Genomic DNA, 72,089 nt, shown 5'->3' with positions numbered 1-72,089 from the left:
CTGGTGGTTCATCATTGTCCGATAAAAGACTCACTCTGAACCCATGTAGAATGTGATAACCTTATGCCAGTTCAACGCATTCATATTGATGAAGAGCGAAGATACATCTTAGAATAGAGAATCAAACACGAATTGAGAAAGAAACAGTATTATTTTTATTAATCCATAAAACTCAGCAGGGCTCCTCCCCTCGACCTAGGAGGTTTAGAAACTCATACGGATAGAAAATACAATGATAAAAACAAAATATGGCAGATCCCTCTCTATTAAAGGTGTAAAAGTTCTTTAAATACTAAACTAATTAATAACTAAGGATTACATAAGAAAGGGTAAAATAGTTTTTTAGTGCTAAAATCCACTTCTAGGACCCACTTGGTGAGTGTTTGGGCTGAGCTTTGATGAAATCCATGTGATATGAGGCCTCTAGGGAGTTGAACGCTAGCTAGGAGGTCCTCTTTGGGCATTTGGACGCTGGTCTCCTCCTTTGGGCATTGGACGCCTGGACTGGGGCAGGAAGCTAGCGTTGGATGCCAATTTTGGGCCTTCTATTCTAAAGCAAAGTATGGACTATTATACATTGCTGGAAAGATCTAGAATTCAGCATTCCATAGCCGTTGAGAACTCTCTATTTGGACTTCTGTAGCTCTAGAAAAGATCTTTCGAGTGCAAGGAGGTCGGATCCAGACAGCATCTGCAGTGCTTTCGCTGTCTTTGAATCAGACTTTTGCTACAGCTCTTTAATTTCAGCCAGAAAATACCTGAAATTGTCAAAAAACATAAAAACTCAAAGTAAAATAAAAAAATGTGAATTTTACACTAAAACCTATGAAAACTTAATAAAAATTAAACAAAACATGCTAAAAACTATATGAAAATGATGCCAAAAAGCGTATAAAATATCCGCTCATCAGTCGCTAAGCTGCCAGTATACTTGGATGACCTGGGTGAGACCCTGTTAGCTTTGTTTGTGAGACGTCGATGCCGGAACCCATCATCGGTCTCCCAATGAACATACAAAGCCTTCTTTATGTCTTGTCGGAGCCATTACGTCCGGTGGTTCGTCTCTGACGAACATCATCCAACATCTGCTAGAGCTCCCAACCCATTCTATGATTGAAACATCTTTCTGATGGTAAGGTCGTGCTCAATGTCCCACCTAAAGTGCAGCTACAAGAAAGAAACTTTAAAATTAGTTAAACAAGATAGAAGATATAAACTAGTTAAAAAAGGTTTGAACATAAAAAAATATTAATCATCACTCCCTGATCTCAATGGGGATCTTCGTGTAGCTAGGCCAAGGATGGGCATACATCATCTTGATGACATTGGTCATCTCCTGAGTACACGCGTTGTTGTTCGGCTCAAACCTAACAACCCACAAACAATAATCAACCTAAATCCACTAGACAGGAATCAATTAGCAAGAACTTTCAGCAACAAAGTTAATCATAATCATTAAAACTTAAAAACACTAACTAGTTAACTAAATCAACCTAAATTCACTAGGCAGGAATCAATTTTCAAGAACTTCCAGCAATAAAGTTAATCATAATTATTGAAACTTAAAAACACAAGCTAGCCATCCAAATCAACCTAAATCCACTAAAGAAGAATCAATTTTCAGGAACTTTCAGTAATAACCATAATCATTGAAATAAGAAACAATAAACAGGCAACCAAATCAACCTAAATCTACTAGACAAGAATCAATTATTAAAAACTTTTAGCAACAAAGGTAACCATAATCATTGAAACTTAAAAATACTAACCATCATTCAAACCTAAATCTGCTAAACTAAAATCAATTTTTAGGCACTTTTAGCGATAACCATAAATAAGAAATACATGAGAGTCAACTTGATACTTACCTTGTGCTGTCATCAGGCCAAACCTTCAACCGTACGATGGGAGGTGGTAGTGGGGCATCAGTTACTAGCTCACTGTCGTCGCCGGTCTCTGGGGTTGCGGCATTCGCCGCTAGAGGTGGCATCAACGTGGATGCTGGCTGCTAAGTTGTAAGAAGTGACGTCATCGCTATAGACAGAGGCACGTAGTTGGGGTTAGTGACCATGATGAATGGTTGGTCTGCTAAACCCACAACCTGTGGCATCACCGGGGTGGTCGGAGTGGAGGAAGACAAGCCAGAAGTCCCGTAGGTATTGGAAGAAACCCTCCCTCTACTCCAACCACGGCTATGACCACGACCAGTAGCCAAATCCGCAGCACCTCTACCCGTCGACATGTCTACAAATATCAAATTATCAAACAATCTCAACAACAATTTTTCAGTAAAACTGTCATCAACATAGCAATTAGCACAATTAGAGAATTTCAAATACTTCAACAATTCAAAACCTAATGTGTATTGAACCTAACCTAACTTAATCAACCTAAATTCACTAAGATTAGAAAACTAAACTGAACTAACTTTGAAACTAATTGAAAATTAATATTGAAATTCAAAACCTAATTTTCCTCCTTGGACACCAAAGGCACATTTCTCGGTGTTTAATCTCATGTTGTATTTTCAGATTTGTGCAAAAATCTTGACAACGTCGTCCACGTGAGATTTGCCGATTTTGGTTTTTGCAATCATGTCATCAACATAAACTTCGATGTTCCGACCAATTTGCTTGGCAAACATTTTGTGCATAAGTCGCTGATAAGTAGTCTCTGCATTTTTAAGGCGAAAAGTCATAACTTTATAGCTAAAATTACCGTATTCAGTTATGAAAACAGTTTTGTCTTGGTCTGATGGATGCATGAGGATCTGATTATATCTAGAATATGCATCCATAAAACTTAAAGTGCCAAAGCCAGATGAATTATCAACTAAAGTATCAATGGATGGTAAAGGATATGCATCTTTAGGACATGCTTTGTTCAAATTAGTGAAGTCGACGCACATGTGCCATTTACCATTATGTTTTTTTACCATGACAACATTAGCTAACCATATTGTGAACCTGATTTCTCATATGAAATTGGAACCAATGAACTTTTTGGTCTTCTCCAAGGATGCTTCTTTCTTTTCCAATCCAAGGTTACGTTTTTTCTATGCTATAGGTCGGATTGAGGAGTTAATTGCTAACTTATGAGATATTACAGAAGGATCAATGCCTAGCATGCCAGCGGAAGTCCAAACAAAGAGGTCGGCATTTTGTTGAAGAAATTGGCTGATTTTTTCTTTCTCTTCTTCTTGAATGGATGATCCTACAAAAATGAACTTGTTTGGATCGTTAGTTAAAGGGATTGATGCATGCGCATCTTTATTAATTTTTAGTTATTATTTCTTTAAATTGTGGTAGTAACTTATTATTTTTATTAGGAATTTCATGCTTTTAATATATGTTCTTAGCATTTCTTTCCTTAAATTCAAGATAGAGATTTTTCTTTGCTTTAATTAAGATTATTGGTGCTTTGATAAATGCTCTTTAGAGTTATTTTGTACTTTGATAAGTGTAGGAAATGAAACAAGAATTAAAAGAAGAAAGGAGAAAGCCAATGACATACTTTGGAAGAAAGGACGCGCTTTAAAAGCTTAGAATACACTTTTTTCAAACTCAAAAGATTAACCTGGAAGCTTTGCCATCCAACGTGATGATCATGGCATCCAACGACATTCGTGCGTATCCATGGACTGGTGAAATCAGCAAAGGCATGCGTACGCATGACCCTAGTTTTACATCCCACGCCAGTTCTGTGACATCCCACGCTAAAGTAAAACAAAGCATAATTTGGGTCATGAATTGAAGTAATGTTGCAGGCGTCCCACGCCCCTCACTTGGCGTGGCACAGCAGAGGCCAAAATGGGCCATCCTTTGATGAAAAAGTGTGGCATTGCACTTTGCTCCACATCCAATCTCCCAGGCTTCAATTTTTTCATTCATTCCTCAATTCTCTAAACTTCCAAATGGATCAAGCCGATGGAATCAATCTCAATTTAGTTGAATTTAATTTAGTTTGAATTTAATTTGATTTTTCATTTAGAATAGGCTATAAATAAAGGATGAAGGGGACACTACAAGGGGGCTTCTCTCCTTCCACTCTTCTCCTATTCTTACCTTTCACATTTTAAAAGCCATGAGTGGCTAATTCCCTTTTCATTGGGTAAGGAGCTCTATTAAATTTAATGGATCAATTGTGATTTATTCTTCATTTTTAATTCATCTTTTATTTGTTTCTTTAGAAAGAATCTTCGTTCTTCACTCCAAAGATTAAAATCTATTGAAAAATAGTTTGAATCTCATTTGAATCCTATGAAAACTTGAGAAAGGAATCATAGGAATTGAGCTAGAAGTTCTTTCTCCTAATTTGATGATTCTGGGTTTTGGGATTGATATGTGACATATAATCAACCTATAGCTTGATTCATGAAATTGTGTGGCTCTAAATCAGAGACCAATCTTTATCTCTTCTCATTAGCAATTAGATCAAGGAATTGGAAATTGATCAAGTTAAAAGAGATTGAATTACGAAGACATTGGAATTTAATCACTTATAATTTACCAAGAGATCAATGATTGCATGACTGAAGTTGAGATGAAAAACTATTTGATAAAAAAAATTCAATATCTTTGTACCCCAATGATCTTCTCTTATTCTCTTATTCCCTTTCTTTATTAATTGCTTTCAATTAATGCTCATTTACATTGCTTTCTTTACATTCTTGCCCTTTACTTTTTTCGCAATTTACTTTTCTAGTCTTTACATTCTAGAAATTTAAATTTCTAATAATTTCATTTACGTTATTTATTTTTCAAGTCATTTATTGCCTCCATTTACTTATTGCTTAAGTCATTTAAATTTTATGCTTATATTATCAATTATTCCTCATTAAATTGTGAATTGTCTGACTAGAGTATTCAATCAATCATTGCTTGCTTAATTCCTTAATTTTTGTGGAATCAACACTCACTCACCGAAATTTATTACTTTGTATGACATGGTACATTTGTCGGTAGTTATGCGAGATTAAAAAATCCCGTATCAGGAATTTTTTGTAACTCCTCCATTGGGGTAGGACGATCTTGAAACTCGGCACGTGGGTCTAACTCGGCTAAAGAAGGAAGCTCGAGCGAATTGTGGATGACATTTATTTGTGCACCTATAGCTCGGTGGGATATAGGCATTTCAAGATTGGTATTATAGTAGTGCCGAGCTTTACGGTGGTCACTGTGAATTATTGCAACAAGGTTGTCCTGCACATGAAACTTAACACAGAGATGAATTGTAAAGACAATTGCCCCGAATTTATTCAAAAATGGTCGACCAAGGATTAAGTTATAAGGACTAAAACAATCAACCACAAGGTATTAAACATTTAGAATTTTAGTTAGAGGGCTCTCACCAAGTGTGGTTTGTAACCACACTAATCCCAGTATATCAATATATATCATATATTGTGAATCATACTAAGATTAAAAGATACATGTAACTATCATAACTTAAAATATAGGATAAATTCGACCTTAAAAATTTTAGAAGAAACAACCTTGAGAAATCATTCGAAGAAGTTTTTGCAAATAACAATAAAGTAATAAAACGTATGATTAAAACATAAATATGATAAATCTAAGATTATATCAGCACCTCTTTATAAACATAAGTCTTCCTTCTTTGGCGTGATAAATTTAAGATCATATCACAATAACACTTTTTAAAGGGAATTAAATACATTCGAAATATTACTTTCAATCCAGATTTTTAAAAATTTCATTATAGACAACATTATCTGTCACAGTTGACTCTTTTCGTGCTTCATTAGAAATTAGTATCTTGAGACCTTGTTTTGTTGTTACTCGAGAAAGAGTCACATACAGTTGACCTTGGCTAAAAATAGGCTTCCTTAAAAATAAGCTTACTGACGAACGGATTTCCTATCGGTAAAGAATTCACAAATAAGTTCGCGTTGTAAGTATAGTTTCTAAACTAACAGAGAATCCTTTCGTACAAAAGTTTGGTTGTCACAAGTAACAAAACCCAATAAATTTATAAACCAAAGTATTCAAATCTCGGGTCGTCTTCTCAAGGAATTGCAGGGAAGTATGATTTATTATTGGTTATGTAAAAAGATATATTTTTGGGTTTTTGAAATAGAGAACAAGTAATTTAAATGACAAGAAAAATAAATTAATAATTACGAAAATCTCTTGGCAAGGTATGAGAATTGGAAATCCTATCCTAGTTATCCTTATCAGGTGTGATGAGAATTGGCTTTTGCTCCCACTTAGTCAACCTCTAACTACGAAGGTAAGGCAGGTGGATAAATTAATATGAATCCTCAAGTCCTAGTCTTTTCCTTGGAAAGGCTAGAGTTAGTAGAATCCAAATTAATTAACAAGGAATTCCAATTTTCAGTCAACACCTCGAGTTTGATAACTCAAGCGTCATCAATTACTTAACCAAAGCCAAGAGTGTAAAAAGCTAAATTAAAGTCATAAATATGAAATACCTCAAATTGCATTAAACAGAAAATCAATCTAAATATAAAGAATTCATAAACCAAATTGAGAAAATAAATAAAAGGAACATTAAACCTGGAAATTGAAAAGAAGAAATTCTAAATCCTTTAAGAGGAATCCTAATCCTAAATCCTAAGAGAGAGGAGAGAGCCTTTCTCTCTCTCTAAAACTACATCTAAAAACTAAAATTGTGAATTATGAATGTATATTTAGTCTCTCTTGAGTCTCTGCATGTTCCCTAGCTTTATTCTGTATTTCTGGGCCAAAAATTGGGTCAAAATGCGGTCCAAAATTGTCCCCAGCATTTCCTGAATTTTCTGCAGATCGCGCATGTCACGCGTACGCGTTGTTTGACAATTTTCCTCTCCACGCGTGCACGTCAGGCACGCGCTCGCGTCGTTTGCGCGAACTCCAATCCACGCGTACGCGTCGCTGTGATTTGTCCAAATCGCGCACACGCATCAGCCATGCGTGCGCATCGCTGTTCGCTGGTTGTCTCCTTTATTTCTTGTGCTCCTTCCCTTTTTGCAAGCTTCCTCTCCATTCTCTAAGCCATTCCTGCCCTATGAAACCTGAAACACTTAACACACGGATTACAGCATCGAATGGTATAAAGGAGAATTAAAATACGTAATTAAAAGATCTTTAGGAAGCAAGTTTTCAACCATAGAACTAAACTAGGAAGGAATTGTAAAATCATGCAAATCATATGAATAAGTGGTCAAGAATTTGATAAAAACCACTCAATTAAACACAATATAAACCATAAAATAGTGGTTTATCACTTACATTAGATAAAGATTGACCTTGACTCTTATTTATAGTCAAAACATAGAAAACCATTATAGGAAACTATCTTCGATTAAATTTAAAGGGGTTCCTATGATCAGAAGGGGATAGGTTCATACGTGGTATGAACACTTTCTGTCCTGTATTACTCCCAATAATTACTTTAGCTTCAATAATTCATTTCCCAAGCTGAGTAACAATCAACTGTGTCCCATTGCATAAACCTGAAGAATGATCAATGTTTCTAAGAAGCATAATCGGTATACCAACCTTCAATTTGAGTTCGCGGTTTGGAAGACTGGAATACTTGAGACCATTGAGAAATTCAGGGTGTGAACAGCTGCAGCAACATCTGTTTGTGTATTATACTTGCAGGCCATATCAGCGCTGAAGTAAGAAACATGCTGTCTTTGATTAATCTTCATAATATATTCATTAATCTCATCTACAGTCTGAAGTGTTGGTGCCAACACGGCTCTATCTTGTAAATTCTTCTTGTCATCCAGATCCTCAATGTATTTCTTGAATGTAGATGTTACAACAGCTTCAATTGGATTAATCCAATATTTTATCAAGATGTCATCTGGAATTTTGATTCTGCCGATACCATCAGAAATATCACCGATCTTGCCATCTCCTATCTTCAATAACCAATATGCAAACTCCCTTTAGCTTTGATCAGATCTTTCAATGTTGTTAGATCTTTTTAATCTCATGTTTTGAGTCAATTTCAACACCTTACAATGATCCCACAAATAAGATGAATTGATGGTTGCATTAACTACATCTTGTCTAGAACCTTTAGGTATTACGGATAAAATCTGTCAAAATTCACCTCCAACACAATTGTTTTACCACCAAATGGTAGATTTTCACTATTGGAGTTAACAATCTTAAGCAAATTTCTCATGGTATGATTAAGAGCTTCAAAAAAAATTTATTGACCATTGGAGCTTCATCCCATATAATCAACTTAGATTTCACTATCAACTCAGCTAATTGGCTTCCTTGTCTAATGTTGCAAGTTGAAAATTTGTCAACATTTAAAGGATTGCAAAACTAGAATGAGCCATTCTACTGCCAGGAATTAGCAAAGATGCTATACCGCTAGAAGCAACTGTTAATTCAATTTGACCTCTTAAACGCAAAGATGCAGTAAGAGTTTGCCATATGAATGTCTTTCCTCTACCACCGTAGCCATATAGAAAGTATAAACCATCCTCACCTCGGTCGACACTGTTGATAATAGTATCATAAACATTCTTTTGCTCAGTGGTCATCTTCGCAAGATTTATTAAATGCTTTAACCCTAAGTCTTGTCTGTCGTACAACAATTCGTCATTGATTAGGTTATTATTTGAAAGATTGCAAGAAACCCCACCCCAAAATCAGTGTTAGGAAAAGGCATGTCAGGGTAGTCCATTAGACTACAATTATTCCACTTGAGAATTGTTTCAATTTTTATGAGAGTGAGATTTAACAACTCATTGTCGAATATTGTTAGTCCTGCATTAAAAAAATTAATTAAGTGCAAACATTGATATAGAAATATGTTATTTGAAAATTATAAAAATTTAGAAGCAAGTTAATACTTGGATGGTTAAGTAGTCTTCTTCTATTATGAAGTATACCATCAGAGAGTATTTTCCATGTCTTCTCCCAAACATATAGGTGTCTAGTCATTGAGTTAGAAAACAAAAGAGTGCCAAATAGATTCCTAAGGTATTTGCTAGAACCCCAAATGCTTGCTTCTTCAATTGCTTCAATATATTCTCTATCATCATCCAACAAACCGCGAGCAAAACATGCCTTATTCATAACTTGTTGGTCCTTTCACCAAATTGAGAAGTATCCTAAGATAATATAATTCCCCCAAAGAAGGAGGAACAAAATAAACACGACCAATTACTTGATGTGACCTTCTTCGATGCCATTTCTTGGAATTAGCATTCCATACAAATTTAGAAGGAAAGTCTACATATCTCAACTGTTTTGCTTTCTTGAATTCATGATTTTCTTCAAACCATGCCAGAACATGGATTGATTGATAGTTGGCCTTTCGACCACATCTTTCAATGATTCGTGATCTTTGAATAAAATAATCTGTTCGCTTGGCAAGTGAAAAGATAGGCAGATGACTGTTGGGTACCTGTAATGGATATCATATCCCATAATTTGCCAAGCTACTTTGCATGGAGATAAATACCTACAATCATAGCATATCTTTATCTCGTCAATCTCATTACATACTGATTATGTAGACCCCTTGTGGTAAAAGGAAGCAGTAACACGGTCATGACCCCTGTTAACATACTTGAACAAATATTTAATTGACATAGATTGATTGCACCACTTAACATTGATGTGAGCACCATATTTTAACAATAAACTTTGATTGTATGGAACAACCCGTCTGTTATCTAATTCAATCCCAGATTTCTTTATAGTTCTGCTAGTGTTTCTGCGGCGATAAACGGGATATCCATCATCATCAATAGAAGTGGAATCAACAAAATACTTAGAAAAATTCCTCAAGCACCTACCATTGTCCATAATGGTGAATCCTTTAAGGAAGCTCCACATGGACCATGAATCATCAAGTTACTGACTACTTCATAGTACTTTGCATCAATGCTTTTATCTTGTATTTTCACAGATATAATCTTATCAATATCATCAAGAGTAGGGTATTTGTCTCTTTCATGAAGAAATAACAATATATGTGCATGAGGTAAACCACGCTTCTGGAACTCAATAGTGTATACCACTGTGAAAGAAAAAAATAATAGTTAATATGACTTTAATTCGTATAAAAGGTTTATCACTATGTTATTACAAAATGTAACTAATCTATCAACCGAAAATCTTACTAAAAAAAATACTTGCAACGACCCTTTCAAATAAGATATTCACACGAAGATCTTTAATCAAGCTATCTAGCTTCGTTTTAAACATTCTACATACAATGTCAGGCCTATCTTCAGCTTTTAGTCCCCTAGTAGACAAATGATCCACTATTTCTGGCCATTTAGGATTGCATGTAAAAGTCAAGAATAAATCAGGATAACCAACTTTGGTACAAATTGCCATAGCATCTTGATAATTCTGAATCATGTATCTAGGACCTCCAACAAAAGTTACTGGTAAAACTATACGTCTACCATGTGTAGTTGCCAAATTATCTCCATTCACAACAGCTTCACAGATACCTTTGTAGAGATCACACCTTACATTTTCCTGGTGAAAATGATAGTAATTTAGTCGAGGTGATTCGATCATTGAATAAGCATCAACTATGAATTATTGGAATGGTCGTCTAGAATAAAGCAAAGGAGAACCGTCCGATAATCTTTCCCGAATATAAAATGCAAAATAGTCCCTCATGGTTACACACTTCTCTTTGTTGTCATTCTTTCTTTTAATGCGATTAAGTGGTATAGGCTCTCAAAAGCCATTCTCTCCATATGGAAACAAAATTGGATATTGTAATCCAAGATAAGATGGATTGAGTTTTGTAATACGCTGAAGACTTCCACTTTGGGTTTGAACAACAATATCTCTCTCAGTTCGTGATGCATCAAAATCACCCACAATTAGTCTAGCCACTTCTGATATTGAGGGCAAATTATATCTTCTTCCCTCTCGTCCTCTCTTACCAATAAGCCTAAGCTTAACATTTTTTTGAGTGCTATTGTTCAAAGAGTCTCTAACCAAACAAAATGACTTTATCAACACATTATTTTTATCAAGCATCTTCTTTAGTTCTTGGACAATTAGCATATCAACTTTGCTCCTTTGATCATTTCTACTGTCCAAAATTAAATTATTGCTTTATTATATGGTTTATGAAATTGTTAAACATGATTAAGGACTAACTTTAATGTCTATAATTAGGTAAACTCTTCTAAAATACTAAAAGAAATATAATAGGTGATTATTTCTTAATTTTAAATCATGTTTAATCCACTTTAGAAAAAAAGAAAATCATATCAATATACCTTGATTGAGCACCCTTAATAATGCAAGAAGAAAAATAAATCTAATAAATTAAATTTATTAATTGAATGAAATTTAATATAGAGATACACCACTAAGAATATATACCTTACAACTTGGATTCTATTAGATATCTCATTGTTCGTGTCATATATATATAATTAAGCAAATTTGGCACTTGATCCTTCAGGAGGAATAAGACTGCCAAGAAGGTGGTAGTTTTGTCCATAAAGTATAAATGTTGGTGGACCGTTGCCTCGATTAATGACTTTGTCGATTTTACCCCCAAAGATGTGAATGCAAACATACTATTATATGTTTGAAGATTCTCATAAAAGTTCTTGTTTCCATTATCATTATTCCACATTAGACGTTGAAGAATAGGAGATTATTTTGGTTGAAGCAACTGAACCTGACCTCCTCTACAGCATAGCGTGTACTTAGGAATAGTTGCATTATAATGTTTTCCAATACTTTCATTGTACCAAAAGAGAGCATTACAAAATTCACACTCATAGATGCATTCAGCGTGTACTTAAGAATAGTTGCATTATAATGTTTTCCAATTCTTTCATTGTACCAAAAGAGAGCATTACAAAATTCACATTCATAGATGCATTCACCATGGTTAATATATTTTGCAACATACACACATATCCAAATAGGAATCCGAGTTAAATTCTTGCTATTTTTTAATTCAATAATGAAGAACTATAAATACTACTTGTGAGATCAACCTTATTAAGAGTATATGTGAATAAACATTTAGTAACCTTAGTCTATTTCTACTTATTATTACAAGATCCAAATAAGTTATTGTAGTTTAACAATGGAAACCACATTACCTTCTGTCTATACCGAATTGTTGCACTCTGTCTCGTCGCCTAAGAACAAACATTAAAAAAAATTAGAGAATTAATGTCTCATCAGATTCCTTCTAACAACATATCTGTTATGTTGACAACTCCATTGTTTAATGTCTCATCAGATGTTAGCAAAGGATCTTTTGCATTGAATGATATACCAAATTTACAAAATTTAGCCGATACATATAACTAAAAGCCAATATAATCTACAATACTAGATACATGTGTTAATGCAAGGTTCCATAATAGAAATGTCAACTATTTGACCTTCCAAGATTGATGAATTCCTATTGCTTAAACAATTACTGGTTTGAGAATGGATGGGAAAAATGTTCCTAGGATGTATCGGATTGTGAGTTGTTATAGTAATCTTTCTTGGATGTATCCGTGTCCAATTTCCATATGCCAATCGTATCATCGTGACATGTACTATCATATGAAACATAGCAAACCTTATCATTAAGAGCCGAAAGATATTGGAACTTCTTCTTGGCTTTCTTCGTAATTGTGTACCAATTAAGCTTACCTGATTTCAATCATAACACACAACACAAAGTGGATGGCTATAGTTCTCACCAACCCAATTAATCCAGAAGACAACACCATGCAGCCAAACGCTATTCGGCCCTAACTTCTGAATTACTTTGTCATTGATGACATGCTCAGTCTAGTCATTCATTTGAGAATCATAATATGTGAACTCCAGCCTCCTGTCTCAAAAACTCCTCTTATAACCATGAACTACATAATACTGATCAATGCCACTCGTATATCTAAAATTATATATACAAATAGCATGCAAAGAATGAATTGATCCAGGAACTTTTAAAACTCGTGTTGACCTTGTTAGAGGATTCCACAACATGATCTCGGATGGGAGTCTATGAATGATGTACCTCAAACACACCAATCCATTGTCAAAAAATTTAGTTGCAAAAAATTGATAGCTATGTGAGAAATGAAACAGTTATCTCTCACATTGATAGGATAGTGGGGAGAGAATTAAAATGGTTATCTCTCACGTGGATAGGGGGAGATAACGTGAAAGACCGTTTCAATTCTCACGTAGTTATCATAATGACCAATATTATTACTTCTCATTAAATAATCTCCATTTTTGAGTATTAATTGATCAAATATATCCATTTTAATCTCTTCTACCAACCTTTTTATGTACTAATTACATGCTAAAAGCTTAGATTATTGATAATATTAATATTTTCAATTTTTTAAAAAAATACATATATCTCATTTACAGTGTAAACGAGATACGTGAAAAATCATCTCATTTACACTGTAAACGAGATATGACAAGAGAATTTAAATCGGTAAATTTTCGTAAAAATATTTATATCGGTAAATATTACATTTATTTTATTTATTAAAATAAAAAGGCCTACTTTTTACTCATAAAATTTTATTGTATGTTACTATACTAAAATTTTTAATATGAATTTTTTTACATCAATTTTTTTAAAGAAATTTATAAGATTTTAAAATAGTTTTTTTTATTCATGATTGGCTTCTATTAAAATAGTATTTTTTATATCAATTTATATATATTTAACCAATTTATCTATTCTCTTTATTTACAAAAATTTTTAAAGAAATTATCCATCAATTTAAACAACTTTTTCTGATGAATATTTTTTTATTCTTATAAATTCTTTATTTTATATAAATACATATATATTTATTTTAAATTTTTTTCTAAAGGTTAATTGATATAAATATTCCTTTTTTCCAAAACAGGTATCTATTTTATTTTTTAATTTTAGTTAATATATCTAAACAAAATAATTATTCGAATACATTAATTTATTAAATGAATTTAAAAGATTAAAAAATAGTTATTTTAGAATATAAAATTATATATACACATATATATTGAATAATTCTAATTCTAACTCTGAGTATTACTCATCTCTCACATAATAACTTTGAAGATATGTTTAAAAATCTTTATAAAAAATAATATACACATTCAATAATAATGATGAATGATTCTTTTTCTTTCTTTATAAATACACCTCAATCCATCAATTTCAAAATTTTTTATCCACGATTGACTTCTATTAATTTGGCATATATATTTTACATCAATTGATAGATATCTAACCACTATATCTATTATCTTCACGTACAAAAGATTCCGATATTATTTATAATAAAAAAATTTCATTCCTTAATTTAAATAAAATTTTAAAAAGAATTTTCATCAATTATGATATCTCTTCCTCTGATGCTTTTTTTTTCTTACCTAACAATTCTTTTTTTTATCTACCTTTATGATTTTATTTTTAAATTTTGTTACATGAATTAATTGAATATTATTATCTATAACTCTTAAATCCTAGATCCTAAATCCCAAAACAACTCAAACTTAAACTCCCAAATTATAAAACATAAACACTGTAATCTTAAAATCTACACCCTAAATTCTAAACGCTAAACCCAACTCTAAGGTATTTTTTAAGAATATATTTCTACACTTTAGACAACTTTTTCTATTCTCTTCCCCTACAAAAAGAATCCAACATGATTTGTAATTCATCAAATTTTTACATTTCTTATTTTAAATAAACTTTTGAAAAAAAAGTTCAAAAGTTCAAAAATTCAAAAAATTTGTTTTTTTTTGTCTAAAGGTTAATTGATACTAAATATTCCTTTCTTTTCAAAATATGTATCTATTTTATTCTCTAATTTTAGTTAATATATCTATCACCATTAATTATACAATATTTGGAATACATTAATTTCTTAAATGAATTTAAAAGATTAAAAAAATAATAATTTTAGAATTTTAAATTACACACATACATATATTGAATAATTCTAACTCTGAGTATTACTCTATGCCTCACATAATAACAACGGAGAGATGTCTAAAAATCTTTACAATAGATAATATAGATATTTAGTGATAATGGTGAATGATTCTTTTATTTTCTTTAAAAATCTACCTCAATCGCATCCATTTTATAGGTTTTTTTATCTATGTTTGGCTTCAATTACCAAATAAACACAATCGGGCTTGTGAAATAGTTTCTATGTATTAATCTAAATATATGATAGGAAGCGGTTCCCATATGACACTCTATTTAAAAAGGAATTTGGTATTCCACACATTTGCACCATTGAGATTTAAATTAAATTATGTAAACGGTGTAGATTCACATGTATTGATTATAATGGGCAGAAAAAACTAAAGTCTAAGTTGGGTTTGCAACCGATTGAATTGTTTAGCCGTATTATAGGAGAATTGATGTGAGGTCTGTCTAAGACTTCAAGTTACTTTAGACTAACTCCTTTTCTTAGTCTTACTTTATGTTGTAGTCGAGCCGAGCCAATATTGAGATGGGCTCTTTTTTTTTATTTTGGGTCGTCAGTGGCTTAAGGTTGGACTATTATTGCTTGTGAGTTCTTAATTATCAATCATCTAATATTTGTGTTTGATAATCAAAGAATAAGGGGCACCACTTTGAAGCTTGCACCCTTTATAAGCAGTGAGGAATCTGTAAGTTTGGTTCTACATGCAAATTTGATCTTTCTTAGTTGATATGTCAGTTACACACTTGCACCAATCAGCAGTCTTACTTCATCGTCATCTTTATTAGAGTTGCGGCCTAAACTTGCTTTAAAATTGAGCAAGGATGTTGTTTCATCCATAATGTCTTTATCGATGAGCACTTCAACTAGATAAGTTGGCTTGACTTTGTCAACTGCCGAATCAATTTTTTGATTGGGCACCCAACCCTCTGCTCAGAGTTCCAATTCTTTAGCAACTGAATTCTGCATCTCACACCTCAAGCTAAGTAATGTGAATATATTCCTCATCATTATTCCTTTTAATATGAATTTTTCAATTGGACATCATGATTTATTCAATGAGATCTTCAAATAGGTTCTTATTTTTTCAGTTTATCCAAGTTTCATATTCAAGTCTAGTACTATACACATTGCACCAATCAATTATCATTGTGTTCATATAATCTTTTTGTGGCCAAATTGGTCGTCCCTTTTAATTTATCCCAAATAAAACCATGACCAACCTCGACAATTTTAGCAACTCACACAACCATTTACTTTACTATATTAGATATGTCTTTCAGTTTGTCACCAAACACACAATAACATTTTAGAGAATTTAAAGTAATGATTTATCTTAAATTTTATATTATTATAGAAAAACTGAAAAAAGTCTCTAACTAATTTAACTATTATTACCATAAAAAAAGTTCGTAAAATAAGAAGCTATGCAAAGTGAAAGTAGCAATAAATAATAAATAGTAATGTGAGATTGTAAAAGGTAATAGAAAAGTAGTACCTATTTTGTTTTGTTTGCTTAAAGAAGAGGCAAGGCAAAAAATTTAAATAAATAAATAATATAAATTAAATAGATAGTCTAGCTACTATGATTGTGCATATCTGAGAAAGAGATTACTGCCATTTTGCGTTCAACTCGACAAAGGGTCTTAATAGGAAAATCTTGTTTACGTGAATTCCGAATAACCTAAAAAGAATCTCTAAGTCCATTTTTCATTGTCTCACCCTGCTTATCTCTAATTTTTTATTTTTTATTTTTTGAGTTGTACTTATTTATGATTCGATCTTTTTCGGTTTGGGAAAAGTTCCATTGACCATATATGGTTTATGTCTCTTCATCCATATCTTTTTTTGAAGTAGGGAAGATCATGGTAGATTTTGTTTCACACTTGTGTAAGGTTTGTTACGAAGAGAAGTAATAAGGAAAGTACAAGAAAGAATAAGGAAGAAAAATCAACGAATCCAACCGCAAAGAGCCTCTCTGCGTCGTTCTTCCTTCTGAGACTTTGACACCACCACCAGATCTTACACCTTCGAACCTACCAGCTATCATCCATATTTATTTGGCTTCCAACAAAATAGCTTACCAATTTAAATAATGTACTCGTCATCTACGCTTTTGAGTTGGTCATTTGCGACAATCCATTCACAAAATTAGGGTTGTTTTAGTCTTTTATTCTTCGCTACACGACAAACATATGTTATGGCAACTTGTTTGTACTAGGTATACGCTGTTCCGCTTACTTTAACAGGTATATGGGATAATTTTCCTATATAATAAACATTGTCTTATTAATAAATTCAATGTCACAAATAAATTATTAATTAAATGATATCTTTTAGAAGATTGTGTAGTTAAAAAAATGTCTATCTACTATAAAATTAGGAGTAATGAATGAGAATAATGTACACAACTATATCAAATGAATAAATTCTCTTAATAATTATAAGATAATTGTCATAAAACAAGTACAACCTACAGATCAAATTTATAATTGAAACATAAGAGCCTAAAGAACTTTTTAAAGCATAGTACGATCATATATATAATATTTTTTATAAGAAAGTATTACAGTACAATTTTTTCATTTTTCATGGCCTAAGCAAACTCTAAGAAACTTTAGTAATAGACTTAAACATCATATCTTGTACCCTTGTCTTGTATACAAAAGTTTCGCTACCTCTAGTATGCATATTGAGCTTAGAGATAGAAAATTCTGGAGATGCTGCAACATTATCATTATCATTTCTTCTGTCATCCTCATTAAACATTAGAAATTCAGCATTAACCTTTAGGCTAGGATTAGTAATAATACCAACATTAGTTATCCTTGTTATACGCTTCCAATGAAAAAAGCCACCATCTTCGATATCCACCTTCCAAAAGTTGACCCAATTTTCTTCTGGTCTACACTCATGAGATACAAAGCAAAGATTATCCTCATAAACAATAAGATATTGAAAGTTTTTAATTGCTTTCCTTGGAACCTTAGCTTTATTTTTTTTAAACTCGCAAAGATATATAGCGAACATGACAACACAATTGGCAACAGAATATTGGGTACTTTCCACTCACACTATTACATACTTGACTTTTACTAACATTTAAAAAATGTTACTAAATTATATTAAAATGTTACCTATGTATATTAGTAACATTTTTACAAATGTTAAATATACTTTATGTTACTAAAGAATTTTATTAATATTTTTCTAAAGATTTAATAACATTTAGTAAAAATGTTACAAAAGATATTTTATAGTAATATTATAAGAAATGTTACAATAGACCATTCATAGTAACACTTAAGAAAATGTTACTATAGATATTTTTTGTAACACTTAAAAAAATATTACTGATGAGCGGATAATTTGTATGCTTTTTGGCATTGTTTTTAGTATGTTTTTTATATGATCTAGTTAGTTTTTAGTATATTTTTCTTAGTTTTTAGTTAAAATTCACTTTTCTGGACTTTACTATGAGTTTGTGTGTTTTTCTGTGATTTCAGGTATTTTCTGGCTGAAATTGAGGGACCTGAGCAAAAATCTGATCCAGAGACTCAAAAGGACTGCAGATGCTGTTGGATTCTGACCTTCCTGCACTCGAAGTGGATTTTCTGGAGCTACAAAAGCCTAATTGGCGCGCTCTCAACGGCGTTGGAAAGTAGACATCCTGGGCTTTCCAGCAATATATAATAGTTCATACTTTGCCCAAGATTTGATGGCCCAAACCGGCGTTCAAAGTCACCTACAGAAATTCCAGCGTTAAACGCCGGAACTGGCATAAAACTTGGAGTTAAACGCCCAAACTGGCATAAAAGCTGGAGTCAAACGCCAAGAAGAGTCTCTACACGAAAAATGCTTCATTGCTCAGCCCAAGCACACACCAAGTGGGCCCGGAAGTGGATTTTTATGTCATTTACTCATCTTTGTACACCTTAGGCTACTAGTTTCTATAAGTAGGACCTTTTACTATTGTATTTGACATCGAGGAATCTTTGGATTATTTTAGATCCTCTGATCATTGGGAGGCTGGCCTCACGGCCATGCCTAGACCTTGTTCTTATGTATTTTCAACGGTGGAGTTTCTACACACCATAGATTAAGGTGTGGAGCTCTGCTGTACCTCGAGTATTAATGCAATTACTATTGTTCTTCCATTCAATTCCGCTTGTTCTTTTACCAAGATATCACTTGTTCTTCAACATGATGAAGGTGATGATTGACGCCCATCACCATTCTCACCCATGAATAAGGTGACTGACAACCATTCTTGTTCTACAAGCATCTGAGGCTTAGTGAATGTCTCTTGGATTCCTGATTGCACGATGCATGGTTGATCGCCTGACAACCGAGTGCTCGCCTGACAAACGAGCCAACCATTCCGTGAGATCAGAGTCTTCGTGGTATAGGCAGGACCTGATGGCAGCATTCAAGAGAATCCGGAAGGTCTAACCTTGTCTGTGGTATTCTGAGTAGGATTCAATGATTGAATGACTGTGACATGCTTCAAACCTGTAACCTACTGGGCGTTAGTGACAGACGCAAAAGAGTGATTCTATTCTGGTAGGGGAGGGAACCAAACCGGTGATTGGCAGCACTGTGACAGAGTGTGTGCATTAGCTTTCACTGCGCGGATGGGAGGTAGCTGCTGACAACAGTGAAACCCTACACGAGCTTGCCATGGAAAGGAGTAAGAAAGGATTGGATGAAGGCTGTAGGAAAGCAGAGGGACGGAAGGGAAGGCATCTTCATACGCTTGTCTGAAGCTCTTACACCAATGATATACATAAGTATCACTATCTTTATCTTCTATGTTATTTTCGTTCATCATCATATACATTTGAGTTTGCCTGACTAAGATTTACAAGATGACCATAGCTTGCTTCAATGCTAACAATCTCCGTGGGATCGACCCTTACTCACGTAAGGTTTATTACTTGGACGACCCAGTGCACTTGCTGGTTAGTTGTGCGAAATTGTGTAATGCCATGGTATTGAGCCACCAACGTTCTTGGAGCCATTACCGGGGATTATTTGAGTTGTGAAAAAGTATCGTTCACAATTTCGTGCACCAAGTTTTTGGAAATTGTGAACAATACTTTTCACAACTCTCATAATCCCTGGTCATGAACTCCAATTACCATAGATATTTTTTGTAACACTTAAAAATATTACAATAAATCTTTTATAACAACACTTTAATAAATGTTATGATCTATCTTTTTTTCCTAACACGGAAAAAATATTACAAAAAATCTTCTTTAACAAAAAAATATATTACCATAAATTTTTGGTAACATTTATAGCTATAATATCTATTTACTATTCATATTTTAATATGTAACTATTTATTTGTTTATTTTTATATACATTAGAAAGGGTATTGTCACTAATTTAAATGCACAAAACATTGAAGATAAATTCATAATAAACACAAAGTATAATAAAAAGAAAATTAATAAGAAAATTATTTTTTTCTTTAATATTGTCTAAAATTACTACAAAATAATTCTAAAATAAGCAAAAGATAGATTATAAAATCCAAATCTTCTCTATTTTGTCACCTTCAATCAATATAAATAATTCAAACAAACAAATTAGAACATAAAATCTAATCTTTTTTAGTTTGTCATCTCAATATTGCTAACACACCACTTTCTTCTTCTTTAATCTTTTCTTATGTTGATCATGCTTCTTTTTCTTCAATTTCAAGTCAAGAATCTCTTAAATAGAAAAAGAATAAAGAGCCTGCAAAAAGATAGCTATTTTAAGACACTAATACTAATATTGTTACTGAACAAGAAGAATAAAGTAATATCAACTTTATTTAAGGGTAAAACATATCACTTCAACTAATCTCAATATGATTATTACAAAGTATGAATCACAGATGCTATTTTAACTTCATTTTAGTTCTAAATATACCTGCTTTTGTTTAGGTGAAACAACCACATTCTTCTCCCTTGTTCGAGGTAATAGCTTAGCTTGAGACTTAGAAACACCTTCTGTAATAGTAGATGATTCTAAAATATTTTTACTAGCTGACTTTGATTTACTTAGAATCTATAACATAAGAAAATAATAAACAACAAATCTATCATTAGAGCATATAATGATCAGTGTATGTATGCTATGCTATCATTAAAGCATATGATGATCAGTGTATATATGCTATCTATTTGACATATAAATTCTATATAAAGCATGATTATGCAGCTTTTTCAATAAATAAATTGAAATCCTTCTTTTTTTTCATACTATCTATCTATCTATTTATCTATCTCTCTGTTCCAATTCTACTATTACAAATTATGCTCCTCTGCCACTGCTTCTATATCTTTCTATCTATTCATCTATCTATCTCTTTCATACATTCAAGTCATGTCCCATAATGTATCATCTATATCATTCTCTCATTGCCACATTACTTAACACATTATTCCATCTCAGCTTTTATTTTGTCACACAAAAATATCAAATTAACATAGATATATATGCCTAACTTAAAACCAGCTCTGAAGACACCAATTATCCACAAACACATTACTAATTAACTTTTATGTAAAAATAAAAATTATTAATGAAGTTCCTATAATTTACTACTTACTTTTTATCTAAAGATAAATACACATGCGACAACATGCCTCTCACCTATATATACTAATTGTTATATATGTTTACATTATTTAGTTGAATTAAAACAGATGATGATCAAGATATAATTGGCATACACAACAATAAAATTATTAATATTATAAATGTGAAAATAACAAATTAGTGATATTATTAGTCTATAAATGCTAAGATTAGAGTTATTTTAGTGTAGATTAAATAATTGACTACATTTAGAACAACACTATGAAAAGTAAATTTTATAATTAATTATTAAGAAAAAATACAAAAAAGATATAAACACCTCTTTTTCAGTAGTAGCAGTAACTTCATGATGTGTTGTTGCAGTAGCTTCTACTTCCTTCTCATATAGAGTAGTTGACATGAAAGAGAGATTTGAAATATCTACTCCTGGGAGTTTTTTTGTAGTTGATTTAAAAACATATTAAATTCACATAATATCTGTGACTTCATGGCTTCTATTCTTTCTTGAAGTTTTGTTTCCATCTCCTCTTGCATTTTTTGTTGTATATTCTGAATTTCAGCTTGAGCATTCTCTTTAACTTCTTCAATTAACCTCTCCGTCTCAACTTGAGATTTAGGTCCCCACAAATCTGAAGCTACAACACCTCTACCATAAGTTCGGACAAGACCGGGTTGATCTTTCCCCAACACTTGAGAAAGTATATTATCTTGGTTTGTACTTTCTAATTTTTCAGGATGTGAAGCTATGGCATCCTCAAGCTCTAACTAAACCCAAAATTCAAACTACATTAATTTATGACAAAACATCTATATCACACAATACACACACACACACACACACACACACACACACACACATATATATATTAAAAGAAATACATATCTTTTACAAAAATTTTGCTTGTTCTCTCATTCATTGATTTTTCATCTTTTGGCTTATGTGTTAAAAAAATATGTTCACCCGAGATGGTTCTCTTCTATCAGGATTTTTCATTGCCTATTAAGAAAAAACACAATCAACTAAAAAAGAACCAATGCAAATAAGATAATATAAATACATTAATTCTACCTCCTCTTTACGTATTTCAGCAAATGTTTTTAATCTGCTATATGTTGACTTGTATTCTTTGTTCTATTAGCTTTATTCTTCTTGCTTTGTTCCTTTAAAATCATAAAAAGATAATTGAATAATTAAGCCTAAAATTAGAAAAATTAATTAGTATAACTAATTATAGTTTGAAGGAAATTACATGCTAAGAATTAGTATACCTTAATCATATCAAGGCTCCAAAATTGAACAAGAATCTTCCAATGATCAAGTGGAACAGTACGAGGACAATTCTTCATATTGTAAGCTAGTGACATGTTTTTCTTAAAATACTGTGTTTTCAACCGACTTTTATATATTCTCCAAGATGAACCCAAGGTTTTGAAAATCCACGCTTTACCAAGTACTCCGATGTCAAACTTTTTCTGCACCATGATGAACATAGATATGTTAATTAATATTTAGTTTTTAAAATCAATAAAAGAAAAACACCAAAGTTAAAAGTGTAAAAATGTAATACAATGGTAGTTTCCCACAAATATTCCCAATTATCTTTAAGTCCATGCCAACTTGTATAGGTCAATGGAGCAAGGCGTGCATTTCTAACCAAAGTCCCCAAATGACTGCTTAACTTGGCGCTATTACAACCAATTGGTTGACCATGCTTATTTAATCTAATTAGCAACCGATCCTCAAAGCTTAAACCATGAGTTTTAAGGCACTTTGTCGGACCCCTTTTTCTCTTAGTTGCTGGTCTTGCTATGGGAATCAATAAATAAAAGACAATTATACAGAAATACTACATATTTATTATTAGTATTAAACTAAACATAAAACATGATTACTTACTATCATTATCATTAGCTTGGGGTGCTAAAACTGGTCCTATTATCAAGAATGAGAAAGTTTAGAACAGAGAGGAGAGAATTTCTAAAAGACATCTATCTATTCATTCAATCTAATCTTATAATAGTCACAACACTCAATAATAGTCACAACACTTAAATTAAAAAAATGCAATAAAGAATCACTTACCGTCATCATTAGTATGCAGTACTAAAGGTGTTCGTGAAGGACTTGATGCAGTATCCTCTAGCTCACCAATGATATTAACCATAGAACCACCTTTCAATCTTCTACTTTTCTTCATAGATGATATTAATCGGGATTGACGAGGACCTAATTTAATTTTCTCTTCTGGTTCATAGATGATATCTCTCATTGAGATGCTTGACCTTAAAACTTTGTCTTTCTTGTTTGCCATAGCACTATTATAAACCAAAATCACAGGATTGATAAAGATTATTAATTATGTAGAATACCTAGAGACTAGAAAGTGAGAGAAAACATTCAAGAAAAACCTAAACAGAATCCAGAACTAATTAACCAATAGTATAATTGTAATTGATGGTCCATTTATATTCATAGTGTAGCTCATAGGTGTGCAGCATATACAACATACTATAGAAAGTGGTGACCAAGTTGTTAATAATTTCAAACACAATAAAAAAGGGGCAAGATCAAGAGAGAATAAAGAGAAACAATGCAAGAGGATATAGCTAGAGGCTCTTATTCTTGTAGTAAATAAGAGCTTTCAGTTTTAAGTTTCTCTTTCCCAGTTTCAAGTTTCTCTTTTTCATGACTTCAAATATATTAAAGTAGATTTATTTTATATATATATATATATATATATATATATATATATATTCAATATTCTTCTAGAAAACACAGCTTCTTTCTGCCTTTTCTTCAAAAGCATAAAAAGAAAAAGAAAATTTCATCTAGCTGCCATGCAAATCAAAACCAGCTCGAGTATTTCTTAGTGCTTCTTTCAGTGATCCAAATTTCTGAGATATCAGAGAATTTTAGATTTCATACCTGACAGATGAGTTTCAACTCGTGGAGAAGCTCCTGCAAAAATTCTCTGTGTGATCCCTTAACGGCATATTGGTAGCTACCTTTAACCCCAAAGCTAGCAAATATAACATTTAGTATAAGAAATTGCATGTCATTATCAAACCAATTATTTGCTTGGTTCGGAGGCTAATCTATACACTGATGTGAAACATAATAAACTGTGCCATAAATGATGAGTATAAAGGCAACTAATAATGTAACTTGTCTCCTATAAAATGCTTGAATCAATTTATGCTCATCACTAATACAAAGGAGTCTATTCAAGCACTTTACTAATTTATGCTTATACTTGTTAATTACATTATCTAATGCAAATAATATGTGAAAACCTGAAAATTAAAATTTGAAAGATAACAAAAACAATTTTTGCACCCTAACTGCAAAAAATATAAAAGAATCATATAATTTAAGAATGAATAATAGCCTTTGCTTAAATTTTCAGCATGTAGTCATAACATTACATATAATAATCACACTACTTTTTACCATTAAGCATAAACTGTGAGAAGTAAAATTAAACAATTGAAAATACATTCTTATCTGAAATTAGCGAGCTACAAATACTAAGGATCAATTTCACTTTCTTTTCTCTTTTTTATTTTCTTATTCTTCTCTCTCAGCAAAAAAGGTCAACTAAATCAAGTGTTTGAACTTAAAAGGATACTAAGAATAATGGTAAAAAAATTCTAAATTGGCAATAAGAACCACGAAAACAAGTCAAGGAACTTACAAATGCAATTTTATTTTGTCCTAATAAAAGAAGAAAGAAAATAAGAAATAAAAATAGAATCATGAAAATTAGAGACTAACAGCTGAAGAGCTTCTAGAAACTTGCCGTGTTCTTCGTCAGTCCAGCTCTCTCTGGACTTGGTAATTCAGAAACAGAATCTGTGTAAAATCCGAAACTTATGTGGCAAAAATTGAAAGGAGTAACCGAAATTAAATAATAGAATTGTTATAGTCAAATAAAAAACAGAATGAATAATAATTAAAAAGACAGTGTAACTAAACTCATTTATACCTAAATTCAATCTTGTTTAATAAGACAGTAAGACATTGTTAGATGTATTGTTGGATATATGTATCATCCTCACCTTTTGGAACTAAGATTTACCTGTTATAAAAATATGACACCTGTTATTTCTTCTTTTTAATCATGAATAAACGTATTAGCAAGTAGCAACCATAGGTTATTAGAACCTCGAAGCAAATTAGCAAACTGATCCTAAACAAACCTAGTCCTAATAATGCAAGTGCTAGTAGCATTCAACACACTACCACAATGTGCAACAATCCATTCTCAAAATCCCAAAAATAGTGCATAGCTAATAGGCTTAGCTTGTATAAAAAAGAGTACATCTGAACATAAGAAGTGCAGCATCTATCTCTTATAATATGTGTTTTAAATGGGGAAACACAAATTTCAACCAAAGTTTTGAATTGTACCCTTCCTTTGGAAGCTCATTGGAATCAGTCATAGCCTTTTCCCAGACAATTCAGACAACGTTGGATCCTACAAAGCCATGAAACATTATGAGCATAACTTATATCAAATATATTATTGTTTTCTTTTAGTTCTGAAGATACAATACAACATAATTTGAATTGAAGCAGCAATTAAACTCATTTATACCTAAATTCAAAACCTAAATTCAAATAAACAACTTAATTGGTGAGAAATTACATATGCATGATTCAAATATGAATCAAGATCAGTAAGAGAAGAAAGAATACGAAAAGAGGTTCTTCTTCTCCTCTATTAGACTCACCTCAAAATAGAGAATAACAAACCCAACCCTAGAATTTGTTGAAACGAGAGAGAGATTCAAGGAGCGGAGGAGCACGATCGAGAGTGCTAGTGAGATTGAGAGCGAGGGTGCGAAGGAGAACGAGATTTGGGTGAGATAGAGAGCGTTAGCTAGTTCCCGATCTTTCTTCCGTTTCAACCGTTAGGCTAGGTCTCCGATTTGATTTCCAGGGTGTTATAGGTAATTTTTGAAGTTTTTTTAAAAAAATTATATATATTTAGTTATTTACTAACATTTTATTATAAATGTTACTTTATATATAATTTTATAATAATCATTAACATTTTAATAAATGTTAAGCAATAATGTTACCAAATCTTCAAAATGTAGTAATACCAGTTATTCCAAAATGACTTTGCTTGATAGACAATATTGTGATATCCTAACCTATGTAGCCTCAAGTTCTTGCTTCTACTATTAATCCAAGAGTCTTGTGATGAGTCGAACACATGATATTGCAAAAACTTATCATTAAAATACCGCTTTGAAACATAAACTATGAAATAATTATCAGTATTCTGAATATACCCAAATGCATAAACAAAAATAGTTGGACAACATTATTTAAAAGCAAAATCAGAAAGAAACTTGACACCTTTCATCAAAGAATTCCACACAATCAACTCAAACAAAAAGCCACCAATAGTGTACCTTATACAGATATTGCCATAGTCCGAACCAATGACATTCCACCAACCAAGATTAAACACGATGAATGGTAGCTCGCATGATCTCATGGCACCGTGAATAGGATCAATGCTTGTCATATTCATTGTTAAACTTTTGCACGGTGGAAGCTCAATATGGATAAACACACTTATATTTATCCATGTTCTTAAATGTAAGCTCTTTCATTAAACTATAGGTTAAGAGCATTTCATTCCAGAACTTATTAAGAATCCTACACTGCATTACAGTTTTCAAGTTGGCCTTGAAAAATATCTCTATCATCAACTCTTTAGGCAACTTTTGATCCTGAAAAAAGAATGTTTAGGTTTGATATCACTCATTTTCACTAACTCACTGTAAATGGTATTCCAAACTTCCTTTATGAGTTTGTTAACAACAATACTCGATATAAATATAGAATCCTAGTGTTTGAAATTAGAAAAATTCTCTGTATAATGAAGACAATATGTCATTAAAGTACACTCTACCTTAATGAATATGTAAATGCTAGATGGTCAATTTGTGGGAATAAAAAAGCATCACAAACTGATTTTCTTGTATTTTCTTCAAATTTTAGTTTTCTCTACCTTTTTTAGTGTGTAAGAATGTTTTGTTTTTGTACACATGTATATACTTGGTTGATTTAACTGTAAATTAATATGTAGATTAATCTAATAATTAAAACTGGGATGTAAAAAGATCTACGACAATGTGTGTACATATTTATCTCCGATTAATTTTATTTTCATACCTAAAGATTATTTATTTTACCTACCTCTACATTTTTTTAGCTTTAAATTTTTTTGTCTAAAATTTATTAACTCATTTTAAATACTAAAATTTAATTCAATTCTAATTGAACTTTAATTCATCATAAAATTCAATTCACTTCTATATAATTAATATAATATTAACTATTCTCTTTTATTTTTAAAATAGTGTATTTGTTTTCTTTTTAGTAATGGTCGTTATATTTTTCAGTTTTATAAAATATCTTCATTGTCTTATTTTCCCTTTCCTTCAACTTAATTAATATTAGTAGCTTTTATATCTAAAATTTTCAGATGTATTTAAATTATTTCATATAGTTTAATAAATAAATACATTTATTGTATAAAAATGATGTTATATTAATAAAAGATGAAGTTGTCTATTATAAAATTTTAATTTATTTTATAGATATTTTAAACACTGAAATTCAATTCAATTCTAGAATTTTATTAATTCATTTTAATTACTAAAATTTAATTTAATTCTAATTAAAATTTAAGTCGTCATAAGCAATTCAATTCTATATAATTAATGGAATGTTGACTATTCTCTTTTATTTTCCTCTATTATTTTAGTTTTGATTGAGTAGAGAAACATTGATGTGATAGAAAAATCTCTCTTAAAAGATAAAAAAAATTATTTGCAACCCTCACTCATTCCTTATGCCCTTTCAATTTACCTCACGCCTATAAATCCCTTTTCCACAGTTATTCTATTTTACCGTTTCTTATCCCATACCCTATAAACCCGTGTTCACTCCATTTCTTATTTCAATTTTAGGAGTCTTTGGAAAACGACATGATGGCGTTCGCATTGTCTTCTTTTCAGACTCTGCATTTCATGTCTCTTAACAACTCTCTCATAGATCCGAAAAGGCTACGGTCTATATGAAGGAGGTGGATGCCGCGATATGATTTTGCCCTATGATTTCCTCTTCTACTCTATAGTTTCTTGCTGCAGCGTTCTCTCGGTTTTAATGATGGTGGTGATAAATAGCTTCTCTCTCCGATCTGATGATGACAGAGGTGAAGATCTTCTATCAAAACATGCAGTAGAGTTTATATTGATTGATTTGATGATTGTTTGGGGTTAGTGATCACCGAGGACAATAGGCTTTACTTCACAGGTACTCTATTTAAATTTGTAGTTGCTTCTCATATTGCTAATTCTACCTACTTCTGTACCGTGTTTTGGTATACTGAGTGATATTTTTTTTATGTGGAAGTGAATGATAGATTGGAATAGCTATTGCTTAGGGTTGTTGTTGATAATGATGATTCTATTATCTACTGGCTGTGGTTAATTCGAAATTCTTTTGGAGTAGGTGTATTAGAGTTTTCAGTTCATTTATTTTCATAGCTAAAAATTCTTTATTTTACCTACCTCTACATTTTTATCTTTAAAATTTTTTGTCTAAAATTTATTTGATATTTAATAATCTTTCTTTTTCAAATTAGGTATCTACTTTAGAATAAATAATATAGACATCCAATAATAAACGCTAAATCCTAAACCCTAACACCTAAACCTAAACCCAAACCCAAATCCATACCCAAACCCAAACCCAAACCTAAAAATGCTAAATCCTAAACCTTAAATCCTAAATCATAAACTTTAAACCCCAAACACTAAAAGATAATTATTTGAATACATTATTTTTTAAATAAATTGAAATTCAAAACAATCATTTTAGCATATTAAATAAAATATATATTTTGAATAATTTTAACTTTGGGCACTATAATTGTTTACATTATTTTCAGATACATTAAAGAATATTTCTATAGTAACAAATGAATTGTACTTACTTTGCTAAAAAGTGAGAGCAGAAGAGGTTTAGATTCATCATAAATAGTAATAACACTTTATTAATTAATTATCAATAACTAATACAACTACATGATTATAACATTTGAAAAACTAACTAATAATATAAAAGAAATACTATAGCACTACTTCCACTAACAACACAGAACCTTTGGAGAATAAGCAACCCTTGGGATACAATTGAAACAGACTTGAGACACATCTCATAGGACCATGAACTATAGTAAATGGTATTCCTTTCGTGACTAATCATATTGACTTTAGATACTGAGACCTCTGTTGAAAGAGATAAATTTGTCCTCTTTAAACTTTTAATCCTTTCGTGAACTCTGATTAAATCTTCACCAATAATAAAACTGGGGTTGCAAAGAATTTTCTTTTACTTATTCTCCATAAACTTCCTCCAAGGAACAATATTAAAGGTTTCAATGTCAACCTTAGATAAAATAGTGTGCCATCCTATATTGGATATTTCATAACCCATTAAACACAAATTGCCTTGAAAAACAGTGACAGATTGAAAATATGGCCTTTGAGCCTGGTTTGGAAAACCACTTATCTTAATTTTTTGAATTTCAAACGTCACCACGTCAAAGATAACTATATCACTAGAAACACTGGATTGCCTTCCCACCCAATTGATCCAAAAAGCCTTGCCTCTGTGTATGACAGAACTTCCACCCAGATTCTTCAGCCTTTGATCCTTAATATAAGTATATAACCATGTCTCCATTCTCTATAAGCCGAGTCATACACATTGCAATGAAAAAATCGATATCTAATATGCCTCTTTGATACATGTACAATGAAATACTTATCAGTTCTAGGAGTGAAACCAAATGCATACCCAATCATAGCTTGACTGCATAGTTTGTCAGCAGGGTCTTCCAAGCACCGAAAACTTTTCAAAACGGGATTCCAAACCAACACCTCAGAATTAAAACCATTGATACTATATCTCAGACATAGCATCCCATATTCAGACCCAATAACACTCCACCACCCAGATTAATCAATCTCAATAAGCAGCTGACATGGTATGATGACTCCACTGACACAATCAATCATACTTATGTTATCTGGCGAATACACCCAAGCAGCTAAACCAACTTGAAGTAGCAGATTCAAGTGTTTATCCTTAGTTACAAACGTGTTCTCCTTCATAAAATTATATTCAGATAATATCTCATTCTATACTTTACCTAGTGCCATGCATCTTGCTATTGTTTTTAGCTTGCTTCTCCTAAAAATTTCAAGCAAGATATCATCCAAGAAAATTTGTTCTAGGTTCATCTCTACTGAGGTAGCACTTTAGCTTATGTTGATGTGGGCAAAAGGGATGTAATGTGAATACCAATAATCTGCTGAGTATTCTTGTATAGGGTATTTATAGTCACTACTTTATCCCATATATAAGTCACGTGTGTGATTTTAATTTATTGTTTAAACCCTATTTTTTTCACCTTCAAATATAAATCTTAGAAAAAGACTATACCCTACAAAATCCAATGGTTACTATTTCAAATCGTGTTTGGTTTCACAGCCTCCAATGTAGCAGATTGCTTGTTATTTTAAATGTATATCACTGTCAAAACAGTATACAATGCCTCATTGAATATCTTTTTCTTATAGCATAAGCAAATATTGATGAGCATAGGTTTACCTATGCTGGAAAGGATGATTTAATCCAACCTTTAATATATTTTGCTTCTCTTTTGTCAATAGTTTTTTGTATTTGAATACATATAATTTTAAAATTATATACATTTGCTCAATTTATTATATATAGATTGTAAATATATTTGGTCAAGGCATGCAACCAAATATATAGATTGTAAATATATATATATATATATATATATATATATATATTTTGGTTGAATTCCTTGACCATCCTTTAAAGGTTATTAATTATTTTCGGATTGAGAATAGTGAAAGTTGATATACCATATTCTAATAGTTCATTTTCTAATTTGTAAATGATTTCTCTTATGTATAATTGTTATTGAATCTGTACCTTGTAAATTATATTGTATATATATAGTACTCTTACAATATGATAATTGTAAGTTTGGGATACAGATAGACAATTTATAATAACCAACTATACTGATATGGGTTACTCCGTGCAGGAAATATTAAGTCATTAGCATCAATACAAATTAGAAAACGAAATTCTAAAAGAACACCTTTTAGAGGCATAAATATAATTACTAATTAAAAAACAACCAATTAAGTACTTGACAACTGTCCTACGGGTATACTCTCTAAGTCTTTCGCAACTATTCCTATAATTCCTGCATCAATCTTTTTAGCTCTTCGCTTACCGCTGGTAACTGTCTTAAACTCATTGACGGATTCCTGATGATCAATATAAATTAAATAGTTAGTAATCATTAACACTATAATCATACTTTTTTAATCACTGAAATTTCCTTTTCTATACATTAAAAAACTTACATGTCCACCTTGGACAGATTCATCATCACCGAGATAAACAACATCAGTATTACAATCCAAGCTATAACATTTTCCAACCCCTGCAATATCCAATAGACCTGTTTTGCATGATTTTTTAAGAGATACAGTTCATAAAACTATATAAATTTATTGTAACAGTTGCTATTTTCAAATTTCCTTACCTCCACAGATTATTCATTTACAGATTGGCTGTATTTATAGATAAGGTGCTCATCAAGGCAAGTTTTTGTGACATTATTCACGTTCTCATTACCACTTAAATTACTACTTTTCACATTAATCCTTAATATCAACTTTATGTCCAAGGCTGTCTTTAGTACCTCTGGGTAAGAATTACCAAAATCATCCTTCATTATGAATTCTTAAAATAATCAAAAGGATGTTAATGTTATATCTTAAATGAGGGATAAACAAATTAAAAATATGTTCATTGTACCTCACTGTAGCTTTCTTTGACTTTAGTTGCACTCAACCCTAAAATTTGGCTTGCTTCTGTATCCCATAATACTACACATATACTTCCAGTTGTATCAGAAACATAAGCTTGAAGCTCATACCGCAAGTCTACCTGAACGACCTTCTTGTGGCAATGGTCACACTCAAAACTCTCCTCTATCTTTTTGCATTTTTTATAACAATACTTGCAAGCTATGAAGAACCAATCATTTCTCCCGATTTATGACAATCGTACATAGTATGGGAATATTCAAAAAATGAAAAAGGATATATGATTCTTTTATATTCTCACATCACTTGCGTTCAACACATTGTCTATTGTTTTAACTTTGCATATCCCTTTCCTGAGCTCATCGATAGCAGATCGATATGAACTGGACGACAAATGACTTATCCTATAGGATGAAAAACAACTATACCTTGAGTGCTGTCCACCAAACTATATAACAGAAGATTGAGTATATTTATATGATATGTTATTTTCACGAACTTATTAATAGATATATGCCTCTTTTTAAATAGTTCGGTCTCCTTATTATTGGGATTTATGTGGAGGTTAGACGTGTCAAAACTACTCCGAATACTAATCTTTCCTGAATATCAAGCCAAAATAATAAACATGATCATTTTATTAAAAAACATCTTTATTTAACATTTTAAACCATTTAAAGCATTAGATTCATACAATTCCATTCCTTTGCTTTGAATAGTTGGAATGCAACTATGAGAGATTTAGCCTTATCACCATCTAAATAAAGTTGTATCAAGTCCACCAGTGAACCAAATAGGATAGAGCTAATAGAATTCTTCCTGATATATTGTAAGTTGTTAGCATGTTTGATAAAAATTAAAATAGTTGTACATCAACCTAATTGTCATAAGACTTTAAATACACAACACTTACTCAAGGTCCTCCACTAACAACCCTAATTGCTTGCTCTTCTGCCCTTACTTAGTAACCAAATCCTTTGGGTCCTCCTTTTTTATAACCTCTGCTAGCACATCTAAAATGCAAAAAGATGTTCTATGTCAATGGATAAACTATAAATGTTTAACATTAAAACAGAGTCTGGACTAAATCATTACCGAAAAGAAAATTATGATCAAGCCTTTCTTCTTGCAGGATAGACGCAATACTCCTAAATGTAAATGGCTGAAACCATGGTTCTGAAAACTGGACCGGACCGGCCGGTTCAACCGGAAAAATCGGGAACCGGTCGCCTAACCGGTCCGGGTAATGCTAATAACTGCCTGGCAAAAAACCGGCCAAAAAACCGGTCGAACCGGCGGTTAACCGGCGAACCGGAAGAACCATCCGGTTTTTTTGCGGTTTAGTGGTTTGCAAATTCAGCTGCCAAACGACGTCGTTTTGGCATTTAAAAAAAAAAAAAGAAGAATGCCCTTCGCCAAATGACTAACCCTAATTTGATACTCCCCCCTTTCTTTCCCTTTCTTCCCCTTTCCCCTAACCTAATTGTTCTTCGGCGCCACCCACAGCCATCAAGGCCACCAAGGCCACCATACCCGAGCCCGCGACCACTACCGACCGAGCCCGCCTCCTCGTCGCCATCCACAACCATCGACAGCAACAGCGACTACCATCAACCCAGCCCCCTCCTCGTCGCCACCCTCAACCATCGACAGCAACAGCGACCACCACCGGCCGAGCCCGCCTCCTCGTCGCCACCCACAAGCATCGACAGCAGCCGCGCGACGACCACTGGCCGAGCCCGCCTCCTTCTGAATTTGGTAAGACTCTGTTCTATCACCTATGCTTCTTGATTTTGATTTTATGAGGTTGTGAGCTTGCCTGTTTTATGCTTGATTTTGGATTTTGATTTTGATTTTCTGAGGTTGTGAGCTTGCCTGCTCTATGCTGCCTTTATGAAATTGGATTTTGATTTTCTGAAGTTTTGTGAGCTCGCCTATTATATGCCTCCTTCTTGATTTTAATGATTGATGTTTTTTATTTTGAATATGTTTTGCATTGCTGCTTCTGTTACCTGCTTCATGAATCATGATGAATATTTTTTGCTGCTTCTGTTACCTGCTTCTTGTTTTGCATTGCTGCTTCTGTTACCTGTTTCTGTTTTGCATTGCTGCTTCTATTATGATGCTTCTGTTTTGTATTGCTGCTTCTGTTACCTGCTTCTGTTTTACATTGCTGCTTCTGTTATGATGCTTCTGTTTTGTATTGCTGCTTCTGTTACCTGCTTCTATTTTGCATTGCTGCTTCTGTTACCTGCTTCTGGTTGCTGTTTCATTATTTTTTGAATTACTATTATTGATTTTGAATATGTTTTTCTGTTTTGCATTGTTGCTGAAGTTTTCTGGTCTTTGGTTTTCTGATTGTTATAGATGGAACAATCACAAAGTAACCCACAGCCACAAGATTCTCAAACTGGTTCATCCAGAGGAAAATCTGATCCAGCTTGGCAGTATTTTACAGTGAAGTATGACAAAAATAACAAGGCTCAATATACATGTATTTTTTGCTTGAATACTTACAATGGAGGGGGGATATATAGAATGAAATATCATCTTGCAAAGATCCCTGGACAAATTAAAGTTTGTAACAAAGTAACTGAAGATGTTGAACTTCAATTCAAAAGGCTTTTGGAGGAAAACAAAAAAAATAAGGCAGAAAAAAGAAAATATACAGTTGATTGTTATGATGTGGAAAGTGAAACACAAGCGGAAGAAGAGGGTGAAGCGCCTAATCCTGTACAACCTCCGGCTCCTGCAACATGGGAGACAAAGGAAAGAGAAGAGCGATTGCTGCTACTCCAATTGGAAGTTATTTTAAGGAAATGACTACACCAGACTCTCAACCAGCTTTGAAAAGTGTCTTGGCCAGTAAACAAGTTAAACACAAGGTTAAGTTGGGGCTTGCAAGATGGATCATTGATGCACGGATTCCATTCAATGCAATTCAATCGCCTTACTTTCAACCTGCCTTGGACGGCGTTGCTGCAATTGGACCTGGTTTCAAGGGACCGTCGTATGACGAAATGAGAGTTCATTTGCTGGCCGATCTTAAGAAGGAGTGTCAGTTGCTTGTGGAAGGTTATAGGAGCTCGTGGAAAAGGACTGGTTGTACACTGATGGCAGATGGCTGGACTGATCAAAGGCAGCGTACGTTAATTAATTTTCTAGTTTATTGTCCTGCTGGTATGTCATTTGTTAAGTATGTTGATGCTTCTGATATGATAAAAACTGCCGATACCTTGTTTAAATTGTTTACTGAGGTTATTGAGTGGGTTGGGTCTAGTAACATTGTGCATGTGGTTACTGATAATGCTGCGAATTATGTATCTGCTAGAAAACTCATTCATGAAAAGTATCCAAACATTTTTTGGTCTCCTTGTGCTGCTCATTGCATCAATCTTATCTTGAAAGACATAGCAAGTCTTCCTCATATAGCTGACCTTGCCTCTTGTGCTTCAAAAGTGACTGTCTTTGTTTACAATCATATGATTTTCTTGTCATGGCTTAGAAAAAGAAAAGAATGGAAAGAAATTGTTCGACCAGGAGTAACACGTTTTGCTACTGTATTCATTACTTTGAAAAGTATATATGATCATAAAGAAGACTTGCAATCATTGGTGATTGACAAATATTTCACTTCTCATAAATTATCCAAGAGTATCAATGGGAAGATGGTTAGTTCAATTATCTTGGATAGTAAGTTTTGGGAGGATTGTTTTACTACTGTTATGCTTGTTGGTCCTCTAATTAAGTTATTGAGGCTTGTTGATGCTGATGAGAAACCTTCTCTGGGTATCGTGTATGCGGGCATGCAAAGAGCCAAACTTAATATCAAGACAATGTTTAGAAATAGAAAATCTGCATACACACTTTATACAAGTATCTTGAAAATACGGTGGGATAAGCATTTGAAGCGTGACCTCCATGCAGCAGCATACTTTTTGAATCCAGATTACTTCTATAGTGAGGGGTTTGTTGAGAAGGCAAATATATTGAGGTCTTTGCTTGATTTATTTGATATTGAAACTCTTTGCGATGACTCGGTTGCCGCAATACAAGAGATACAGTTGTATCGAGATCGAAAAGGAAGTTTTGGAAGGAAAAGTGCATTGAAAGCAATTAAGAGACTTGAACCTGGTAAGTATTTATATTTCTATATTCAATTTACTTTGAATGTTTTTTAAATATTGAATGAGAGTTGATGGTTGAATTACATATTCTGGTAAGTGAATGGTGGAGGCTACATGGTGGGAGTGCTCCTAACTTGCAAAAAATGGCAATTCGTCTTCTTCATCAAACATCTTCATCATCCGACTGTGAGAGGAACTGGAGCCTCTTTGAACAAATCCATTCAAAGAGGAGGAACCGATTAGAGCATCAAAGGCTAAGTGACATTGTTTATGTCACTTATAATCTACGCCTTCAATCTAGAATGCATCGCAAGAAGAAGAATTATGATCCAATTGACATTCAAAGCATTGACACAGTAGATTTTTGGGTAATGCCAGATGAAGGTGATCCTGAATTTACTAATGGAGACATCGAAGGCATTGAAAATTTAATTTATACGGATAATGCTATGCCTTCATATCCTACAGGTGATTGAAATAGCAAAACTTGTTTCATTTCCTCTCAATATTTGATGTAAAGTTGTAACTTTAATTTTTTCTTGGTTTTCTATTTTATTTTATTAGATGGAGGAGATGTGGAACTTGATGTGGATTTCCCTAATGTTGCTAATTCTTCAAATACAGCTTCTTTTGGTGGTACTTCTGATGATGGTGGCTTTGGATTACCTGTTTATGATGGAGATGTTGGAACACTTAATGATAATTATGATTTTTGATGAGTTGCACCTTTGATTAGTTGAAAACTTGCTAGTAATTGTATCTTTTGAATGTAGAACATTATGGGTTTGTCATTATGTACGTTTTAATTTTTGTTTACTTATAAACTTTGATGTTTGAAGTTGTTTGTGAACCTCTAATATTAAGTAATGGATAATTTATTATGTGAAATATCAAATTTTATTAAGTTAGAGATCATTGAATTTATATACTTAAGATTATTTTAAGTTTTTTAATAATTTTATTTAATATTTAATTAAACCGGTTGAACCCCGGTTGAACTCCGGTCGAACCAGTGAACCATTGAACCAGTGACCTCACCGGTTTATTGACCGATCCGGTTCTCGCAACCTTGGCTGAAACAAAAAGAGCGGTTAAGGGATATGAACAACCATGCTTCTTTGTAATAATGTGATCCTATACTGAAGCGAGATGCACTTCATCCACATATTGTTCTTTTGGACTATAAAAGAAGAAATACTATATAGTTGTCCCTCCGACAGAATGGGCCAGAACAGTCGTACCATTGATTTTGGAATCGTACAGTGTATCCTGCTGCTCTAGTAACAATAAAATAATAATAATGTTATATGATAGTTTGAACAAATTCTAGATAATAATTTAGAAGTTATTATGGTTTAAACACACCTTCAAGTCATGCAATCCAATCTCTAAAGCACCAGCTTCACTACTGCTATTTGGTCGTGAAGGACCATACCACATCCTTACAACATAAACCTTAATGATCCAATCTACTTTTTTTGTGGAGATTTCTTCAAGAAAGTCACACCTTTCACCCATATTAGATTATATATTTCTACACTCTGTTATACGTGATATGTACTTATATAAACAATATCTAAATGTAGGCGGGTGCATTCGAAATTCAAATTGTAATTACATTAAATTTTATTTGAAATTCCTCCATAATTTCCCTCCAAAGAGGAATATGTAGGAGAAACAATAGGCTTACAGATTAGGTGTGATGGCCATCCGAAAAAAATTATTATTAGCATGCATACATACATACATAACATGAATAGTAATGTGCGATCTAAAATCTTGACACTTGGATAGCCTGAATGATCAAATACTCAAGATTTTTATTTTAAATAGATATACGCTAATAACTTCAGAAGTTGTTTTAACTAACAAAACAAAAGTTTTTCAAAAAAAAAAAAAGAAAACAAACATAATTTAACCACGTTTAATCATTTCATTGACTATAATTTGTAAGCTTGAATTGTTATAGGTTATGTTGAGCTTTGATCAAGTGGTGATACCATGAGTAATAAAAAGAGTTATCTTGGAGTCATATTTTATGTGATATGTGGTTTACGGCAAGAGACTTGTTAAGAAGTTAGTGCCTAATAATTGTTTAGGCAATGAATTATTATTGTTTAAGGGCCAATTTATAAGATTATTATGAGAAATATTTAGTTTGTCTAAACTAGGACTTCGTTGAACATGCATCCTAAAACAGAGCCCTTAATTTTAAAAAAGAGATTATTGATGATGCACCACATCAATTCTTTATAACAAATATTAAATACAATATTTTTTTTGTCATACAATGTTAGTTCTTTTAGAAATACGAGACTGAGAGAAGCACTACTTGTTATTGGATCACTTTATGGTTCGATGTAGTATCTTCGCACCTATGATATGAGGTGTTGATTTTTGTATAAATTGATTTTCTGGTGAGAATGGATAATTCGTCCTAGTAATGGCCGGATAACTCATCCAAATCAGGTTGGATAACTAGTCTCGACCGCAATTCTTTGAAATCCGAATCTATAGTAAAGAATACCATAATTTGCATATATTTGATATTGTGTTGTGATTGCTTAGGACCGTGTAAATTTTTTCCATTTTTTACTTGCTTTAGCTTATAGTTGGGATTTATGTCCAAAGGAGAATGTTATTGAGAATTTAAGAAGTCGATTTTAGATAGTGTTTAAGAAGTTTAGAGTTTCCAAGACTAATTTACGTATGTGAAACACGTACGATAACATAATAATTCACTTGGTAATAAATTTATGTATATATCATAAAGGAATGTATAATTAGATAGATAGAATATACTCATGTATGTGTTCGACTATTTTTCTCTATTAAGACTTGTTTTCACCCCTACATATTTACATTTGTACATCCTATATTATATCAGGAGTAATAAATTTTCTATCCACAATATGAAATAAACACAAATTTACTACATAAAATAAATTTATATCATAACACATAACATAAATAACTCTAAATTTATGTACTATAATTTATAGAAAACTAAATTAGCTAGTTATTTAAATGATTCACAGTGTGTATATTTTAATTCTAGTTCCAATCAACTAGTTAAAAAATAAATGTTACAAAAAAATCCTATTACTGTAATTTTTTAATTTTAAAATTAAAATTAAAAAAAAATTGGCTTAGTTAGAGATTTTTTCTTTTTATTCGGCCGTTTAACATACAAAACATATACGGAGAAAAATAATATGATTTAGAATTTAGAATTTAAAAACTACTCCATATTATTTGTTTTCCTTTTGTTTCTTTTTCCATTTTTCTTTCTTTTGGTTTTCTTTTCTCTCTTTCATTTTTCCACCAAGGGCACTATAAAATTCTTATTTATTTGTAGAAATTTTTTAGTGGGAGTTATTAAAATCTCCATAGTAAATTTTATTTGTCACAATTTTAAATAATTAAAAAAAACTCCCACTATTATAATACTCTCAACCAAATTAATTATAAAAATACCCAAACTAAACAAATACTCACTAAGCCCATAGCCCCATACCAAAAATAAAAAAAATCAAGAGTTCTTCAAGAGAGAAAACTAGGGAGGGTTTGAAACCCTAAAATCTTAATTTCATCGCCACCGCCATTCATTTCCTTGCCGCCATTGTCGACAAGTCTCTTCTATCAATGCGTTGTCGATGGAGCTATGAATGGAGGACGAGGTGATCGTGGAGAATTCGTGGAGTTCTCGCCTCTCATGTATTTCAGTGACGATTCTATTCAGATCGTTGAGCTAATACTTTAGATTTTTACTTCTGCATCATCTTCCACGACGGGTTCTGCCGTTGGTTCTGCTTTTGCTTCGGTGGCTTGAAGCACTCAAAGCGCAGAATCGGTGGCGCTGGCTGAGGAGATCAGGAACGCGAGCGAGCAGGAGTCTCTGGAACCTTCGATTGAAGCTGCATTTATTCTTAATTTTTTTTTGTTCTTTGCTTTCTTCAGTTCTTCAAATTTTTCAAAAGATATTAGCTGTTGTGATAATTTGATGATATTTTTTCGAAGTTATACACCATCCTACTTCTTGTGTTCTAATGTACTCCTCTTTTGTAAATTTTTTAGGTCAATGCAAAGGAATTGAGGTTTAGTTAAGTTGATTTGATATATTATAAAGGTAAATAGAGTTAAATGGAAAATTATTATTCTTTATTGAAAATTTTGATTTCTTTATGAAGTAATAATGATGTTAGGGTTCACAGTTTAGGTGATCATTAAGTTCAAATCTTTTCATTAGAGGCTATTCTCCTTTGTTGATGCAAGGTGTTGAGATATATCTATAAATAAAGTGTCTAGTACTTTGTCGATTCAGATTTCAGAATATGAAATAATTATCTATTTGTTGAATTTTGTTAATTTTCTTTCTTCAGTCACCGTGGTTTATGTATAAGCTTAGTTTGTGAACATCTTATTTTTTGTGACTAATAGATCACTAGCCATTCCAAAGAAAAGTTGAAGAATAGTAAGTGATTAAAAATAAATGATGAATGTATATGCATTTTCTGAACCAACTAGATAGATATCTTCCTAATGTTTAACAAACCTGCTAATTCATTTTATCTTCATTGAATCAGGTCTAACATTGCTATTAAAAATCACTGGAGTCACTCAATGACAAAGAAATGAGAAATATCCTCGCCTTTTGGTTTTTACCTAATTGTTTTTACTTCTAGTTTCTGCACATTTCCAATAGAGCTAGCTAATGTTTTAGAGAATTTGAGGTAATAATAATTCTTCTCTTTCTACCTTCATCTATGTAAAAATGTTATGATGTAATATTGATATGACTAAGTCTATTACAATGAACAATTATTTCCAATTTCACTTATCAAAATGTTACAATTATAATGTGTTCTAAATACAATCATATATCTTATTATTATTTTTTTGTATTTTTTTTATTTTTAGAAGACTTATGATGCTGTTATTGGAGATATTACCATACTAGAGAAAAGATTGCCATATGTGGACTTCACTGTGCCATATGCAAAATCAAGATTATCAATGTTAGTTCTAGCAAAGTCCGAAGAATCAGCATGGATGTTCACCGAGCCATTTACCTGGAAACTTTTGGATAGTTACATGAGCCGTCTTGATCTATACAATACTGGTGGTTGCACTACAAGAAACACCGTTAAAATCGATGGCCAAATCGACGGCTAGGCTGTCGATAATATTAAAAATCGATGGCAAAATTGACGGTGGATGAGGTCGCTATTAAACTTATCAATTTTTCAAAATTTTAATAAAATCGAAGGCTTACCAGGCCGTCGATAATAATTCATTAAAATCGACAATCTTTCCGTCTATAATATGAGTTTGAGAATTTTATCTTCTTAATAAAATCGACAGTTTTGCCGTCGATATTATTATACAAAATTGACACCGTTTCCGTCGATATTTGATTCAATAAAATCGACAAAAGAGTCGTCGATTTAATTATTAAAATACCGACAAATTCATTGTCTATATTTTGTTTTCTTTTGTCTATTTTAAATTTAAAAAGCAACAACTTTACCGTCGATTTTAATAGCCACATTTTTTAATTATTTTTTCTATTGAAAAATAGCAGACAATTAATGTAAATAAAATTTTAAATACCAAAATAAAATTTATAAAAAATATTAGATAACAAGACGAACAAATTTTTAAATATAATTTATACTAAATATTAGATAATAAATTTACAAACTTATCAAAATAATAAATAATCCTCTAACATAAATACTCAAAACAAGATAAATAACTAAACTCAGACTTATATTTGTTTAAATTGCGATCCACTAATAATACAAAATATTCAAAGCAAAGTAAATAACCCTACTTTGTTAATATGGTCATGTAATAGAACTGGCCTTGAAACATTAAAACTTTGGTATGTACTTTGCATGCAGGAACCTTCTGAGAATGGCTTTTTCCTCATCGAATTGTTTCTTCTCTGCCTGGTCCCTAGGTTTCATTTTTCTTTTCTCTTGTAGCATCCACAGGAGCACTTCACGTTGTTGTTCCTCAAGGAGAGGATTGCGCACTGCCACAGGCGTCGTGGCAGGGACCAACAGATCGTCGTAATTTCAAGCCACTGAAGCTGTGATAGGATCCTGAGGGACTTCAGAACTTGCTCTGCCCTTGTGCAATCTATGTGCTTTCCTTCCACGATTCTCCTTCAACTCTTGCAATTGCACTCTGGCAAATGTAAAAGCTGCCGGGAATACATATCATGGAGCAACAAAGTAGAATGTGATCCATGAACTAAAGCGAGATGTTAGTCATAAAATTAAGGCATCCATCTAATAATTTTCAGAACATTAACTGTTGCAATGAATTATGCTTATGTTCTTTTATTTGGAATAGGATATAATCTGATGCTAGTTCAACATCATAAAGAGTTAAGGCGAAACTAATATAGGTTGAGAATTTTCCAATTACATGATGAATGAAATTATGAAATGAAATCATTAATTTGGCTATCAAGGTTAGGATGAAGCAGGTGCAAGTTAGGGGTAAAATACACATGTAAAAATTGAAGAGTGGGACAAAAGTTGTGTTTGTCAATATATCAAACACATGCAAGGCATGAATATTGATTATGCTAACTAGATTTTAGTAAACCAGCAAGCATGAGACTTCTCCTTCACAGAAAACAAATAAATAAATATGCTTTAATTTGCTGGCAACCCCAAAGCGACAATTAACTGCTCATGTTCTCATAATTGATTAACAGAAGCCTTTATCTCCTCTCATTTTCAAAAGACCATTCCCCTGAACCTACCCTTCTGCTTACTACCATTAACACTCACATTTGTTCCTTTCTTCTCCCACCAAACTAGACTTGACCCCACACATCTTAAAAACCTTATAGCAAACAAATATTTACGATCACATACACACATAAAATAATAGCATGGAAATCATTCACAATAAATGCACATCACCATCCACTGTTTAACTTTAACCAAGGAATAATAATCTATGAAGGCTTAATTACTTTTTTATTACTTCATGGTTATAAGATAGATTGTGAATGTGTGATGAGTACAACAACAACTATTATTAATGGACTCAAAAAAATGTTGAAGAACATACCTAATATGAAAATTGTTGAAGCAAAAAAAGAGGAAGGCGTAAGATGTGTCAAAATTGGGAATCAACAAGATGGACCGACACTTCTACACTCCTCGTTTTTCGAAGTTTGCTGGTGGTGGTGGCCGGGAATATTCTGTGACTGTGCTTGCTGTTGAGCCTGCTTTTGCTGCGGTAGGAGAAGCAGCTACGCCTGAAGGAAAAGTTACATGCCTTTCTTCCTTCATCAATATTTGAATTGAAGACCTATAACAACTAGGTTTCGGTAATATTGATTATGCCAACTAGGTTTCAGGAATATAGATAAGATTATTATTAACAAATGCAAATTCATAATTTTATGGTAAAACTAGTAGATACAACAACTGCAAAAATAAATATAATAATCAGAAAGACAGAGAGAAACTTACATGAAGAGAATGGTGTAGTGGCGGGTTTGGTGGAGAAGGAAAAGAAGAAGCTCTGTTCTCCGGTGGAGGACGGCGGATTTTCTCAGGCGTCAGAGAAGAAGAAGCTCTGCTAATCTATTTTCTGCCTCTCTTCGTGATGGTGACTCTGTCTCTGGTCTCTACTCTCAAGCGTTGGAGCATTGTAGAAGAAGAAGAAGCAATAGCCTCACTCTGAACTCTAATTCTCTAAAAGTTTAGGGTTAATGTTTGGGGAATTGAGCAAAACGAGGGACACGGGTAGAAAATGCGGGATAATTTTTTGTTGATAGAAATTGACGGTAATTTCGTCAATTTTAGGTAAAACAAAAATCAACATCTTAGCCATCTATTTTATATAATAAATCTACACTGTTTATTTAGTTTCAAAAGAAGATCTTCATCGTTTAAATTTATCGACGACTAAAATTGTCGATATTATAATTATTAAAATGGACAACTAGTCCGTCAATTTTAAAGAAAAACAATTATCACCCACTATCTCGTCGGCAATGTGAGGACAATGTTAAGATGCTAGAAAATTGCTAAAATAATAGACGACATTCTCGTCGATTTTAATATTTTATTTTTAATATTTTTTTATTTTATCGACGACAAGCCGTCAAAAAATATCGACGAAAAGTTTGGCCGTCGATTTTTTGTGTCGATAATTACACTATTTCTGGTAGTGTTGGCTACTTGAGAAAGAACATAATCTAGAGTTTCATGGCAATTGGAAGAGCCAGGTCAGCACTGCTTTTTGGTTTACCTTTTCGTCTTTGTTCTTTGCTCACAGTTAGTATCAATCTCAATTTTCAATTTGATTCCAATAATTTAAAAGTTTTAAACCTCTAGTCATGCCATATATATCTTTAGGTTTCTTATAGATTTATTTGTAATAAGCTGAAATTCTGTTGTACATTAACTATTCTCAATTTTGATTCTGTTACTCTTTGAGAATTTCAGAACTTTTGAGTTTCTATTTTTAGTTCTAAGCATGCTTGCTATTTGTTTTTGTGTTGTTTTTGCTTCCGGTGCTTCTAAAACTGGGATGGTATATGGATGTTTACATTTCAATAGAAATTTGTTGGTAGTTACCCGTTATTACTTAAGACTAAGATTATTCTATTTTAGTTTATTTTTATAGCTCTTTATTCGCTACTGCGCCCATTCTTGTGTCAACGAGGTTCGGGCTGAAGGAATCATTCTCATTCTTTTGTTTTGATTTTTTTCGACTACCTTCTTTCCTGTTTGTAATCTTTTTCTTTGTCTCTAAAACTGAGCTCTCAATTTTGTTGCTTCTGTTAGTAAATTGAAATGTTCTTTGTATAATAGGTCAATGAGAAAAGTGCAAGACCAGCGAGATTTTAGCTGGTGCATTACACGATAATGGTTGAGATATTCTCATGGGGCATAAAACATTTGGTAAAGGAAAGATTCAGGTACGATTATTGTATTTGTTAAATAATGATAGTCATGCTATTAGCCGTTATTTTGGTAAACCAAAGCATGAATCAGCAGTGCTTTTAATGTGGTTAAGTTAATATGGATTTCACTATAAAAATGTTGAATAATTATACGACTAGAATATTATAAGCTCGTTATGTTCTGAAACTTTTAATAAATACAACATATATTCTTGTCATGCTAAATCCCCTCTTCTTTTCATTTGAGATTTATTAATATCAATCTTTGATTCCTTGGCACTGTAAGCTTTATGCACTGCACCCAAAGGCATGTTGTATTTCTTAGGTGTTCTGCCAGTTATTTATCCAATCTTGTTTATTTACTTCCTATTACTCGTTGCGTAGCTTACTCTCCATCGCCACCATTTGAAGTAGGTAACGATCGCTACTTTTCTCTTTCGGCCTTTTTTTTCTTTTTATTTGTTCTTGTAATTATAACTAATTCATAATTTATTTTTTATTGTAATTATAATTGAAATTAACTGCATTTTGTTTGTAATTCGTACATTGTCTATTCTTAATATTCTTTTTGCAATTGTTGAATTTTTCTTTTGCTCAATTAATTGTTTGGTTTGAATATTCAGTCTCTTCTACTAGCGTGTATGTAAGAGTTAGGAATGTTGTTGTAGCTTATAAGGAGAGTACAAAGTGTTAAGATAGGTGATGTTGCTCACCATATAATTTTATTGCACACAAATGGGTAATGCTACTGTGCTGAAGGAATTTTTTTTCCTTAGCTGCTGAAACCATGTGGCTATGCAAAGGGATTGACGCGTGCTGTTTTACTGTCAATCATCTTGTAAAGTGCTGCTTCATACACAGAATTTGTAGAAATTGTCTACCGAATTATCGGTTGTGTTAATGGACAATTAGTTGGTAATCCTATGAGTAATCTTGTGGGTTTTTTTGTCCGGTGTTTTGAAGAAATTTTTTGGTTTATAGTGTTGGGCTTTTATTTTATTGGTATGGTTTAAATGCTGTGTAATTAAAAAGATATGATGCCAATAATGTTGTGTAAGAAAAATAAAATAAGATATGGTCCCAAGGAATAATAATAACAATAACAGAAAAATAAAACAAAAAAAATGACAAAAAGAACACGAGAAGCAAGTGTGGTAGGCTATGAACTATAATGCCATTAAATTGGATTGGGTGGGATGGGTATTAATTGTTTTTGTTTTTGTTTTTTAATTAATGTAACTTTTTTTTAATAATTTACATTTATAGAAAATTTATAATAGAACGATTATTAAAAATCTTCGAAAATTTATTTTTAATATTAAAATATATAGAAGAACGATTCCTTTAATTGTTATTCTTAAATAAAAGAATTTTATCAGAAAAAAACTTTTAATATTCCTGACACCGACTAAATAATTAACGTTATATATATTGTGTTATTTTTTAATATATATATATATATATATATATATATATATATATATATAACGTGAATAAATTATTTTTATAATTAAATTTAATTATTATTTTTTTATGTCTCCCATAAATTATTAAATTAATTTGATTGAACTTAGTTACTATTTAAAATAACTCAATTATATAATATCATCGTATTATATTTATATATTATTTATTTATTTATTTATTTATTAGATATATTTTTCACTGTATATAATACTATATTTATTTTTAATTTTTAAATGAATTAATGAAACATTTTTTATTAGACATTTAGGCCGTCATTATTTTAGTTGTCAAAATTTTTGTCTAAAATTGAGAAGAGTTAAAAATCTGAAAAGAAGCTTCCTCTGTTACAATAGCTGTATAGCTCAAATTGTACTTTTTTCTTTTAGTATTATTATTATTATTATTATTATTATTATTATTATTTTAAAGAAGGTGCTTTCTTCTTTTTTTTTCTTTCGACATCTTTATTTTTCGAATATCATTAATTTAAAAATAATAAAAATATGCTTAACTTCTTAATTTAAAAGATTAGTTTATCCAAATTAAATAAAATTGTTGACTTAAATTACATCTGTTTAAATTTTAAATTAAATTTTCTATAAATATAAATTATTTAAAAAAATTACATTAATTAAAAAATAAAAACAAAAATAATTAATACTCATGCCACCTAACCCAATTCAATGGCATCATAGTTCATACCCTACCACGTACTTGCTTTTTGTGTTTTTTGGTTATTTTTTTGTTTTATTTTTCTGTTATTGTTATTATTATTCCTTGGGATCATATCTTATTTTATTCTTCCTGCACAACATTATTAGTATCATATCCCTTTGATCACACAGCATTTAAACCATACCAACAAAATAAAACCCAACACCATAGACCAAAAAATTTCTTCAAAATATCGGACAAAAAAGCCCACAAGATTACTCATAGGATTACTAGTTAATCGTCCATCAACACAACCGACAATTCTGTGGATAATTTCTGCAAATTCTACGTATGGAGCAGCACTTTACAGGATGATTGGCAGTATCACAACACGCGTCAATCCCTTCGCGTAGCCACATGGTTTCAGCAGCTAAGGAAAAAAATTTCCTTCAGCATCGTAGCATTACCCCACACAAATAGCCTCATCCGGTTTTAGTTAATTATTTTCCTTTTTGCATTGCTATCTTGATCAATTTCATGTATTTTTAAACAAATTTTAGTTGATGTATTCTTGTATAAAGATTATCTTTGGTATGTTATTTTTGTAAACTGTTATGATGTGTTTATTATTATTTAAATTTATTATCATGTTATCTAATATGTGTTGATACTCTTACAAAAACAGTTAATTATTTTATATTAGCAACTATTAAATATTAATAGGTTTGTGGGGGTGTTTGAAACCAATAAATGACCAATTTTTTAATTAAAAATTTAATTTGTGGAGGTTTTAAACTACCACAAAATTATGAAAAATTACCACAAAAATTAGTTCAAAACCCCCACTGAATAGACAACAAACTGCCACTAAATAACGTCCTGAGAATTTTATAAAACCGCCACACATAGGCTTGTGACACCTCAAATTTTGGAAATTTTAAAAACTGGCATAACCCTTTTTGTGGGGGTTTAAAACTGCCACAATCTTAAAAAACCGTCACAAAATAACAAGAATCTTGTAGTGGACCTCTTCCTTTATTTAAATGGTTGGAATGAATAAATAAAAATGTAGCTGTTCACATCCGTGTAAAATTTGCTTGTCATGGATATGAAATTGTAAAATAATTTGAATTTGAATTTTTTTTTGAAGTGAAAAATTTGATAAAGTAATAAAGTAAAGAGTTAATCGTATTAACTTTGTAATTTTTATAAAATATGTAGCTCATTATTTTAATTTAAAAGTAACTAATTTCTTACTTTATTATTTTATCAATTTTGTTGCTTTAGATAATCTTGATCTAAAAAACTTAAAGTTAAATTTTAAAGTGGTCCATGAACTTGCAATCAAACCTCTAACTCATCCTTAAACTTAAAATTGCTCTAAATTTGTCGCTGAACTTAACGACGGTTGTCCTTAAGATATATTCTAGCGAATATTTGAAAAATGAGTGATGACATGTGTCGGAGATGCCACAATGGACTACAGGAATAATATATACGTGATACATACAAGTTTTTAACTCAATTTGATCCCTATTATTAGGTTAAAAACCCTAATCACAAATTATCTTTACCAGATTCTCTTTCTTACTCTCTTCTTCTTTTCCATTCTCTATTTTCACTATTCCAAATTCAATCAATATCAACAATAACATCATTAGAAAAGATAAAAAATTATTATTTTAGGGTTATGACAATCAGAAAAGATCACAAAAAAAAAAATCCAGTGACAATCAAATTTCTTTTTCTTCTTCTTCAACTCCATTCTCTATTTTAACTCTTTGAAATTCAATCATCAGCAATAACAATAGCATCATCAGAAAAGATCAAAGATTGTTGTTTTAGGGTTATGATAATCACAAAAGATCACAAAAAAAATCCAGCAACAATCAGAAAAGATCAATCAATCTAATAAGCAAGTATCATCAACCCAAATAGCAACAACCAAGAAAAAAATCAACATCAATTACAGAATAAAAAATAACAAAAATCAACCTTTGCACTTAAGGGTGGCAAACGGGTCGAAATCTGTCGGGCTGACCCGCGTAACCTGCTAAAAAAGACGGGTTGGGTTGGAAATTTAAAACCGCTAGACTTAAAAAGTCTGCCTAACCCGCACCGCCTAATTCGTGGACTTTGGCTGGCTTCAGTGGGGTGGGGCGAGCTTCTTGGAAGGCCAAACATTTTTTTTGTCAGGGCCATTTTGTACAAATTTTTATGAAGTTATTGATTTACAAGAGGATGAAGATAATAATTGAAGATGTTCTAAGTTATATTTTGGATTATATTTTATGTTTGATTGATTATAAACTTGAAGATGTTTAATTATATGTTTTGGACAATATTAGTTTTATTATTTTGTTTCAAAAAACTTGATTTATGATTATGTTTATTACATATTTATAATTATAAAGACTTTAATGTTTGTGAATTTATAAATTATAATTTTTTATTTCTTTAGAAATTATAAATTTATTGAAATGGTTGTGAATATTGTTTAATATTTAATGATTTAAAAAAAGATTTGACGGGTTTGGCTCGCTAGCCTTTATTAGACGGGGCGAGAGAAGAATTCAGGACGTCCTCATTAGGCGGGGCGGGGCGGGGCGAGCTTCCTCGTTTGCCACCCCTAATTGTAGTTATATTAAAACAGGATCAGTAGCAACAATCACCCAAAATATTACACAATAATGATTGAGTACCTAAAAAAATTTTAAAAACTCACATTGGCTGCCACATGCAGAGAAAGAGAACTGGGCCAAGGAAGAGAAGAAGGAGGTAGAGGGAGACAGATAGGAGACAAGAAAAGAGCGTAGACGACGAGCAATGACGGCAACAAGTAGAGAAGGAGGCAGCAGCGAGCAGTGAGGGTGAGAAACGAGACGATACAGTGACGCAGAGGGGTCGGCGAGTGGCACACCGATAAGATATAGGACGGCGAGTGGCGCGGTGACGAGATGGAGGCCGGCGAGTAGCGCAACAACGAAATGAAAGCTGGCAAGAGACAATAACAGAAAAGGTTGAGATTTTGAGCTCTATATCTGTCATGTTTGAATACTGTGAATGTCATAAACTAGATTGGGAAAGAGGGTGAGCGGCGCGGCGCCGAGACGGCGACTAGCGAGAGACAGTGATAGAGAAGGGGGTTTAGAGAGACAGAGAGGCACCGAGACTAAGTTTGGAGAGAGAAGACGTAAAAGCTATTAGAGTTTATATATATATATATATATATATATATATATATATATATATATATATATATATATATATTTGTAAAGACTCTTGTAAAGGTTCTTGTAGTAAAGGTTCTTGTAAAGGTTGAGCTTGCACTTGTAAAGAAGGTTAAGGATCACCTTGCATCATTTGGACATTATATTAGTGTATTCGTGATTGTATTTCATAAAAACGCCTCATACTTTGTATATGAAAATAATGCATCCTTCTAACATGATGAATGCGTTGATTCTTAATGGTTTTTCTAACGGTTTTTACTGATTTTATGGTTTTAATCTGTTGTAGAAATTTTTTGGTTCTGATTATTTTCTTGTCCATCTTTTTTATTTCTACTTTTAATTCTAAAAATTCAGTTATTAATTCTCTTACTTTCCTTTCTATTGCCATTACTCTTATTTTCATATTTCTTCTAACTAACTTTAAAGATTTAAGCCTTTTATAAAACTCTTTCATGTTATAAAAATAATAACTAAGAGAATAAAGAAAAGAAAGATAAAGAAAAGAAAGATAGTAAGCTTACAAAGATGAACTTGTACTTTTATTGCTTGTAAAGTTGATATACTTCTTGAATATGATTACAAATTTTTGGAGAATTTATGAAGTAAGAAGATATAAGAGTAGAGAGATTTCTTGAGCTTTCAAGTTTTTGATGCCCTTGAATGAGTGATGCCTTTGGTATTTATAGACCCCAAATGATTACTATTTGGGTACTATTTGCTGACAGTACTATTTGCTTTTACTGTTTGCCGATATTTACTGTTTTGCCGACATTTACTGTTTATTTTTACTGTTTGCCGACATTTACTGTTCGCTTTTACTGTTTGCCAACATTTACTATTTACTTTTTACTTTTTACTTTTTACCCCCTTTCTTTCTCTTTTTTTTGAGATCATTTTTCTTTATGATTGGGCTTTTACATTGATTTCACATACAGTTCTTACTACATTTCAAATGGATCTTGAGAGTCTTGATAGTAATGAGCTGGGCTGGACTGGACTTCCTCGTCTTCTCCAAGAGATACTGTTTGTATTGCTTGTAGAGAGTTTTGGATATCTTGTAATACCCGGTCTAACCGAAATTAATTAAATAATGAGTTAAGTAGGAGCGAATATGGTTGGAAGATTTGGCGATTGGAATTTGATGATTTAAATATGATATTTGGATTCAGTGAGTTTTTCCGAGTCGGAAGACATAGTTTTCTGCGTAAAAGCGCACAGTGGAATTTTGACCGGCAGTACTGGCTGAGACCTGTCTGGTACTGCAGCTGAGAAAATTGATTATGAGTAAATAAGATTAAGAAATGAGGAATTATAATTAGGGGAGGTAGAAATATTTGAAGTGCGATTTAAAGCGCTAATCTTAAAGGTTTTGGTCCAAAATTGGGCCAACGGACAAAAATAAGTGAACTGGGCCTAAGTGGGCCCAAGACCCAACATATATAAACATTAGTTATGAGCATTTCAGCTCATTTTTACCATAAAAGAGGAGTGTGGGGCGCTGAATTGAGAAGAGAGAAGAGAAGAGAGAAAAACCTAACTCTCTTTGATCTTCAAACCACCATAACTTGAGCTACGGAGCTCCGATTGACGAGCCGTTTGCGGCCACGCGTCGCTCTTCTCATTCTCTACAATTCTATCTAAGTTTTGTGGTGAGTATTCCATTCATCTCTGCCCAGTTTTCGAATTTCCCCACTGTTACACGTTTTTGGGAAGTTAGTGTTGAAATCTTGTGATTTTGGGTGTTTAGGGATACTCCAACATGGATTCTAAGTGGGTTATATCCCTACTTCATATGGGCTGAGGTAAGAAGTGCTCAAACCCTTGTGATTTGTCATTTTTTATGAGCCCTAGGTTGATGTATGTATGTAATATTGGTTATGTTAGTGCATTTGATGGTTTTGGTGCACAATTGGGAGATTGGTGTTGCTTGAGGAGCTTTGGTGAGGCTTGGGGCTAAGGTTGGTGTAGACTTCCAAAGAAGAGGCTCAATTGATTTGGCTACAAGAGGTACGGTTTAAGTTTCATTTAAGTACCGTGTGGTGTGATGAGAATTCCTAGGCTAGATGCCCCTAGGATTAAGTTTGGATTGTGTAAATGGTTGATGCTAATATGCATAGTTGGTATGTAATGTGAATTGATGATTGGGTTGAGAATTGTGTGGCCTTGTATGCTTGGTGTATTGAAAATTTGATGTATTGGGTAATGAGTATTAATTTGTGGTTTATGCATTTAAATTGTGAAATTGGGCCGGAGGCCGTAAATTTTGGGCCGGAGGCCGGAAAGAGGTAAGGGAGGTAAGTTGATGTGTGCATTGTATGATGACACAAGTGATTGGATGAATTTCATATAATGAATATATGAATGATTGGGTTGGTTATTGAATAATGAGGTTTGAGGAGTTGAAGTGTGAAAATCGGTAATTTTGGGTGAAATTGTATAGAAGAAGTATGTTTGATTTTGGTTGATATATATTATGTGGTCATATATGTGAGTATGATTATTGATGCCTTGATGGTATGATAATGCATGAGAGATATGTATGTTGTGACATATGCTTGTGGAATGATTAAGGTTGATTTGGGGGTAAAACCACGTGATAGTGAGTATGATATTGGTTATGTATAATGATGGTTGATTGGAAATAGTATTGTTGGAAATCGGGATGAGGAAGGATGTATGACATGTTGATATGTTTGTAATTTAGCCATTTGTTTGAAATGGGTAAAGATGGTTATATGGCGGTTTTGTGAATCGTGGTAAAGTGTTAATGTATGAGTTGAGGAGGCTTGATGTTGATTTTGGTATATTTTGATTGGTTTCAAAAAGGGTTAAAATTGGCATGTTTTGGTTGATTTTGAAAAGAGTTGAAAATGGCTTGTTTTGAAAATGGCACTTTGTGGTTTTATATGAAAACATGGTTTTTGGGCATACTTTGACGGGACATAACTTGGACTACGGATCTCTGTTTTGTGCCAAATCTGTTTAGAAATGAAATTGGATCCGGGATGTCCATGCCGTTCGAAGAACGGGTGAAAAACGATTTAAAATGAGGAAGTTATGTCCGTCGGAAGATTGGGGATTGAATCTGTGAATTCTGCAGCTTTTAACTTAGAAATTTTTTAGCAGAATGACCCTCCACGCGTAGGCGCACTTGGCGCGTACGCGTCGTTCTTCGAGAAGGCACCATCCACGCGAGCGCGTGGTGTGCGCGTGCGCGTCGATGCGCTGCACCCAATGCCCAGCCTTTTTCCTGAGAGTTGTGCCAGAGTTGTGCCAGTTTTGTGCCTGGGGCGCAAATGCACCCACGCGTACGCGTGGCTGACGCTTACGCGTCGTCTGGCTGTGTTTCAATCCGCGCGTCGCGTGTATGACGCATACGCGTCGATGAGCTTTGTGGGCATCCACGCGTGCGCGTGGAGTACGCGTACGCGTGGCCCTGCTTTCATGCCAAAGTTGATTTTTGAGTTCTAAGAGCCAAATCTCATACTTCTAAGCCTCCGATCTCACCCCTTATGTATTAAATCATTATGATATGCTTAGTAATGAGAAAGGAACTAGGGGATGTGGTAACTTGCGAGTGAAGCAAGGGGAAAAGTTATGATCAATGGTGATCAACGATGATTATATGAGATATGGAGGATGACGGTAGGAGTACCGTGTATGCCATGAGCCGAAGGGCTATATCTATTGATAAATGGCTGGTTCTTGATTGAACCATGAGCCGGATGGCTGAGTTATTGCCGGGTCACGGCAAAGCCATTATTGATTATGGCGGAGTATAAATGCATATATGATTAATGAATGAATGTGTTGAATGGATAATAATGGAAAATGTTGAAATGTGATGTGTAACCCGGGTAGTAGGCAGTGGCGTTGTCCACTTGCTCCGGGTATGAGACGGAAAAGGATGTTTATGATAAATGAGTTAATTATGGAGTTTTGAATGAATGTAACTCTGATACCTGGGTAGTAGTAAGGGTTGGGGTTCGTCCCACTTGCTCCAGGTTAATGTTTGAGATTTGATAACAATGAGGATTGATAATTTGAATTGAGATTGAATGAATATATGCTTAAGATACCTGGGCAGTAGCAAGGGTTGTGGTTCGTCCCGCTTGCTCCGGGTCAATGCTTAAGATACCTGGGCAGTAGCAAGGGTTGTGGTTCGTCCCGCTTGCTCCGGGTTAATGCTTGAGATACCTGGGCAGTAGCAAGGGTTGTGGTTCGTCCCACTTGCTCCAGGTCAGAGATTGTGACGCCTGGGTAGTAGCGGTAGTAGTGGTGAATCCACTCGCTCCAGGTTGAGCTGTTAAACACCCGCCTGGGTAGTAGCCACAGCAGTGGTTGTTCCACTGGCTCTGGGCTGAGCGGGTAGTAGCAAGGGGGTTGTAGCTCAAACCTACTTGCTCCGCAAGGGGTGTTTCTGTCCATGGTTAGCTACCAGGACGTGTCGGGTTGGTTATATAACCGACAGATGATATCATCAGCCATAGGGCAGGCATACATCATTTGCATATGTTTGAATTGTTTGGGTTTGCCTATTTGTTTTGGATTTCTATATCATATATGTGATGAGCGGATAATTTGTACGCTTTTTGGCATTGTTTTTAGTATGTTTTTAGTATGATCTAGTTAGTTTTTAGTATATTTTTATTAGTTTTTAGTTAAAATTCACTTTTCTGGACTTTACTATGAGTTTGTGTGTTTTTCTGTGATTTCAAGTATTTTCTGGCTGAAATTGAGGGACCTGAGCAAAAATCTGATCCAAAGACTGAAAAGGACTGCAGATGCTGTTGGATTCTGACCTCCCTGCACTCGAAGTGGATTTTCTGGAGCTACAGAAGCCCAATTGGCGCGCTCTCAACGGCGTTGGAAAGTAGACATCCTGGGCTTTCCAGCAATATATGATAGTCCATACTTTGCCCAAGATTTGATGGCCCAAACCGGCGTTCAAAGTCACCTTCAGATTTCCCAGTGTTAAACGCCGGAACTGGCACCTAAATGGGAGTTAAACGCCCAAACTGGCATAAAAGCTGGCGTTTAACTCCAAGAAGAGTCTCTACATGAAAATGCTTCATTGCTCAGCCCAAGCACACACCAAGTGGGCCCGAAAGTGGATTTTTATGTCATTTACTCATCTCTGTACACCCTAGGCTACTAGTTTTCTATATATAGGACCTTTTACTATTGTATTTAGAATCTTCTGATCTTTGGAATCTTTTGTTCTTTAGATCTTTTGATCACTTTGGGAGGCTGGCCTCACAGCCATGCCTAGACCTTGTTCTTATGTATTTTCAACGGTGGAGTTTCTACACACCATAGATTAAGGTGTGGGGCTCTGCTGTACCTCGAGTATTAATGCAATTACTATTGTTCTTCTATTCAATTCCGCTTGTTCTTATTCTAAGATATTCATTCGCACTCAAGAACTTGATGAATGTGATGATTATGTGACACTCATCATCATTCTCACTGATGAACAAAGTGACTGACAACCACTCTTGTTCTACAAGCAAACAAGGCTCTAATGTTTATCTCTTGGGTTCTTTAACCGGAATCTTCGTGGTATAAGCTAGAACTGATGGCGGCATTCAAGAGAATCCGGAAGGTCTAAACCTTGTCTGTGGTATTCTGAGTATGATTCAATGATTGAATGACTGTGACGTGCTTCAAACTCCTGAGGGCGGGGCGTTAGTGACAGACGCAAAAGAATCACTGGATTCTATTCCGGCCTGATTGAGAACCGACAGATGGATAGCCGTGCCGTGTGATGAGCGGATAATTTATACGCTTTTTGGCATTGTTTTTATATAGTTTTTAGTAAGTTTGAGCTACTTTTAGGGATGTTTTCATTAGTTTTTATGTTAAATTCACATTTCTGGACTTTACTATGAGTTTGTGTGTTTTTCTGTGATTTCAGGTAAATTCTGACTGAAATTGAGGGATTTGAGCAAAACTCTGAAAAAGGCTGACAAAAGGACTGCTGATGCTGTTGGATTCTGACCTCCCTGCACTCGAAATGGATTTTCTGGAGCTACAGAACTCCAATTGGCGCGCTCTCAACGGCGTTGGAAAGTAGACATCCAGGGCTTTCCAGCAATATATAATAGTCCATACTTTATTCGAAGAATGACGACGCAAACTGGCGTTGAACGCCAAGTACACGCTCCTTTCTGGAGTTAAACGCCAGAAAAACGTCATAATCCGGAGTTGAACGCCCAAAGCACATCATAACTCGAAATTCAACTCCAAGAGGAGCCTCTGCTCGTGGATAAATCAAGCTCAGCCCAAGCACACACCAAGTGGGCCCCGGAAGTGGATTTATGCATCAATTACTTACTCATGTAAACCCTAGGAGCCAGTTTATTATAAATAGGATGATTTACTAATGTATCAATGATCTTTTGATCTCAGTTTTATTTTATTCTTCATCTTAGGAGATCATTGATCACGTTTAGGGGGCTGGCCATTCGGCCATGCCTGAACCGCTTGCTTATGTATTTTCAACGGTGGAGTTTCTGCACACCATAGATTAAGGGTGTGGAGCTCTGCTGTACCTCAAAGATTAATGAAGTTCTATTTTCTTTTATTCAGTTCTCTATCTTATTCTTATTCCAAGATATTCATTCGCACCCAAGAACATGATGAATAATGATGAGTAATAACCCTCATTATTATTCTCACTCATGAACGCGCGTGATTGACAACCACTTTCGTTCTACATGCAACACAAGCTTGAATGTGTATCTCTTAGATTCCCCAACAGAATCTTCGTGGTATAAGCTAGATAGATGGCGGCATTCATCTAGATCCGGAAAGTCCAACCTTGTCTGTGGTGTTCCGAGTAGGATCCTGGGAATCCGGAAAGTCTCACCTTGTCTGTGGTATTCCGAGTAGGATTCCGTTCATGAATGACTGTGACGTGCTTCAAACTTTAACCTGCTGGGCGTTAGTGACAAACGCAAAAGAGGGATTCTATTCCAGTAGGAGCGGGAACCAACCGGTGATTGGCCGTACTGTGACAGAGTGCGTGCATAGCTTTCACTGCGAGGATGGGATGTAGCTATCAACCATGGGTGATGCCTCCAGACTGGTTAGCTGTGCGAGTGACAGCCGTACAGGTTATTTCCCCGAGAGGAATGAAAGTAGCCACAGCTGATAGTGAACCCCTATACAAAGCTTGCCATGGAGAGGAGTAAGAAGGGTTGGGTAGAAGGAATAGGAGAGCAGGCGTCCTAGAGCTCTACAGCACCACCATTCCGCTTATCTGAAATTCCTACCAATGAATCTACATAAGTATTTCTATCCCTTTTATTATTCCTTTTTATTTATTATTTATTCCAATAACCATCAATCAATTTTATCCTCCTGACTGAGATTTACAAGGTGACCATAGCTTGCTTCATACCAACAATCTCTGTGGATTCGACCCTTACTCACGTAAGGTTATTACTTGGACGACCCAGTACACTTGCTGGTTAGTTGAACGGAGTTGTGACTTCAAATAAGGACAATTATTGAATAAATCCAATTACAATGAATCAGATCAAAGAACAGTGATCACAATTTCGTCCACCAAGTTTTTGGCGCCGTTGCCGGGGATTGTTCGAGTATGGACAACTGACGGTTCATCTTGTTGCTCAGATTAGGTAATTTTCTTTTCAAAAATCTTTTTCAAAATTTTTCTTTTAAATTTTCGTTTTTCTTCACATTACTTTCGAAAAATAATTAATAAAAATCCAAAAAAATTAGAAAATCATAAAAATAAAAAAATATTTTGTGTTTCTTGTTTGAGTCTTGAGTCAATTTTTAAGTTTGGTGTCAATTGCATGATTTTAAAATTTTTTCTTGCATTTTTTTCGAAAATCCATGCATTCATAGTGTTCTTCATGATCTTCAAGTTGTTCTTGATAAGTCCTCTTGTTTGATCTTGATGATTTCTTGTTTTGTATTGTTTGTTGTTTTTCATGTGCATTTTTGCATTCATATTTTCCATGCATTAAAGATTTCTAAGTTTGGTGTCTTGCATACTTTCTTTGCATCAAAAATTTTTCAAAATCATGTTCTTGATGTTCATCATGATCTTCAAAGTGTTCTTGGTGTTCATCTTGACATTCATAGCATTCTTGCATGCATCTTGTGTCTTGATCCAAAATTTTCATGTTTTGGGTCATTTTTGTGTTTTTCTTTAAAAATTCAAAAATCAAAAATATCTTTTCCTTATTTCCCTCCAAAATTTCGAAATTTTGGATTGACTTGGTCAAAAATTTTCAAAATTAGTTGTTTCTTACAAGTCAAGTCAAAATTTCAATTTTAAAAATCTTATCTTTTCAAAATCTTTTTCAAAAATCATATCTTTTTCAAATTTTTTTAAATTTCGAAAATTTCAAAAATTATTTTTCAAAATATTTTCAAAATCTTTTTCTTATCTTTATATGTAATTTTCGAAAATTAGCTAACAATTAATGTGATTGGTTCAAAAATTTGAAGTTTGTTACTTTCTTGTTAAGAAAGGTTCAATCTTTAAGTTCTAGAATCTTATCTTGTAGTTTCTTGTTAGTTAAGTAATTTTAAAAAAAATTAAATCTTTTTCAAAAATATCTTTTTCTTAAAACTTTTATCTTATCTCTTTATCTTATTCTTTTTAAAATTTTATCTTTTTCAAAATTTGATTTTAAAATATCTTATCCAACTTACTATCTTCTTATCTTTTTAAATTTTGATTTCAAATCTTTCTCAATCAACTAACTAACTTTTTGTTTGTTTCTTATCTTTTTCAAAACCACCTAACTACTTTTTCCTCTTCTATTTTCGAAAATATCTCTCTCTTTTTCAAAAAGTTCTTTTTAATTAATTAATTATTTCATGTTTTAATTTTAATTACATTTTATCTCTAATTTTCGAAAATCACTAACTCCTTTTCAAAAATTGTTTTCGAAATTTCTCTTCTCTCTTCCTCTTCTATTTAATTATTTAATTACTAACACTTCTCTTCACCCCTCTTCATCAAAAATCCGAATCCATTCCTCTTCTTCTACCCCTTTCTTTTTCTACTAACATAAAGGAATCTCTATACTGTGACATAGAGGATTCCTTCTTTCTTTTCTTGTTCTCTTCTCTTTCATATGAGCAGGAACAAGGATAAAGGCACTCTTGTTGAAATTGATCCAGAACCTGAAAGGACTCTGAAGAGAAAATTAAGAGAAGCTAAATTACAACAATCCAGAAACAACCTTTCAGAAACATTAGCACAAGAGGTGATGGCCGAAAATTATAATAATAATGCAAGGAGAATGCTTGGTGACTTCACAAAGCCAACATCCAAGTTTGATGGAAGAAGCATCTCCATTCCTGCCATTGGAGCCAATAACTTTGAGCTTAAGCCTCAACTAGTTGCATTGATGCAACAAAACTGCAAGTTTTATGGGCTTCCATCTGAAGATCCCTATCAGTTTTTAACTGAGTTCTTGCAGATCTGTGACACTGTAAAGACAAATGGAGTCAATCCTGAAGTCTACAGACTCTTGCTTTTCCCTTTTGCTGTAAGAGACAGAGCTAGAGTATGGTTGGATTCACAACCCAAGGATAGCCTGGACTCATGGGATAAGCTTGTCACTGCATTCTTAGATAAGTTCTTTCCTCCTCAAAAGCTGAGCAAGCTGAGAGTGGATGTTCAAACCTTCAAACAAAAAGATGGTGAATCCCTCTATGAAGCTTGGGAAAGATACAAGCAGCTGACCAAGAGATGTCCATCTGACATGTTTTCTGAATGGACCATATTAGATATATTCTATTATGGTCTCTCTGAATTTTCGAAAATGTCATTGGACCACTCTGCAGGTGGATCTATTCACCTGAAGAAAACGCCTGAAGAGGCTCAAGAACTCATTGACATGGTTGCAAACAACCAGTTCATGTATACTTCTGAGAGGAATTCCGTGAACAATGGGGTACCTCAGAAGAAAGGAGTTCTTGAAATTGATGCTCTGAATGCCATATTGGCTCAGAACAAAGTGTTGACTCAACAGGTCAACATGATCTCTCAGAATCTGAATGGATTGCAACATGCATCCAACAGTAATAGAGAGGCAGCTTCTGAAGAAGCTTATGATCCTGAAAACCCTGCCATGGCAGAGGTTAATTACTTAGGTGAACCTTGTGGAAACACCTATAACCCAACATGGAGAAATCATCCAAATTTCTCATGGAAGGATCAACAAAAACCTCAACAAGGTTTTAACAATGGTGGACGTGCAAGGCTGAATAATAGTAAGCCATATCCATCATCTTCTCAGCAACAGACAGAGAACTCTGAACAAAATAATTCTAATTTAGCCAATATAGTCTCTGATCTGTCAAAGGCCACTTTCAGTTTCATGAATGAAACCAGATCTTCCATCAGAAATCTGGAAGCACAAGTGGGCCAGCTGAGTAAGAAAGTTATTGAAACCCCTCCCAGTATTCTCCCAAGCAATACAGAAGAGAATCCAAAAGGAGAGTGCAAGGCCATTGATTTAATCAAAGTGACCGAATGCACTAGGGAGGAGGAGGACGAAAATCCTAAGGAGAAAGACCTCCTGGGACGTCCTTCAAGCATGAAGGAGTTTCCTATTAAGGATCCAGAGGAATCTGAGGCTCATCTAGAGACCATAGAGATCCCATTAAATCTCCTTCTGCCATTCATGAGCTCTGAAGAATATTCACCCTCTGAAGAGGATGAAGATGTGATTGGAGAGCAAGCTGCTCTATATTTAGGAGCTATCATGAAGCTGAATGCCAAACTATTTGGTAATGAGACTTGGGAAAGTAAACATCCCTTACTCATTAGTGAACTAGACACTTGGATTCAGCAAACTCTACCTCAAAAGAAACAAGATCCTGGCAAGTTCTTAATACCTTGTACCATTGGCACCATGAGCTTTGAAAAAGCTCTATGTGATCTGGGGTCAGGAATAAATCTTATGCCACTCTCTGTAATGGAGAAGATGGGAATCATTGAGGTACAACTTGCCTTGTTCTCATTACAACTGGCAGACAAGTCAGTGAGACAAGCTTATGGATTAGTAGAGGACGTGCTAGTAAAGGTTGAAGGCCTTTACATCCCTACTGATTTCATAATCCTAGATACTAGGAAGGAAGATGATGAATGCATCATCCTAGGAAGACCTTTCCTAGCCACAGCAGGAGCTGTGATAGATGTCAACAGAGGTGAGTTAGTCCTTCAATTGAATAGGGACTACCTTGTGTTTCAAGCACATGGCCATCCCTCTGTGACAGAAGAGAGTAAGCATGAAGAGCTTCTCTCAGTTCAGAGTCAAGAAGAGCCTCCACAGTCAAACTCTAAGTTTGGTGTTGTGAGGCCACAACCAAACTCTAAGTTTGGTGTTCGAACCCCATATCCAAACTCTAAGTTTGGTGTTGGGAATACTACACACTAAATTGACCTGATCACCATGTGGCTCCATGAGAGCCACTGTCAAGCTATTGACATTAAAGAAGCGCTTGTTGGGAGGCAACCCAATTTTATTTATCTAATTCTATTTTATTTTGTTTCTTTGTTATTTTTGTGTTTCATTAGGTACATGATCATGAGGAGTCACGAAAAAAAATCAAAAAAATTAAAAACAGAGTCAAAAACAGAAGAAAAAAATTTTTCACCCTGGGGACGCACGGGCTGGTGTTCAACGCCCAGAAGGAGCATCTTTCTGGCGTTCAACGCCAGAACAGAGCATCTTTCTGGCGTTGAACGCCCAAAACAAGCAACAACCTGGCGTTTAACGCCAGGATGCGCACACAGAGGACAATCTGGCGCTGAACGCCAGAAACAAGCATGAAACTGGCGTTCAACGCCAGAAACGTGCATAACATGGGCGTTTAACGCCCAGAACTAGCATCAATGGGCGTTTGAACGCCAGAATGATGCATCAAGGCATGTTACATGCCTATATGGTGAAGGAATGGTATTTGTCTTCACCTCAGGATCTGTGGACCCCACAGGATCCTCACCTCAGGATCTGTGGACCCCACAGGATCCCCACCTACCACATTCCTTTTAATCCTAATCACACTCTTCTAATCCAAATCTCATTCTCAATGTCACACTTCCCAAAAACCTTCACCTATCACCTCAACCCCTCTTCCCCATACACCCCACCTACCCCCACTACTTTCAAATTCAATTTCCCACCCTTTCCCACCCAACATGGCCGAACCTATACCCTCCCCCCTCCCTATAAATACCCTTCTTTTCGTTTACATTTTCACACAACACAAACCCACATTCTCCCACATAACCGAACCCTCTCTTCTCCCTCTCTCCATATTTTCTTCTTCTTCTTCTACTCTTCTTTTCTTTTTGCTTGGGGACAAGCAAATTTTAAGTTTGGTGTGGTAAAAAGCCTAAGCTTTTTATTTTTCATTCACCATCAATGGCACCCAAGGCCGGAGTTTCCTCAAGAAAAGGAAAAGGGAAGGCAAAAGCTTCCACTTCCGAGTCATGGGAGAAGGAGAGATTCATCTCCAAGAGCCACCAAGACCACTTCTATGATGTTGTGGCAAAGAAGAAAGTGATCCATGAGGTCCCTTTCAAACTCAAGAAGAATGAGTATCCGGAAATCCGACTTGAAATTCAAAGAAGAGGTTGGGAAGTCATAGCCAACCCCATACAACAAGTTGGAATTTTAATGGTTCAAGAGTTCTATGCCAATGCATGGATCACTAGAAACCATAACCAAGGTATGAACCCAAGTCCGAAAAACTATATCACCATGGTTAGGGGGAAATACTTGGATTTTAGTCCGGAGAATGTGAGGTTGGCGTTTCATTTGCCTATGATGCAAGGTGATGAACACCCCTACACTAGAAGGGTCAACTTTGATCAAAGGTTGGACCAAGTCCTTAGGGACATTTGTGTGGAAGGCGCCCAATGGAGAGTTGACTCCAAAGGCAAGCCAGTCCAACTAAGAAGACTGGACCTCAAGCCTGTAGCTAGAGGATGGTTGGAGTTCATTCAAAGATCCATCATCCCCACAAGCAACCGATCTGAAGTTACTGTGGATCGGGCCATCATGGTTCATAGCATCATGATTGGTGAAGAAGTAGAGGTTCATGAAGTCATAGCCAATGAACTCTACAAAATAGCTGACAAACCTTCATACATGGCACGGCTAGCATTCCCTCACCTCATATGCCATCTATGTTATTCAGCCGGAGTTATCATAGATGGAGATGCCTCCATAGAAGAAGACAAGCCCATCACCAAGAAAAAGATGGAGCAAACAAGGGAAGTTCCTCACGGCCCTCAAGGAGAACAAGAGGAGGTTCACCATCAACAAATGCCTCATGGAATGCACTTTCCTCCCAACAACTATTGGGAGCAACTCAGCACCTCCTTGGAAGATTTGAGCCATAATGTGGAACAACTAAGGGTGGAACACCATGAGCACGCCCTCACTCTTCAAGAAATAAGAGAAGATCAAAGATGAATGAGGGAGGAGCAACAAAGGCAAGGAAGGGACATAGAAGAGTTAAAGAACATCATTGGTCCTTCAAGAAGAAGACGCCACTAGAGGTGGATTCATTCCTTGTTCTTTATTTCTTTCTGTTTTCGGTTTTTAATTATTATGTTTATCTATGTTTTGTGTCTTTATTTCATGATCATTAGTATGTAACCATGCCTTAAAGCTATGAATAAAATCCATTAGTCCTTCACCTCTCTTAAAAGAAAAATGTTTTAATTCAAAAGAACAAGAAGTACATAATTTTCGAAATTATTATTGAATTTAGTTTAATTATTTTGATGTGGTGACAATGCTTTTGTTTTCTGAATGAATGAATGAACAGTGCATATGTCTTTGGATCTTGTTGTTTATGAGTGTTAAAATTGTTGGCTCTTGAAAGAATGATGAACAAAGAGAGATGTTATTGATGATCTGAAAAATTCATGGAATTGATTCTTGAAGCAAGAAAAAGCAGTGAAAAAAAAAAAAAAAAAAAAGAGAAGAGATCTAAAAAGAGTATATAGAAAAAGAAGGAGCAATAGAAAAAGCCAATAGCCCTTAAAACCAAAAGGCAAGGGTAAAAGGATCCAAGGCTTTGAGCATCAATGGATAGGAGGGCCCAAGGAAATTAAATCCAGGCCTAAGCGGCTAAACCAAGCTGTCCCTAACCATGTGCTTGTGTCATGAAGGTCCAAGTGAAAAGCTTGAGACTGAGTGGTTAAAGTCGTGATCCAAGGCAAAAGAGTGTGCTTAAGAGCTCTGGACACCACTAACTGGGGACTCTAGCAAAGCTGAGTCACAATCTGAAAAGGTTCACCCAGTTATGTGTCTGTGGCATTTGTGTATCCGGTGGTAATACTGGAAGACAAAGTGCTTAGGGCCACGGCCAAGACTCAAAAGTAGCTGTGTTCAAGAATCAACATGCTTAACTAGGAAAGTCAATAACACTATCTGAAATTCTAAGTTCCTAAAGATGCCAATCACTCTGAACTTCAAAGGAAAAAGTGAGATGCCAAAACTGTTCAGAAGCAAAAAGCTACAAGTCCCGCTCATGTAATTAAATTAATATTCATTGATATTTGGACTTTATAGTATATTCTCTTCTTTTTATCCTATTTGATTTTCAGTTGCTTGGGGACAAGCAACAATTTAAGTTTGGTGTTGTGATGAGCGGATAATTTATACGCTTTTTGGCATTGTTTTTATATAGTTTTTAGTAAGTTTGAGCTACTTTTAGGGATGTTTTCATTAGTTTTTATGTTAAATTCACATTTCTGGACTTTACTATGAGTTTGTGTGTTTTTCTGTGATTTCAGGTAAATTCTGACTGAAATTGAGGGATTTGAGCAAAACTCTGAAAAAGGCTGACAAAAGGACTGCTGATGCTGTTGGATTCTGACCTCCCTGCACTCGAAATGGATTTTCTGGAGCTACAGAACTCCAATTGGCGCGCTCTCAACGGCGTTGGAAAGTAGACATCCAGGGCTTTCTAGCAATATATAATAGTCCATACTTTATTCGAAGAATGACGACGCAAACTGGCGTTGAACGCCAAGTACACGCTCCTTTCTGGAGTTAAACGCCAGAAAAACGTCATAATCCGGAGTTGAACGCCCAAAGCACATTATAACTCGAAATTCAACTCCAAGAGGAGCCTCTGCTCGTGGATAAATCAAGCTCAGCCCAAGCACACACCAAGTGGGCCCCGGAAGTGGATTTATGCATCAATTACTTACTCATGTAAACCCTAGGAGCCAGTTTATTATAAATAGGATGATTTACTAATGTATCAATGATCTTTTGATCTCAGTTTTATTTTATTCTTCATCTTAGGAGATCATTGATCACGTTTAGGGGGCTGGCCATTCGGCCATGCCTGAACCGCTTGCTTATGTATTTTCAACGGTGGAGTTTCTGCACACCATAGATTAAGGGTGTGGAGCTCTGCTGTACCTCAAAGATTAATGAAGTTCTATTTTCTTTTATTCAGTTCTCTATCTTATTCTTATTCCAAGATATTCATTCGCACCCAAGAACATGATGAATAATGATGAGTAATAACCCTCATTATTATTCTCACTCATGAACGCGCGTGATTGACAACCACTTTCGTTCTACATGCAACACAAGCTTGAATGTGTATCTCTTAGATTCCCCAACAGAATCTTCGTGGTATAAGCTAGATAGATGGCGGCATTCATCTAGATCCGGAAAGTCCAACCTTGTCTGTGGTGTTCCGAGTAGGATCCTGGGAATCCGGAAAGTCTCACCTTGTCTGTGGTATTCCGAGTAGGATTCCGTTCATGAATGACTGTGACGTGCTTCAAACTTTAACCTGCTGGGCGTTAGTGACAAACGCAAAAGAGGGATTCTATTCCAGTAGGAGCGGGAACCAACCGGTGATTGGCCGTACTGTGACAGAGTGCGTGCATAGCTTTCACTGCGAGGATGGGATGTAGCTATCAACCATGGGTGATGCCTCCAGACTGGTTAGCTGTGCGAGTGACAGCCGTACAGGTTATTTCCCCGAGAGGAATGAAAGTAGCCACAGCTGATAGTGAACCCCTATACAAAGCTTGCCATGGAGAGGAGTAAGAAGGGTTGGGTAGAAGGAATAGGAGAGCAGGCGTCCTAGAGCTCTACAGCACCACCATTCCGCTTATCTGAAATTCCTACCAATGAATCTACATAAGTATTTCTATCCCTTTTATTATTCCTTTTTATTTATTATTTATTCCAATAACCATCAATCAATTTTATCCTCCTGACTGAGATTTACAAGGTGACCATAGCTTGCTTCATACCAACAATCTCTGTGGATTCGACCCTTACTCACGTAAGGTTATTACTTGGACGACCCAGTACACTTGCTGGTTAGTTGAACGGAGTTGTGACTTCAAATAAGGACAATTATTGAATAAATCCAATTACAATGAATCAGATCAAAGAACAGTGATCACAATTTCGTCCACCACCGTGACAGGGTGCGTTGAACATTTCCAATGAGAGGATGGGAGGTAGCCACTGACAACGGTGAAACCCTACATACAGCTTGCCATGGAAAGGAGTAAGAAGGATTGGATGAAGACAGCAGAAAAGCAGAGAGACGGAAGGGACAGTATCTTCATACGCTTATCTGAAGCTCTCACCAATGATATACATAAGTATCTCTATCTTTATCTTTATGTTTTATTCATCATCTATACCCATTTGAGTCTGCCTGACTAAGATTTACAAGGTGACCATAGCTTGCTTCATACCAACAATCTCCGTGGGATCGACCCTTACTCGCGTAAGGTTTATTACTTGGACGACCCAGTGCACTTGCTGGTTAGTTGTGCGAAGTTGTAGTGATCACGATTTCGCGCACCAAGTTTTTGGCGCCGTTGCCGGGGATTGTTTTGAGTATGGACAACTGACGGTTCATCTTGTTGCTTAGATTAGGTATTTTTTCTTCAGAGTTCTTAAGAATAAATTCTAGTGTTTCATGATGATCTGTTGAAGTCTGGCTGGCTGAGAAGCCATGTCTAATCTTATTGGACCGAGGTTTCAACTGATCATCACAAGAGCTTGTTGATTTCTATCAATCTTGCTATTGGAGCAATGATCTGCTAAGGCTTGGCTGGCCATTGGCCATGTCTAGTGTTTTGGACCGAAGCTTTCTTTGAAAGCTTGGCTGGCTGTGAAGCCATGTCTAATTCCTGGACCGGAGTCTTAGACTAGCATTGCAATGATTCCTGGAATCCAAATTGAGAATTCTGAAACCTTTATTTTCTATTTTCATATAATTTTCAAAAAATCCAAAAAAAATTTCAAAATCATGAAAACCAAAAATATTTTATGTTTCTTGTTTGAGTCTAGTGTCTAATTTTAAGTTTGGTGTCTTGCATGCATTGTTTATTTGATCTTGGTTCTATTTTCAAGTCAATAGTACAGGAAACTGAAGATTCAGAACATGCAGCAGAGGAATTACACAAAAAAAGCTGGGCGTTCAAAACGCCCAGTGAAGAAGGACAGACTGGCGTTTAAACGCCAGCCAGGGTGCCTGGTTGGGCGTTTAACGCCCAAAAAGGTAGTGCATTGGGCGTTAAACGCCAGAATGTGCACCATTCTGGGCGTTTAACGCCAGGATGGCACAAGGGGGAGGATTTTGTTTTCAAAATCATTTTTTTTTCAAGTTTTCAAAGTTTTTCAAAATCAAATCATATCTTTTCAATCAAATGTTTTCAAAATCAATTTCTTTCCTTTTTCAAAGATACTTGCTAACAATTAATGATTTGATTGAACATTTTAAGTATGTTGCCTTTTCTGTTGAGAGAGGTTTAATGTTTGAATCATATCTTTTCTTGTTAGGCAAGTCATTAATTTTTAAAATCAAATCTTTTTAAAAATTATTTTCAAATCATATCTTTTCAATCATATCTTTTTAAAAGCATAATTTTTTTATCATATCTTTTTAATCACATCTTTTTCAAAACAGTTTTTAATCATATCTTTTTTATTTCTAATTTCAAAAATCTTTTTCAAAAAATTACTTGATTTTTTTCCCACTCTTGATTTTCGAAAATCAATTAGAGTTTTTCAAAAATGTTTTCAAAATATTTCACTTGATTTTCGAAAATTTCTTCCTCTCTTCCCACATCCTTCTATTTATGGAGTACCACTCCTTCTCAATGCACAATTCGAACTCTATCTAATTAAGTTCGAATTCTTCTACCTCTTCTTTCTATTTTTCTGTTCCTCTGACACCTCAAGGAATCTCTATACTGTGACATAGAGGATTTCATATTTTCTTGATCTCTTCTATGAGCAGGAACAAAGACAAAGGCATTCTTGTTGAAGCTGACCCTGAACCTGAAAGGACCTTGAAGCGAAAGCTAAGAGAAGCTAAGGCTCAACTCTCTGTAGAGGACCTGACAGAAATCTTCAAAGAAGAAGAAACCATGGCAGCCGAAAACAACAACAACAACAACAATGCAAGGAAGGTGCTGGGTGACTTTACTGCACCTACTCCCGACTTCTATGGGAGAAGCATCTCTATCCCTGCCATTGGAGCAAACAACTTTGAGCTTAAGCCTCAATTAGTTTCTCTAATGCAACAGAATTGCAAGTTCCATGGACTTCCATTTGAAGATCCTCATCAGTTCTTAGCTGAATTCTTGCAAATCTGTGACACTGTCAAGACTAATGGGGTTGACCCTGAGGTCTACAGACTTATGCTATTCCCTTTTGCTGTAAGAGACAGAGCTAGGACATGGTTGGACTCACAACCTAAAGAAAGCCTGGACTCATGGGAAAGGCTAGTCAATGCCTTCTTGGCAAAGTTCTTTCCACCTCAAAAATTGAGTAAACTTAGAGTGGAAGTCCAAACCTTCAGACAGAAGGATGGAGAATCCCTCTATGAAGCTTGGGAAAGATACAAACAATTGATCAGAAAATGTCCATCTGACATGCTTTCTGAATGGAGCATTATAGGTATTTTCTATGATGGTCTCTCTGAACTGTCCAAGATGTCTTTGGATAGCTCGGCTGGAGGATCTCTTCATCTGAAGAAGACACCTACAGAAGCTCAAGAGCTAATTGAAATGGTTGCAAATAACCAATTCATGTACACTTCTGAAAGGAATCCTGTGAACAATGGGACTAATCAGAAGAAAGGAGTTCTTGAGATTGATACTCTGAATGCCATATTGGCTCAGAACAAGATATTGACTCAACAAGTCAATTTGATTTCTCAAAGTCTGTCTGGAATGCAAAATGCACCAGGCAGTACTAAGGATGCGTCATCTGAAGAAGAAGCTTATGATCCTGAGAACCCTTCAATGGAAGAGGTGAATTACCTAGGAGAACCCTATGGAAACACCTATAATTCTTCATGGAGAAATCATCCAAATTTCTCATGGAGGAATCAAGAGAGACCTCAACAAGGTTTCAACAACAATAATGGTGGAAGAAACAGGTTTAGCAATGGCAAGCCATTTCCATCATCTTCTCAGCAACAGACAGAGAGTTCTAAGCAGAACACCTCTGACTTAGCAACCATGGTCTCTGATCTAATCAAAACCACTCAAAGTTTTATTACTGAAACAAGATCCTCCATTAGAAATTTGGAGGCACAAGTGGGACAGCTGAGCAAGAAAGTTACTGAACTCCCTCCTAGTACTCTCCCAAGCAATACAGAAGAAAACCCAAAAGGAGAGTGCAAGGCCATCAACATGGCTGAATTTGGAGAGGAGGGAGAGGAAGTGAACGCCACTGAGGAAGACCTCAATGGGCGTGCACTGACCTCCAATGAGTTTCCTAATGAGGAACCATGGGAATCTGAGGCTCAAAATGAGACCATAGAGATTCCATTGGACTTACTTCTGCCTTTCATGAGCTCTGATGAGTATTCTTCCTCTGAAGAAGATGAGTATGTCACTAAAGAGCAAGTTACTAAATACCTTGGAGCAATCATGAAGCTAAATGACAAGTTATTTGGAAATGAGACTTGGGAGGACGAACCTCCTTTGCTCACCAAAGAACTAAATGACTTGTCTAGGCAGAAATTACCTCAAAAGAGACAAGATCCTGGGAAGTTTTCCATACCTTGCACCATAGGCACCATGACCTTCAAGAAGGCTCTGTGTGACTTACGGTCAAGTGTAAACCTCATGCCTCTCTCTGTAATGGAGAAGCTAGGGATCTTTGAGGTACAAGCTGCAAGAATCTCACTAGAGATGGCAGACAACTCAAGAAAACAAGCTTATGGACTTGTAGAGGATGTTCTGGTGAAGATTGAAGACCATTACATCCCTGCTGATTTCATAGTCCTAGAAACTGGGAAATGCATGGATGAATCTATCATCCTTGGCAGACCCTTCCTAGCCACAGCAAAAGCTGTGATTAATGTTGATAGAGGTGAACTGATCATTCAAGTGAATGAAGAATCCTTTGTGTTTAAGGCTCAAGGATATCCCTCTGTCACCATGGAGAGAAAGCATGAAGAGCTTCTCTCAAATCAGAGTCAAACAGAGCCCCCACAGTCAAACTCTAAGTTTGGTGTTAGGAGGCCACAACCAAACTCTAAGTTTGGTGTTGAACCCCCACATTCAAACTCTAAGTTTGGTGTTGGGAGGTTCCAACATTGCTCTGAGTATCTGTGAGGCTCCATGAGAGCCCTCTGTCAAGCTACTGACATTAAAGAAGTGCTTGTTGGGAGGCAACCCAATGTTATATTTTATCTATTTTCTTTTGTTATTTTATTTTTTTTGTAGGTTGATGATCATAAGAAGTCACAAAATCAATTGAAAAAGCAAAAACAGAATGAAAAACAGGAAGAAAAACAGCACACCCTGGAGGAAGAACCTACTGGCGTTTAAACGCCAGTAAGGCTAGCAGTTGGGCATTTAACGCCCAGTCTGGCACCATTCTGGGCGTTTAACGCCAGAAAAGGGCACCAGACTGGCGTTAAACGCCAGGAAAGGGCAAGAACCTGGCGTTAAACGCCAGAAATGGGCACCAGCCCGGCGTTTAACGCCAGATTTGGCACAAAACGTGTTTTTGCATGCCATTTGGGACAGGGATGACTTTTCCTTGACACCACAGGATCTGTGGACCCTACAGGATCTCCACCAACCCCACCACTCTCTCTCTTCTTCTTCACCCATTCACCAATCA

General features: G+C 34.2%; 1 protein-coding gene, 2 long non-coding RNA genes and 1 other non-coding gene across 7 annotated transcripts; 2 read left to right on the top strand and 2 right to left on the bottom strand.

The window, feature by feature from the left end:
* The first annotated feature begins 35,328 nt into the window (after positions 1-35,328).
* On the top strand, positions 35,329-37,352 carry LOC130934574 (uncharacterized). The gene is made up of 3 exons (XM_057864132.1): positions 35,329-36,643; positions 36,703-37,104; positions 37,201-37,352. The coding sequence occupies exons 1-3, from the start codon at positions 35,329-35,331 to the stop codon at positions 37,350-37,352; spliced, it is 1,869 nt and encodes a 622-aa protein (XP_057720115.1).
* Positions 37,353-40,125: 2,773 nt separating this feature from the next.
* Positions 40,126-43,119, top strand: LOC130936707 (uncharacterized). 3 transcript variants are annotated; one of them, XR_009068159.1, is made up of 4 exons: positions 40,126-40,765; positions 41,223-41,369; positions 41,560-41,858; positions 42,543-43,119. It is a non-coding gene; the product is annotated as an uncharacterized LOC130936707 (long non-coding RNA). The 3 variants fall into 3 exon arrangements; XR_009068157.1 differs by having other exon boundaries at positions 41,560-43,119; XR_009068158.1 differs by having other exon boundaries at positions 41,557-43,119.
* On the bottom strand, positions 42,711-44,400 carry LOC130936708 (uncharacterized). 2 transcript variants are annotated; one of them, XR_009068160.1, is made up of 3 exons: positions 44,139-44,400; positions 43,732-43,983; positions 42,711-42,897 (listed from the first exon to the last, which is right to left on the bottom strand). It is a non-coding gene; the product is annotated as an uncharacterized LOC130936708 (long non-coding RNA). The 2 variants fall into 2 exon arrangements; XR_009068161.1 differs by having other exon boundaries at positions 43,732-43,974.
* A 25,378-nt stretch (positions 44,401-69,778) lies between these two features.
* On the bottom strand, positions 69,779-69,882 carry LOC130937887 (small nucleolar RNA R71). Its single transcript, XR_009069080.1, has one exon. It is a non-coding gene; the product is annotated as a small nucleolar RNA R71 (small nucleolar RNA).
* Between the last annotated feature and the right edge of the window lie 2,207 nt (positions 69,883-72,089).

This window comes from Arachis stenosperma, chromosome 6, assembly GCF_014773155.1.
Source record: "Arachis stenosperma cultivar V10309 chromosome 6, arast.V10309.gnm1.PFL2, whole genome shotgun sequence".
NCBI lineage: Eukaryota > Viridiplantae > Streptophyta > Magnoliopsida > Fabales > Fabaceae > Arachis > Arachis stenosperma.
The sequence above is the reverse complement of the archived record's forward strand: the minus strand, read 5'-3'. Positions and strand labels throughout refer to the sequence as shown.

Bases quoted from the DNA above. Each gene is read 5' to 3' on its own strand.
- LOC130934574 (XM_057864132.1), top strand. From the start codon at position 35,329: ATGACTACACCAGACTCTCAACCAGCTTTGAAAAGTGTCTTGGCCAGT. The intron at 36,644-36,702 runs GTAAGTATTTAT...ATATTGAATGAG, and splicing joins AATTAAGAGACTTGAACCTG to AGTTGATGGTTGAATTACAT. The intron at 37,105-37,200 runs GTGATTGAAATA...TTATTTTATTAG, and splicing joins TATGCCTTCATATCCTACAG to ATGGAGGAGATGTGGAACTT.